We start from the raw sequence: 72,089 nt of genomic DNA on the forward strand, positions 1-72,089 counted from the left end.
GTGGAGACCAGGAACACCTACTATCTAAGAATAAAAACAGAGTCCTGATGGCACAGTGGTGAATTACTTGGCAGCTAAGTAAAAGATAGGTAGTTCAAGGCCACCAACGACTCTGTGGTAGAAAGATGTGTCAGTCTGTCTCCATAAAGATTATGTTTACAAATCCCTATAGGACAGTTCTTGCAGAGCCCTGATGTGTAGTGGAGATGTGTTGGGCTGTTAATCACAAGGTCAGCAGTTCAAAACCACCAGTTGCTCTTCAGGAAAACATTGAGGCGATCTACTCTCCTAAAGAATTGCAGTCTCTTGGAAACCCACAGGAGCAGCTGTTCTATAGCGTTCCTCTGAGTCTGAATCGACTTGATGGCCGTGAGCAATAGGGCAGTTCTACTCTGCACTGGGATTACTGTGAGTCAGAATCAAATGGACAACAGGGATCAAAACAACTCAGTCATTCCAAAGATGGAAAACTCATCTCAAATGCCTGCTTATGTCAAGGAAATTGATCCTTACATTAATTGTCTGTCAGCAGGGAATTAATTTCTATTTCAAGAAGAAAATAGCATCTAGAATCTCTATAATTGTCGATACATAATATTATATTTCAAAAATTACCAGATATTCTAGGACAGCGGTTCTCAACCTGTGGGTCTCTACCTCTTTGAGGGTCGACCAACCCTTTCACAGGGGTTGCCTGATTCATAACAGTAGCAACATTACAGTTATGAAATAGCAACAAAAATAATTTTATGGTTGGGGTTCACCACAACATGAGGAACTGTACTAAAGGGTCGTGGCATTAGGAAGGTTGAGAACCTCTGTTATAGGAGGTGGGATCAAATGAATAGAAATAAAGAAATCATATAGGAGAATTATGACATAAGGATTTTTAAATAATCTTGATTAATATATCCAACAAATTAGAGAAAATGCAGTTTTCAACAAATAATTGGAAACTATAAAAATTAATTCGATGGGAATTCGGTAACAGAAAACTTTATGATTGATATTAAGAACACAGTATATGGAGTTAAGAATGATTAAAGATAATGAGAGGAATCGTGGTGGTGTAGTGGTTATGCTTTGGGCTGTCATCCACATGGTTGGCAGTTCAAAACCACCATCAGCTCCATGGGAGAAAGACTCGGCTTTTTATTCCTATCAACAGTGGGTCTCACTCACTCGCAAGGGGTCACGAAAAAGTCAGCATTGATTCTATGGTAGCAAAGTTGATTTGGTTTTTTGTAAGAGAGAACTAGCCAACAGAAATATGGGAAAGTAGAAAATAAGAAACTTTGAAGCACACAAAGACAAGTTAGGAAACACAGAGGAGAGTGTAAAAGCAGCAGGAAACAACACGAAAGGTGTAAGCATGCATGTCATTGGAGTCCCAGAATGACAATAAAGGAGAATGGGTGAAGCAATATTCCAAGAGGAAAGGACCAATGTGTTTTGTCTGAATGAAGAAAGACATCAAACTACACATATTGCAAGTATTACAAACACCAAGTCGCATAAATATAAACCAAAAAATCCAAAGAAAAATTTGAAATCAGCAGAGAAAAAAGGAGTCCAGATGAAAGTAGAATAATATCCTTAAGGACTAATTCATAGGTTTCCAAGCATATTTGGCCCTTTTAAGAAAAGAAAAAAAATTATCAGTGCCAGCCAGACAGTTAAAACTTTGTAAAATAGTCTAAAATTCAAGATAAAGTATAGACAGCTGATTTTGCAGCCCCCCCTAAATCGTTCCAGCACTCTCAGGGGATGGTACCACCCACTTAGGAAACACCCCACTAATGGAAAGACCAAGGAAGTGGCGGAAAACAAATGGTGGATGGTGAGGGTCCAGAAGAAAAGAATAGAGGAGCTGCTGGCTGAGAAATGGCTGTTGATGGTGGGTGGAGAGCACTAATTGAAAGACCAAACCAAGCCAAACTCACTGCCATAGGGTCAATGTTGACTCATCCTGATCCTGTGGGTTTCTGAGACTGTAAGTATTCACAGGAGTAAAAAGCCCAGTCTTTTCTCCTGAGAAAGCTCCTGGTGAGTTTCCGACTGCTGAGCATGATGATCACAGACCAACACGTAACCACTACACAACCAGGGCTCCTGCATTAAAAGACACTGCCTCTTTAAATTTGGTATCCAAAAAATGTCCTGCATAAATCGAAGTGAAACAAAGGTATTTTCAAACAAAAAATAATCTAAGAAAATGTGTTTTCAGTAAAGCCATATTTAAATAAATACTATAAATATATCAACAGATGGATGCAAAAATTGATCCCACTTTGAAGCACAGAATTTCAGGGACAAATGAAGGTCACTGAAATGCTATAAAGGTGGGTGTGTATCAATTAATATTGATTGAAAAAAAGGAACGATAGCAATTTTCTGGAATTCAAACACCTGTAGAATTACAATAGTGAAAAGAGAAAGAGGAGGAAAAATAAAAGTATTAGGAAGAGTATATCTTTTCTGGAAAATGCTAATGTTTAGCACTGGGTATGTATTTCGATTTTAGAGTAGCCATAAGAGAAAATGAAACATGTTTTTTAAAGTGATTAACTCAGATGGAGGCAGAAAGTAATAAGGAAAAGGGGCAAGTGAATCAGATCAATGAAACAGAAAGTAAATCGTAAGCTAGTAGATAAAAAACATGACTGCATTGGCAATTATATAAAAGAAAAACAGACTGTGCACTCCAAGCAAAAGATTAGAAGTACCAGGAACAAGAAAAGGAAACGCTACTCTAGTCACAAATGCCACACTTTAAATAAAGCCACAGATAACTTCTAAGTAAAAGGATAGAAAAATATGTACCTCACAGACATTAATAAAAAGAAAATGTATGTAGGTATATTGCTTTGTTACCAGCATCTAACAAAGTAGACTTCAAGACAGTAAGCACTACCAGAAATAACAGGTAAATTTCATAATTATAAAATGTTTGCATCAATAGGACTAGATACTTTTATATTTTTATGCATCTGAATACATTATCTCAAATTACATAAACAAAGCATCACATAGCTAAAAAGAAAAAAAAACAAATTCAAAATAAAAGTGAGAGACTTTGAAATATCACTCATTAACTGATAAAAATAAGGAAGGTTTTCAGTGCTCCAAGTAATAAAAATATATTAATAATAATCTATAAATTATCAAGGGTTCGTGAGGAAGGGTTGGGGGAGGGAAAGGGAAAATGAGGAACTGATACCAAGGGCTCAAGTAGAAAGCAAATGTTTTCAAAATGATGGCAACAAATGTATAAATGTGCTTGACACAATGGATGGATGGATGGATTTGTAGGAACCCTCAATAAAATGTTTTTTAAAAAGAATAAAGGGTTTTAGTAACGTATTTTTTTAATTAGAATAATTCACACACAGAGGAACCCACACTTAAAACACTGACTCCAACAACTAAACAAAAGTTTCAGTAGCTGTGTGTGAAAGATTTACCATGTTGTTAGGTTTCAGCAAGTGGACTCTCACTCATAGCGATCCTACTATGAAACACTACCAGACCTTACACCAGTCCCACAATTATTACATTTGAGTCCATAGTGACAGCACTGTGCCAATCCATTTTGTTGAGAGTCTTTTTTTGTTTTTTTTGGCTGACCCTCTACTTTAGGAAGCATCATGTTCTTTGATGGGCTCATGTCTGTCCTGAAAACACGTCCAAAGTACATGAAGTCTCACCATCCTTGCCTCTAAGGAACATTCCATCTGTACTTTCAAGACAGATTCGTTTGTTCTTCTAATCTTCCACTGTACTTTCCGTTTCCTTCAGTACCACGATGATTCAAATGCACCAATACCATTCTGTTTTTCTTATTCGTTGTCCAGCTTTCACATACATATGAGGTGATTGAAAGTGGCATGGCAAAAGTGAGTCCTCAAAGTGGCAAACTAGCTCTTTGACATTTCTTTGTAATGAGCACAAATATGAGTCTCTTCCAGTTAGTGGGCTGTCTTACAAATTTCTTAGCATAGACAACTGAGTGCTTCCAGTGTTTCCTCAGCTTGTTGAAACTCTTCAGTTTGGGTAGTCCATCAAATCCCAGAGGCTTGTTTTTCACTAATTCCTTTAATGCAGCTTGCACTTCTTTCCCAACCACATGCTACCTCTTGGAATGGTACAGTAACTCTGTGTGTTCCTTTCATCTTTTTTCAATGAATCCTGCATTGTTCAATCTTTTGTCCATGGAATCCTTCAACAGTGTAACTGGAGGCTTGGATTTTCTTTATTCAGTTCTTCAGCTTGAGATGTGGTGAACATGTTGTTACTTTTTGGCTTTCTAACTCCTGGTCTTTGAATATTTCATTATAATATCCTTTGTCTTCTCAGCCTGCTCTTTGAAAACTTCTGTTTGGTTCTTTTACTTCATCGTTTCTTCCATTTGATTTAGCTACTCTGTATTCAAGAGTCTCTTCTAACATCCACTTTAGTCTTCTCTTTCTTTCCTGCCTTTTTAATGACTTTTTGTTCTCTTCACTTAGGATGGTCTTTGTCATCCCTCAATTCACCAGTTCTATGGCCATTACTGTGTCATGCATTAAATTGTAATGACCTTTTGCTTTCTATATGGATGATCTTCTTGATATTAACCCCAAACTCATCTGATCTTCAGTCATTAGAAAACAGTGCATCAATCTGCTTCTGAGATGGTCTCTAACTTCAATTGAAATATACTCGCAGTGGCGTTTTGACTCCTGTGGATTTGCAGTTTTCTTCAGCTTCAAACTGAGCCTGTATACAGACAATTGATCTACTCTACATTTCGCCACTGGTCTTTTCTGGGCTAATTATACTGCACTTTTCCATCATTTCTTCCTACAGATATAATTAGATTCCTATTTACTCTGGTGATGTTCACAAATATATTGGCTGTTTATTTTGCTGAAAAGGGGACATTTGAAATGAAGACTGTATTAGTCTTGTAAAATTCTATTATACAGTCTCCAGTTTCATTTCTTTCACCAAGCCCATATTTTACAACTACTCTTTCTCCCTCTTTGCTTCCAACTTTCTCATTCTAATCATCAGTAATTATTAATGCACCTTTCTTTCATGTTTTATCACTTGAGACCGAAGTAAAATTCTTCCATTTCTATCACTACTTTTAATTTCTTTCTTTTTATTTTTTATGACCTTTAATTTCTATCACCACTGTCAGTGGTTGGTGCGTAAAGGTGAATAATAGTTATAATAACTCGACTTTCTTGTCTTGTAGGCATATAGATATTATCTTTTCACAGACAGCACTGTACCTCAAGATTGATATTGAAAGGCTCTTTTTAACAATGAATGTGACACCATTCCTCTTGAATTGTCATTCTTGACATAATAAATCAGATCATATCTCAGCCCAAAATAGCCAACACAGGTCATTTCAGGTCACTAATTATGTCTTCTCTTTAATTTTGATGACTTTAAATTTTCTAAAATTCATATGCATTCTATATTCTGATGATTAATGAATATTTACAGCTATTCTCTCTCATTCTGAAAGTCCTACTTTCAGCAGTACATGAAGGTCCCAAAGGCTTTCTTCCACACACGTCATTATTGTCCATTCTACTTAGAGGAAGAATTTCTTTCCATGTTATTTTGAGTGCCTTCCAACATTAGGGACTCATTTTCTGGCACTATATTTGACAATTATACACTGCTAATTATAAGGCTTTCTGTAGCTAATTCCTCAGAAATGGGCGTCCTGTTACTTCTTTATAGTTTGTTCCTGGTCTGGAACTCCACTGAAGCCTGTTCACCATAGGTGACTACACTGATACGTGAAATATTAGTGGTATAGCATAACAGCAATATGCAAGTCACCACAGTATGACAATCTGACTGAAGAATAGTGTGTCACCTTTGCTGGAACACAGAAAATAAAAGAGAAACTGCTCCAATAATTTTACATGGCCAGCATGACCATAAGACATTGCAAGAGAAAAGTACTATACATCAATCTTGTCATTAACATCCATGCAAAAGTCATTAATAAAACATTAACTAATTAAACCAGGGGTCCTCAAACTTTTTAAACAGGGGGCCAGTTCACTGTCCCTCAGACCACTGGAGGGCTGGACTATAGTTTAAAAAAAAACTATGAACAAATTCCTATGCATTCTGAACATATCTTATTTTGAAGTAAAAAACAAAATGGGAACAAATACAATATTTAAAATAAAGAACAAGTAAAATTAAATCAACAAACTTACCAGTATTTCAATGGGAATAATGGGCCTGCCTTTTGCTAATGAGATGGTCAATGTCTGGTTCCATATTTGTCACTGCTAGTCGAAACAAGCGATGCAAGTGTGCATCAGTTAGTCTAGATCTGGTTGGAGAGTTCAGATGTTTCATTCTGGAAAAAGTCTGTTCACAGACATCAGTGCTGCCAAGGAGAGTTGCCATTTGAGTACATGGTTGCTGAGATTAGGATCTGTCTCAGAGGGGAGAGCTGCATAGAAATGAGGAAGGCTGCTTGACTTGAATGCGTCTTTCAGAGTCACAATTCTGCAGTTCAGCCAGTTCCATTTAGTAAATTGCATCCACATTTTCAATGTCAATAGAAAATGGGTTCCAGAAAAGCAGTATGCCCTGTTCATGGAGATGAAGCTCTTTAAATCTGAATTGGAACTCCTTTTGCAAATTTTCCAGTGAATCCACACAAGTTTTGTTTGGGAATGCAACCAGCGGTTTTTCCGCTAACAGATTTTGCGTTGTGGGGAGATGGCAGAAATTTTCCTCCTTCACTTGTTGGATGAGGAGGCCTAAGTTCACTTCAAATGCTTTCACGTGGGATTGCCTATCACAGATGAGCTTCCCCTTTCCTTGAAGCTGCACATTGAAACTGTTGAGTAGCTCTGTTTATGTCTGTCAGAAAGGCAAGGTGCCATTTCCATTCTGCATCATTGAACTCTGGTACTTCTTTGTTTTTTGAAAGCAGAAAAGCTGTAATCTGTGGAAGTAAGTCATAGAAATGTTTCAAAACTCTCTCTCGACTCAGCCAACGGACTTCTGTGTGGTGCAGAACATCTTCATAGGCAACATTTAACTCAGACAGAAATTCCTGAAATTGCCTGTGGTTTAGTGCATTAGCTCTAATGAAGCTGACACAAGATACCACAGTTTTCAGAACAGAGTCCCACTTCAGTGATTTACTACACAGCGCTTGTTGGTGGAAGAGGCAGTGTATGGCTATTGGATGAGGATGGTTATGTTTGTCCATGTCTTGGTGAATGCGAGCAGTTACTCCTTTCTTAGACCCCACCATGCTAGGAGCACGATCATTTGTCACACTGGCTAGTTTAGCCCAAACCATTCCAAACCATTCACAGTTTGGCAAATCCTTTCTTAGATCTCCTCTCCTGTAGTTGTTCCTTTGATGCTTTGCAGGGCAGCAAGCTCTTCTGAGACTTCGAACTAGTCATTTGTCCCATGAGTAAAAATTAGAAGTTGTGCAGAATCATGAACATCATTACTTTCGTCAAGTGCCAAGGAAAAATAGGAAAATTTTTTGCCAAGTTTTGCAAATGCTGATGCAAATTGTCGCCCATTTCTTCAATCCTTCATGTAATTGTAGGTCCTGAAAGACTCGCTGTACTAAATAAATCAGCCTTCTCTGGACACATCTCTTTGGTAACAGAAAGAAGGCATTCTTTAACAAATTCTCCCTCCACGAATGGTCTGCCAGTGCACGCTATTAGCTTGGCAACTTGAAAACCTGCTCGAAGAGATGAAATATTTAGCTGCTCCTGCTTCACAAAAGTATTTTGCTGAGTTGTCAATGTATTTTTCAGTTTTAATATGTATCTTTTCTAACTTCTCTGACCAAACAATCATATTTATCTTTATGTTGAGTTTCATAGTGTCGACACAAATTGTATTCTTTGAACACAGACACTATATTCTGGCATATCAGACACACAGCTCTTTCCTTGTACTGCATGAAAAAGTAATCATAAGTCCACTGTTCTTTGAATATCCTATACTCCGAGTCAATTTTTTCTCTCTTGATATATTTTTTTCCTAGGGATTCCAAATTGCTAGGCTCACCAGTGCCCATATTGGTGGAACTCTAGTTTAACCTCAGGCTCACACTACCCTGTGTGAACCGCTCTGCGATCTGTGAACTCTCACAGGAATCTGATCCCATGGGTGAGAAGACCCATGCGATCAGATTCCACTGAAGGAAAAAAGAAGGTACGTATGCCTTTTTTTTCTTCCGAATCTAAAGTGAGTTCAGTCGTACAAGCATATGGCTGAACTCGCTTTGCTCAGAGATCGCAACAGTGTGAACCGGGGCTCACACAGCATACAAGACCATACACAACTGAATAGCAATCAGACTATAAATGCACTTACTGTCAATTAAGTTGGGTTTCCTACTCCCTTGGTTGTCTGCAGGGCCAGATTGAGTGCCTATGGGGGCAGATTACCAGTTTGGGGTCCCCATGCGATGGTAACACTGAGCGCTGACCATTTGCAGTAACACTGAGCGCTGACCATTTGCAGTAATACTGAGCACTTACAATTATCATTACCACTGAGCGCTGACAATTTGCATTAGCACTGAACTCTGACTATTTGCATTATCACTGTGAAGCAACTCCCCCAGAAACCATCTCCAACCAACTAACCAACTTTAAAAAAAAGACCTCCTAACTTCAGGGGGAAAAAAGGCTCCCCTTAACCGCTAAAAAAAATGCTCTACCAACTGCAAAAAAAAAAAAAATAGACCTCCTAACTTAAAAAAAAAAATCCTAACTTGTTCTTACCTCGCTCATGACTCCTCTGGATGACGGTAGAGGAAGAGGAGTCGGAAGAGTGCGGCGCACATTCCACACATGCGCACTGTGGCCCGGACAAATCAGCTGCTAAGCAGGACAGGCAATAGCAGCAAAAACACCCGGTGGGCCAAATAAATGTCCTCAGCGTGCCACCTGTGGTCCGCAGGCCATAGTTTGAGGATCCCTGAATTGAACTGAATAATATAAAAATAGATAGCATTATATTAAAAATCGCCGTTTATCTCAAGAATGCAATGCCTGTTCAACATTAAAAAAATCAATACATTATAATTTACCATATCTACAGAACTGAAAGAAAAAACAACCATCGCAATAAATGTAAAAATAAATTAGATAAAATTTAAAATCAATGTGTTATTAAATCCAAGAACAAACTAGAAATCAAAGGAAAACCCTTGACCTTATTATGTAGTGAAATTTAAACACCTTTCTCTAATAACAGGAATAAAATCAGTTTGTCTCATATCACCATTTCAACAGTATACAGAAGTAATACAAGCAATAAGTTTATGTAGCCTGGAAAAGAAGGAATATAAATCTGTTAGTAGATGTCAGTGCGATCTATGTTAAAAATTCTCAAAAATCTACTAAAAAATTTTGGAGCTAGTAATCAAGTTTAGCAAAGTTACAGTATGCAAGACCAATCAATGATGTTAATCAATTTTATTTCTATGTAATTGGATATTGAAAATTAAATTTAAAATTTTAATTTTTGAAATAAAAAATATGAAATATTTCAGTGTATTTAAAAATAAGAGCTAGTTTTGCATGCTACCATTACAAAGTATTGCTAATGATAGAAGAAATTTTAAAAGACCAAAGTAAATTCAGGTCTATACCTTGTTCATGGATTAGAAGACTCATTATTATTAAGATATAAATTTTCCCATTTTAAACTGAAAATCCTCCCCCTGTGACTTGGTAGGCATCCTCTCTTCCTTTTGATATCACTATTTTACATCCAAGAGCAAATTCCAGAGTCTTTTTCTTTCCTCTCTTTTAAATGACCTTTTGGTTTATGTATGATATACTTGATATCATTTTACAATTCTTCTGGTCTTCAGTCATTAGTGTTAAATATGTCAAATTTATTCCTGAAATGGTCTCTAAATTCCAGCCATAAATATTCCAGTTTTGTTTTGACTTTCATTAACTTGTTTTAATTTTCTTCAGCTTTAACTTGAACTTGCAATGGGAGTAATTGATTTTCCCCCCCTGCAATTGGCTCCCAGCTTTGTTCTGACTCATGCTATTAAGCTTCTCCATCATTTACTTCCACAAATGTAGGCAGAAAGTAAGTTGTTCATCTTGAAAAATTCTATCCTGGAATCTCTAGCACCATTTTTATTACCAAGGCCTAGTTCTCCAAAACGCATTTTTCTTTGCTTCTAAGTTTCACATTCCAGTCGCTAGTAATTATCAATGAATCTTGATAGAATGCTTGATCAATTTTAGCCTGCAGAACTAAGTAGTAATCTGCACTTTCTTCATCATTGCCTCTAGTGATTGGTGTGTAAATTTGAATTATAATCATACTAACTGGTCTGCCATGTAGGTAAATATATTGTTCTATCACTGACAGCATTGTACTTTAGCATCTCTTGAAATGTTATTTTTCCTAAAGAATGTGATGGCATTACTCTACAATTGGTCGTTTCCAGCATAGCAGACCATACGATTGTCAGATTCAAAATGGCCAATACCTGGTCATTTTATCTCACTAATGCTTAAGATATTGGCCTTTATGTGTTCCATTTCATTTGGACTCTCTATTTTCCTATGTTCATACTACATATATTCCTCATTCCAATTTTTAATGGGTGTTTTCAGTTGTTCCTTCTCATTTTAAGTCATGCTATATAGTTCATGTAAGTCTTAACTGCTTTATTCCATCCATGTCACTTCATTGAGTCTGAGAAAATAGCTCTTTCTTGGTTGTATTTTAAGTGCCTTACAACCTGTTCATCTGATACTATATTAGACAATGATCCACTGCTATTCATAATTCTGACATACCAACTTTTTAGAAGTAGATCCACAGTGAAATGCCATTGTAATCTGTTCGCAATAGGTGACCTTGCAGGTATTTGCACTACTGTTGGCTTTGCTTCCACCATCAGAGCAGCGCATAAGCCAGCCCGGGATGACAAGCTAACAAATGACTGGTGGATCTCTACCACAGGCTACCTTAAAAAACCAATTCCAGGGAAATAGCAGACATAATCAATAAGGTAAAACTAAAGGTTCTGGAAAATAACATAAAGGAATCTTTCCCCATCTTGGAGTCAGAAATATTAAATAGGGAAAACACATTAACTAAAAATAATATTGAGATATTGTAATTAATCATTGCAGGAACATTTTTTTAACCAAGGTACACGCATAAGAAAGTGAAAAAGTAGACTACAAAATTGTAAGGGCTGTTTGCTATACCCAGACACCCCGACCCCCCACCACACACACACACACACACACACACACACACACACACGTACATGAATGATGAGTCATTCTCTGAATATATATGGAATGTTCATAAATTATAAGAGAAAATAAGACAGCATAATAAAATAGGCAAAACAACTAGATAAGCCTTTTACCAGAAATAAAAATTGTAAAAATATATATTAAATATATATGTATTAGTCATGATAAGTCATTAATCATAAAGAAAAAAACACACAAGATGCTACTATACAATGCCAACAGTTGACAATTGAAATTCTCATGTACTGATTAAGACCGCCTAAATTTAGATAATTTGATGCTATTGACTAAAGTTTAATTATATACGTACCTTTACTCTTGTTGTTAGATGTCACTGACTCAGTTCCGACCCAAAGCAACCCTATGCCCAAATGAACGAAAGATTTCATGGTCCTTCGCTATCCTCTCAATTGTTCCTATGCCCCAGCCCATTGATGTAGTCACTGTGTCGATCCATCTCAGAGAGGGCCTTCCTCGTTGTCACATCCCCTCCATTTTACCACACGTGATTCACCGAACATGCCCCATTTCACTCCTAGGTATATACTAGGTATGGACTAACATAAATAAATATATATGTGCTTCAAATAAATGTATGAAAAAGTTATTTTTACAAACATCATTTATAAAAATTAAACAATTTGAAACAATCCAAAAGCCCACCAACAAACATTTGGATTATATATTGTGGTTCACAACTACGAAAATGTATGTGGTATGCTACCATATAGAGAAAAAACAAACCTCATAAATATAATTTCTCTGAACAAAAAAGATACACAAAAATGTATAAACTGAACACTTCCATATATGCCAGCACACACACACACACACACACACACACACACACACACACACACACGAGAGGGCTTCCAAAAGTTCATGGAAAAATGAAAAGATATTGGAATTTTTTGAAGCCCATGTACATATGTGTGTGGATAAGTGTACGTGTATATAAGGAGCCTTTATGGCACAGTCATTAAAGTAAACTGCTGCTAACGGAAAGGTGGTTCAAATGCACCAACCACTGCTGGAGAAGGATGTAGCAGTCTGCTTCCATAAAGATTTATAACCTTCGAAAGTCTATAGGGCAGTTCTACTCTGGGTTGTATAAGGTCACTATGAGTCAAAATGATTAGATAACAATAGGATATATTTTAAAATATTCAAAACCAGTCTATAGTGACAAAAGTTAGGATCTTTGTTACCTTTGCTGCAGATCACGATCAAGAATCTCTATGAGAAAGGTTTCTGGCATGCTGATAACAATCTTTTGTGTAATTGGAAGGTGGTTTCCTGGGTATACTTACTTTGTAAATAAGCATAGAACTGTGTGGCTGTGATTTGCTTTCCTTTCTGTATTTATAGGTTACATTTCTACTTTTAAAAATCACTTAAGAATATGATTCTTCATAAATATATATATAACATTTGATCATATGGATTTTCATTGTTTACTTAATTCACTCTTTCTTGTTGAATTAAGTGATATTTTATATTTTGCTATCATGAGTAATACTTAACTCCTTTTACAATGAACATGTTTTACTTATGTAATCCACATAGGCACTCAATGCATTTTGCCAATGCACCATCCCAAAAGATCTCACTGCTACAACACTGAAGGTCAATCTTATTCAAGGCACACTTACACACTCATAACCCTTATCCTGTATGACCTTTATAATATTTCACAGTGACAACCATCTCTCTCTTTGTAAAATTCCAGCCTGCTTTGGCTTTCTTGACAATAAACAACTCTCCTCCACTTCTCCCTCGTGTTCAATTATTCATGTGCCTTCAGGGTCAGGTCTGGATCCTTATCTTCTCTCCTCTACAGGAATTCCGGTTTTGTCGGTTTATTTTCACCTCTATGCTCTGACTCCCTATTCTTTCTCTCCAATTTCAACCACGTATCATCTCTGGCTTTTGTTATCAGGTAAGCAGTGTCTATTTTTATGTCCCATTATTATCTCAAGAAACTGTGGTAGTGTAGTGATTAAACGATAGGCAGTTCGAACTCACTAACTCCTCTGTGGGAACAGATGCAGCAGTCTGCTTCTGTAAAGATTACAGCTTGGAAATCTGTCCCTGCCCTCTGTCCCTATAGGGTTGCTATGACTTGGAATTTCTTGGGTAGCAATAGGTGAATGATATACATAGAGCACCCAGCAAGAAAGTGGTTAAGATAGCAGTCTCAGAAATCAGACAGACCTGGGTTTGAATCCCAGTCTGGCATTCACCAGAAAGTGACCTGAAAATATGCTGTGCCACATGCCTTATTTTTTTCAATATATTTTGTTTTGTTATAAAGATAATATATTTGCCTATATTCTATAGTGGATGTTAGAACATTTACATGAACTTATTTACATTTGTCTTTGCAATATATCGGATCCTTCCCTGTGTCATACTCACACGTGTGTACATGCACACACAGACACCTCCATCACAACTCCAGCCACAAAAGAAAGTCAAGAAATGTTGGTTGTGTAATGGAAGCATGATGGAGTGCTCAGGAAAAGAAATCTTTATTCATGCCCAAGAACCAAAAAAAGTCCTTTAGATTGTTAGTATTAGCCACCAGGCTTGAGGATGGCGTGGCAATATGTCAGTGCTTTGGTGGAGAATGGGATTTGTGCTTCTCAAGCATAGCATTTGACATTTGCAAATCTCTTCCTGACTCGTTAAGAGCTAGTTCAATCATTATTCTGTGTGAACATTTCATGATTCACAAGAAGAGTGACTCACTTTCTTTTCTTACCCACTTTATGCTTTTAAATCCAAGTTAAAAAAAATGATATATATATAATAACAGGTCTAGAATTCTTGGGTGCTTGTGTGTCAGTAGGTCCCAAAATGACAGAGACTGGCGGATCCTCGAGCATGAGGATCAGCCACACATCACAGGGACCTGAGTGGATAGGGGGAAGCAGGACTTGGGAACTCACTGGTTCTTGTTGCTGGTGAGCTGACTCTGTCCCATGGTGACAGTAGAATTATGTGCCATAGGCATTGCAGTGGCTGAGTTTTCTGAAGTCGATCACCAGGTCTTTTTCCTGAGGCATCTCTGGGAGAACAAAAACCATTAATCTTTCACCTTGTGGCTCGGTGCTTTCCTATTTGCACCACTCAAGGATTCCTTGGGAATTCCCCACCATGAAACCGGATGAGGGAGAAGGTCATATTCCAGATCTCCAAGTTTAGAGAGGTTCCGCCAGCACTGGATTCACTGTTCAATTATTACACGTAAAGAGTCTGGCAGTTGGTTGCTTATGTGTATGTTTTTCTTTTTTAAATCATTTTATTGGAGCTCATACAACTCTTATCACAATCCACACTTACATCAATTGTGTAAAGCACACTTATACATTTGTTGACCTCATCATTCTCAAAACTCTCGCTTTCCGCTTGGGCTCCTAGAATCAGCTACTCATTTTTCTTTCCCAGCCCCCTCTGTCTCCGCTTCCACCCTCCCTCATGAACCCTTGATAATTTATAAATTATTATTTTATCATATCTTACATTGCCTCGCGTCTCCCTTCACCCACTTTTCTGTTGCCCACCCCCCAGGGAGGAGGTTATATGTAGATCCTTGTAATTGCCTCCCCTTTTCTACCCACCCCCCTTCCCACCTTCCCTCCTCGTATCACCACTGTCACCACTGGTCCTGAGGGGTTCATCTGTACTGGATTCCCTGTGTTTCCAGTTCCCATTTGCACCGCTGTGCATCCTCTAGTCTAACCAGGTTTGTAAGGTAGAATTGGGATCATGATAGTGAGGGGGAGAAAGTGTATAAGAGCTAGAGGAAGATTGTGAGTTTCATTATTGCTACCCTGAACCCTGAGTGACTCATCTCCTCCCCACTACCCTTCTGAAAGGGATGTCCTGTTGTCAACAGATGGACATTGGATCCCCATCATGCTCTCCCCTCATTTACGATGTATGATTTTTTTTTCACCCTTTGGTGCTTGATACCTGGTCCCCTCAGCCCTTCATGATCATACATGCTGGTGTACTTCTTCCATCTGGGCTTTGTTGCTTCTGGGCTATATCTCTCAATAGCCAGGCACCATCAGCCTTCTTCATCCACACTTACTTATACACACATTAGTCTTCAGCGTTTATATGGGGAAGGTGAGCACACAATGATGGTTTTTGTTCTTTGGTATGTGCTACCTGATCCCTTCAACACCTCGTGTTCACACAGGCTGGTGTGCTTCTTCTCTGTGGGCTTTGTTGCTTCTGAGCTAGATGGCTGCTTGTTTACCTTCAAGCCTTTAAGACCCCAGTCACTATATCTTTTGATAGCCAGACACCATCAGCTTTCTTCACAACGTTTGCTTATGCATATGTATGTCTTCAGCGATCATGTCGGGAAGCTGCCAGAACGATCACAGAATGACCGTTTAGCTGAGCAAAGTGTTCTTGTATTAAAGGAATGTGCACAAGGAGGTCCAATGTCCACCTGCTACCCTACTATTAAACCTATAAATATATGCACATAGATCTAGTTCCCCCATAATCATAAATGTATTTATATATACATGTCTGTATTTAGGTCTCTATGTATGCCCTTTGCCTCCTACTCCTTTCCCTCATTTTGTTATGCTTTCCTCCTGTCCCACTACCATTTTCAGCCTTCATTCGGGTTTCAGTAATTACTCTCGGTTACATTGCCCTTAGTCACTCCCTACCTGTCCTCCCATCCCTCCCTGCCACTGACTTTGAACCACTTGTTGTTCCCTTGTCCCTGGGTTGGCCAACACTTCCTCCTTTCACCCACCTCCCATGTCCCCCCAGGACCATTGGTCCTGTCGTTTTCTTCTCCACATTGTTTATCCAACCTATCATATCTAGATAGACCTGCAGAGATAATAATATGTGCATAAAATTGCAGATGGCCTCGACAGCATCAAACAAAGTGGTGCATAAGAACATGGCCACGATGGCAGCAACACCAACAAACTAACAAACAAAAAAGCCACTGACATACAAAATCTAAAAGAAGAGAAAATTTTAAAGTTTTTTTAAAAAGAAAGAAAGAAAAGCCTGTTAATAGTTCAAGGTCTGTTTGTTGACATTTAGGAGTGCTTTCCGGATGAGTCTGATGGGGTGGCACGCCCTGGCCCCAGTCATTCCTTGATACTCCCTCGGGACCTCCTTGCTCTGGTACCCCTGCAGCTCCATTGCACGCCCCCCGTGTCTTGTCTCAGTCTGGTGGGGTCAGCTCAGACACACATCCTACACTGTGTCTCCAGTGCTTTCCTATGTAGAGTCATGGGTCAGTGCAGGATGTCGTATCTCACAGTGGGGCCATCCATATGGACCTCTCTGTGCATTGGACACTCTGAGCCGGTCTATTGTCCTCTGAGCTGGGTGGGCCCTGGGGTGCTCCACTCTCTTCCTCCCCCTTCATTTGCTTAAGTTTCCTTCTGGGTATGGTAGGTTGGTTCCTTTCCCTCACCAGACGATCTATTTCCATTTTCTGTAGCACTCCCTTCCATGGTGGGGGTTGGGTTGATTCTGCTTGGAGCTAGGCGTATGGTGCAGATTTTTTGTGGATTCCTCCAAGTGTTACATTGCCCTCCTGGTTTGGTGCATCATGGTGGGGTCTGTATGCACATTCCAGTTCTGTGGGGAAACAACTAATGCTTTCCCTCTGGGTGGATAAGTGCCCTGCTCCCCCCCCCCACCCCTGTGTCATCAAATCAGTTTTTCCCCACCCTGATTCTCCCTCCTCCTTCCCCCCTTCCCCTTCTTTATGTTGGACTCTCATGTACCTCCCTGGGTGTGGTGTGCCCCCCACAACTATCTATGCTTCCACCGTGTTTATTGTGAGATAAGTGTCTATTCTATTCGTGCCATGCTGATTGTACTTACCTCAGGGCATTCATGTTATACCTGTCCTTTTGAGATTGGCTTACCTCGCTTAACATGATCCTTTCCAGCTCTTCCCACAAAATGACATGTTTCATGTGATTGTCTGTGCTTTTCAGTGCTGCATAGTATTCTATTGTGTGTATGTGCCAGAGTTTACTAATCCCCTCATCTATCGATAAAAACTTAGGCTGTTTCCAAGTCTTTGCGATTGTTCATTATGCCGCAATAAACATTGGACCACAGACGACTGGGTCATAAGGTAGATCAATTTCCATTTTCTTTAAGTATCGTCAGATTGCTTTCCACAGTGGCTGTACAAATCTGCACGACCACCAGCAGTGGAGGAGGGTTCCTGCTTCACCACAGCCCCCCCAACACTTGCTGCTCTCTGATTTACTGATTTGGGCTAGCCTCAGGGGTGTTAGGTGGTATCTCATGGTTGCTTTAGTTTGCATTTCTTTTATGGCTAATGACCGGGAGCACTTTCTCATATGCTTATTGGCCATATGGGTCTTCTCCCTAGTGAAAGTTCTTTTTAGTTCTTTTGCCCACTTCCTTAGGGGTTAACTGTTTTTCATTTTTTGCAGGTCATGAGGGTGTTATAGATTTTAATAATGAGCCCTTTGTCTGATGTGTCATTACTAAAAACCTCTCCCACTCTGTGGGTTGTCTTGTCACCCTCTTGGTGAAGTCTTCCAAGGTACACAGGTGCTTTATTCTTATTAAATCACATTTGTCAATTTCCAGTTCACCTGTGTGTGTACCCTTCCCTATTGCAGTGAGCCTATGAGTTCCCTGGGTCAGAGCCCTGAGGTTAATCCCAATTCCCTCCTTGATCATCCTGATGGTTTGGGGTTTAACTTCTAGGTCTGTGATACACCTTGAGTTTATTCTTGTGCATGGGGTGAAGTAAACGTCTTGTTTCATTTTTTTACATGTGGATATCCATTGTTTCCAGCACCACTTGTTAAAAAGGGCATCCGCTTCCCACTTGATGGTTTTAGGACCCTTATTGAAGATCAGTTGTCTATATGCTGATGGTTTTATTCCTGGGATTTCTGTTCTTTTCCACTGGTCTGAGTGTCTGTCATTGTGCTAGTACTATGCTGTTTTGGCCACAGTAACTGTGTAATAGGCATTAAAATTGGGTAAGGTGAGTCCTCCAACTTTGTCCTTCTTCTTGAGGAGTTCTCTGCTAATTCTGTGTTTCTTCCTTCTCTATATGAAATTGGTGATCCGTTTTTCCAATTCTATGAAGAAGGTTGATGGTATTTGAATTGGTATAGCATTTAAATTGTAAAGTGCTTTAGGTAAGATTATCATCTTTATTATGTTGAGCCTTTCAATCCACGAGCAGGGGATGTTCTTCCATTTGTCGAGGTCGCTTTTGTTTTCCTGTAGTAGGGTCTTATAGTTTTCTTTGTATAGACCTTTGGTTTTATTTTGTCAAATATATTCCTAGGTATTTCAGTTTGTTCTTAGCTACTGTGAAGGGTATTTCCTTCTTAATCCCCTCTTCCATGGTCCTGTCTGATGTGTATAGAAAACCTACTGACTTCTGTTTATTGATCTTGTATCCTGCTACTCTTCCAAATTCCTCTATCACTGTAAGTACTCCTGTTGCTGAGCTTTTGGGGTTTTCAATGTACAGGATCATGTCGTCTGAAAATAGCTATAGTTTCACCTCCTCCTCTCCCATTTGGATCCCTTTGATGTCCTTCTGCTGTCTTATGTTGTTAGTCAGAACCTCCACAACTATATTGAATAGAAGTGGGGACAGCGGGCATCCTTGTCTTGTAACCTTATTCAATGGGATTGCTTTTGTCTTTTCTCAACTAACTATGATGTTGACCATTGGCCTTTCACTGATAGCTTGTATCAGCTTGAGGAACTTACCTTTCAATCCTATCTTCATGAGTTTCTTAATTAGGAATGGGTGTTGGATGTTGTCGAATGCATTTTCTGCATCTATGGATATTATCATATGGTTTTGTCCTTTTTCTTCTCAATGTCCTTTTTCTATTGATGGATTTTCAGGTGTTAAACCATCCCTGCATCCCTGGGATAAATTCTACCTGGTCATGGTGGATGATATGCTTTATATACTTTTGTATTCTCTTGGCTAATATTTTGTTAAGGATTTTTGCATCTATGTTCATTAAAGAAATCAGTCTATAATTCTCTATACATGTGGGGGTCTTTGCCTTGTTTGGGTATCAAAGTTATGCTGGCTTTGTAGAATGAGTTTGGGAGTTTGCCATTCTTTTCTATGCTATGGAATACTTTATGGAGGATTGGGGTCAACTCTTCCCTGATTGCGTGGTAGAATTCTGCTGTGAAGTCATCTATTTTTTGTTGGTAGGTTCTTGATGACCCTCTATATTTCTTCTTTCACTATGGGTTTGTGGAGGATCTTGACCTCTTTCTGAGATAATCTAGGGAGAGACTGTGTTTCCAAGTATTTATCCATGTCTTCAATGTTTCTGAGTTCATTAGAATACAGACATTCACAGAACTTTGTGATTATCTTTTTAATCTCATTGGGGTCTGATGTAATTGCCCCTCTTTCATCCCTCAACCTGACTATTGATGTTTTCTCCTTTCTATCCTCGGTAAGATTTGCCAGCGGTCTATCTGTTTTGTGATCCTTTTGTAGAATCAGCTTTTAGCTGCATTTATCTTTTGTATAGTTCTCTTGTCTTCCCACTGCTTTTACTGCCCTGATTTCTATTATTTCTTTTCTCTAGCTATTGGAGGGGTTGTTCTGCTGACTCTGTTCTAGTTGGAGGTTTTGTATTAATATATCTGTCATAAGTCTCTCTTCTTTTTTCATATGTGCACTTAATGATTTCAAGCTACCTTTGATAACTGTTTTCGCAGTACCTCATAAGTTTTGATACATTGTACTCTCATTCATGTTAGTTTCTGGAAACTTCATAATATCCTCTCTAATCTGGGCCTGTACCCATTCATGTTGCAGGGTATCATTGTTCATCCTCCAATTGGTTTCCCTTGCTTTTCTGGACATCCTGTTATTAATATCTAGAATTATGGCATGGTGATTTGAGAAAACCATCTGGATAATATATATGTGTTTGAATTTACTCAGACTTGACTTATGTCCCAGCATGTGGTCGATTCTTGAAAAAGATCCATGTGGGCTTGGACGGAAAGCTTTAGAAATGTCTATCAGGCCCTGTTGCCTAATTACATTGTTTAGTTCTGTGGACTCTTTATTGAACTTCTTTCCCAATAATCTGTCTTTTCTTTCCCAATTTTCTGTCTTTCTCTGATAGTGGAGTGTTAAAGTCACCTACTATGATTGTTGAATCCATGATTTCTTTTTTCATCTTTTTAATAAGTTTGATGAAATTTGCCACACCATTATTAGGTGCATAAATATTTAATAAGCTAACTGATTCTTGGTTTACTGAGACTTTGAGCATTATGTAGTATCCCTCCTTGTCTCTTTTTATGGTTTGGACCATTTTTTATGGTTTGGACCTTGAAGTACATTTTGTCAGAGATTAAGATAGCCACTCCTGCTTCTTTTGAGTTACCATTTGATTGGTATACTTTCTGCCAGTCTTTTATTCTTAGCATATTTTTGTCTGTGCACTTAAGATGTGTTTCTTGCAGGCAACAGATGGACAGACTATGTTTTCTGAGCCAGTCCTCCAATCTTTTTCTTTTAATGTATGAATTGAGTCCATTGGTATTCAGAGTTATTATCACTATCTGTGGATGCGTAGTTGTCATACTCTGACTGGTGTTTTGGGTGTTTACCTATCTCCCTTCATATCAGTGTGCTGTGTTTGAGTGGAGAGTTTCTATCTTGTTTTCTTTTCCCTCTGAGACCCTGTTGTCCTGGTAATTGTTGCTGGCATGTTGGCTTCAAAATGGAGATGGACTATATGGTGGTCTCCTGTTAGTTCTTGGTGGAGGTTGATCCTCTGGCCATAGTGAGTCAGCCAATATCTTCTGCAGGGTTGGGTGTCTTGCATCATATCTTTGAGTCATTCCTTTTCCTGAAAGACCCTTATCTCACCATCTATCTGAATGGATAACTTGGCAGAGTAAAGGATTCTTGGGGAGGCGTTTGCTTTTGGAAGATATTGCTCCACTCTCTCCTCCTCTTCGTGGAATCTGATGATAGGTCTGAACATACTTTTGTCTGTGCTCTTTTGTATGACTGCCTTCCTTTCTCTTGCTGCTCTTAAATTTTGTCTTTTTCCTCGAGGGTTGAATCTTTTTACTATTATATGTCTTGGTGTGTTCTTCTTGGGCTCTAGTCTAGCTGGAGTCCTTTCTGCCTCTCGTATGAGCGCCTGATTTTCACTCGTTAGAGTGGGAAAGTTTTCTCCCAGAAATTCCTGTGCTATCTTGGCTGTCGACTTGTGTGGTGTGTTCCAGTAAACCAATTATTCAAAATTATTCCTCTTCATATCATCTGTCACTGACCTTAGATTATTTTCTGCTTCTTTAATTTTCCTATATGACTGTCTTTCCCACTTGATTAGGTCTGTTTGAGTGTCCTCGAGATCACTGATATGGTTCTCTGCCTTCTCAAGCCTAATTGTAAATTATGTGATCTTGTGTGTGTCTTTTGCTACCTCCTCTGTTAGCTCCTGTTGTTCCCTTTGGTCGGTGGACTTCATCCCCTCTATTGTGGAATTCATTCCCTCTATTGTGGAATTCATCTCCTCTATCATTGCATCTTTATTCTGGGTTGCTTCCCTCAGCTCCTGTATTACTGTGAGCAGATGTCTGAACATTTCCTTCTGTGGCATCTGTATCTGATTCTTCTATGAGAGATGTTAGCTCTGCTACTGTGTTTTCTCTCTGTGTTTTTGTTGTTGTTGTTGTTGTTGGGTGTGATGTGGTATGTTGATTTTTCCTAGATCCTTTTGTAGGCCCCATGTTTCTGGGAGTCTAGGTGTCCCTTATCTTTGTTACTGTTAAGGATGCTTTTAGGTGGCTTCCTAGGACCTACTATAGAGATTGGTCAGACTGCCGTGTATGCAGAGATCCCCAATGGATTAGTGGCCAGCAATGTTGAGCTATTTCATTGACTGGAGTTGGGGCTGGAGCCTCAGTGAGTGCCCCAAGGCTACTTTTACCTGGTCTGTCAGGGTACCCTTAGCAGCCCTTTGTTTGTTGTTTAATAAAAATAATTTTTTAAATTTCGGGAGGAAAAAGAAAAAAATGAAGAGAGAAAAAAGGGAAGCTATAAAAGAGGAAATATAGAAGTAATAATAGTAAAAGAAGAAAAATAAAAAAGAGAGGGAGAAGGTAAACATATAAAATAGGGACAGAAAAAAGTAATAGTAATACGGAAAAAGGAGGAATAAAGAAGAAAAAAGAGAGAAAAGAAAACACAGAAAGTGAAAGAAAAAAGAAAGAAAAGGCAGAATTAGACAAAAAATATAAAAATTTCCCTCTCCTTTTCCCTCCAAATTTTAGAGAAGCCTAATAGAAGGCAGAGGTGAGCGAGCCCTTGCTGCCACAGGGCATGGTGCTGATCTGGGGTTCTGGAGCCATGATATGTGAGGGGAAATGCTCGTCAGATCAGCATGTACTCTCAGGTCCCTACAGGCCTGTAGAGTTAAGCCGGTGGGCATAGAAGCACCACAGCAGCGAACCTCCGTCACCGGCCAGAAAAGGCTGGGGCTGCAAGGGGTGCCGAGGGAGACACCGGCCATAGCGCGCACCTCCTATGCAGGCAGGAAAGGGCTGGGGCAGGCTGGCTTAGAAGCTGGCACTGGGGACCCCGCATGCACTGCAGTGGTGAGAGTTGGCCAGAGTGGACAGACAGCTCCCGCGGGGACCCTCAAAGTGGTGTTCTAGGCTCCCTAGCAGGCGGGACGCTTATCCCTTGAGCCACCGGCCCTGTGAACCACGCAGGCTCCACAGGGACATGGGCTGAGCCTGAATGGACCGCAGAGGCTCTGGCGGGACACAAAAGGCAATGGCGTCTGCCCTCCGCACTGAGAGGATGTGCAGCGGCAGGTAGGCTCCATGCTCAGAGCTGCCGCTGGAAACCCCGCAGTGCACCAGAGCGGAGGAAGCTGCTCCAACAGGAACACAAAGCCCTGTCGCTCACCCTTCCAGTAGGCAGGAGCGCTCACTGTTCGGCTGGTGCTCTGAATGGCGCAGTGGCCAGGTTTGGTGGCTGCGTCCACTGCCCTGGGAGGAACGCACTGTGGCAGGCAGGCTTAGCGCTCCAGGCTGCCGGCGCCAGATAACAAAGCTGGCTCCGGGCTCGGCGGCAGTCCATGCACCGGGAGCGACGCACTGGGGCGAGCAGGCTTAGCACCCCGGGCTGTGGGAACAGGGGCCCACGGAGACGCAGCCAGCCTGGAGTGGCTCCGGGGAAACACGGTATAGTGGGTAGAAGCAGGACAGTCTCCGGCCGCACCTCACTCGTGTGGAACGTGCGCAGTGCAGTTTCCCAGGCTGGGAGTGGAGCCAGAGTTAAGCTGGCAGGGGCGGGTGGGCAAGCAGGCAAACGGGGTGCCGGTGAAGAGGTCCCAGGCAATGGGGTGATCATCCCCCTGGAGATTGCCCAGGCAGCCACCGGTAGATTGCAGGTTGGTTACTCAGGCCCTGGGTGAATGGAGGGAGGGACCCGGGCCCAAGGGTAGATCACTGCCACGTGGGAAGAGGGGAACTGTGGGAAATGGAAACTTCTAGTGGTATCCCATGAGTGGGTAGCTGCTTTAGGGGATCCCGCGACTGCTGCTCCTGTCTCGGCAGAGCAGCCAAGCTACTCTGGGCGCGGGGCCGGTCTGGGGTTGGAGTGGGGCTATAGCTAGTCGCATCAGCGGTGGCCCCAGCCTGGTGACCCAAGATGTCCCAAGAAACGGATCTTGTGTCACCGAGGCCAGGCTCAGGACAAATGCATGGGGAGGGGTGGCGTGCTGTCCCAGGGGGATATTTCACTCATCAGACTCCTTCCATGCAGCTACCTGGATACCAAACCCGCCTTGTTTAAAACAGTTCTCACCTGCTCCGCCATCTTCCCTCTCTCCATGTATGTTTCCTTATTAACAAACAATAACCCCAAAGGCAGGGATTTTGTTTTATTCACACTTACCCTGTTACCTACAGGAAAACTGGAGCAGAGCAGATGCACAATGCCTGTTTGCCAAGGGAACACATGTAGGTAGAAAGTCAATGTCAGTAAATTTACTCATCCACAAGACAATGAGACCAGTCACACCCATGGTTTACATCTTCTCCACAGGAGCAATCTTAAGTTACTCATGAGTGTCACAACACCTTTCCCAAGTAGATTATCTTTCACCCCATACAGAACATTGACGGCATGGTCCAAGGTTCCCTGCTCAGTGCTGCACATCTAGCCAGGCCCCTAGAATGTGTGACTGGAAAGCTTTTAGCACCCCAAAAAAAGAGCCAAATCAGTTTACATCAAGTTGATGTACTTTTATCTTGTGTACATTTTAGTGACCTCTACCTTCATCAAACTGTGTGCATTTTTCCTTCATTAAGTTCACCTTTCCTATCACCCCAAATAATACTTGTCTACTCTCTAAAACTGGGCATTCTTCATGCTATTAGATTTTTATGTTAGGTGCTTTCAAGTTGACGCCTACTAATATCTACTTTATGTGCAACACATCTCTCAGTCCTCTGTCATCCTCAGGAGGTTTTAGTACATCTTTGTGACTACTGTGCCAATCTGTCTCAGTGAGGGTCGCACATGGCCTTCTTGATCTTCTACTTTACCAACAGGTTGTCCTCCACTAGCAATTGATCATACCTGACAATGTGTACTAAGCAAATGAGCTGGACAAATATTCTCTTGTGGTTTAGAAGTAGATTGCCCATGCTTTCTTCCTTGTCAATCTTTGTCTGCAATCACCACTGAAATCTTTCCACCATGAGTGACCATGCTAGTATTTGATATACTGGTGGAATAGCATTTGACATCACAACAGTACACAACCCCCAATAGTACAATAGACACATGATAGACTGAGACTAAAAGAACATACTTTTAAGCACATGATTTTATTCAGTGAAAGATGGATGTTAGTCTTCAGCCTGCTCCCTCATCCAGGAAGAGAATAGTGGAACCAGCATTGGTTCCCTACAGATAAGGGATAAAGATGTCCCATTACTGTGCAGACTCATTGAGGTAGTTAGTTTATTGTGCCAACCTGACTGATAAACATGTGGAGTTAATTAAAGGGTGGAGGGATAGATGGCTCAGTGTTCCTTGCCTTTCTAGTTCTCAGGTCTCTTGCTTTGTGATGGTTGGACCAGGGTGCAGCTGCTTAGCCAGTTCCCTGCTTCAGCTGGAAAGACTCATTTTGTGTAAGATATCCCCGAGGAGAAGCTGTGTGGACATACCCCAATGCAGCCCTGGGTGCTGGAGCAGCCATGTGGAGACCCTTGCCAGAGCTGAGATGCTTACATGTTCATTGATTCGGCTTTCCTCCTGCAGTCAGCATCATTGCATGTGTTTTGTGAGATGGAGGAGAACTTTGTGGATTGATGTTGGCCATATGAGTTAATGTTGGACTTGTGGCCTTGGGCAGCACTGGATTGGGATGTTTTCTTGATGTGCACTTACCCTTTATATAAAATATGTATTTATATAAGAATACATATGAGTTTCTGTGGGTTTGTTTCTCTAAAGTACCCAGACTAACACACCCATGCTACTCTTGGAGCAAAAATGAAACCCAATAGTAAAATAGGGAGAAGGTGGTATGTTTAAATGGAGGTGGTTGGGGGAGATGGAGAGATGTTATGCAGACGTTTAAAACTGGTGAAACTACCAGCATTCCTTTGTGCCTTCAGGCTTCCTGTTGATACTGAGGTTGACACCAACCTCAATACCACCAATGTTCACTTTTCTCTCAGGAATTACTGATCTCATTCATTTACCCCCAGGACTCATCCTTGGTCAGAGCTATCTTGTTATGTACCTTCACTATATCTTCCAAGGGTTAACAGAAAGTTTAGAGGTTTGAGTTCACCCAGAGATGACTCTTAAGAATGGCCTGGGACTCCACCTCCCCCAAATTAGCCATTGAAAATCAGATGTAGCACATTTTTACACATTTTGGGCAACACAAGTAAACGTTGACTCATTGGCAAATTGTTATTCTCCTTCAAGAGTGAATTTAACACATAGACTTTTCCTCTCTAAAGAGTAGTTGCATTGGAAGCCTTTTTTTTAATTGTGAGACCCTTGATGACACAATGGTTAAAGCACTCCGCTGCTGACCAAAAAGTCAACGATTGCAACCTACTAGCTACTGTGTTGGAGAAAGATGTGACCATCTGTTTCCACAAAGATTCATAGTCTTGGGAACCTTATGCAAAAGTTCTATCTGTGCTCTGGGATCATTCAGAATCAGGATCCACTTGGCAATAATGAGTTTGTTTGTGCTTTCATTTTAACTATGAGTTGTGTCTCTGACCTCTTCATAAAAGGATTTAAATTATCAGGGAGAAGGTGAGGGAGATACTTTTGTGCCACCTTCCCCCAGCCAGCACGGACAATGGTTCATTCTACTTGGTATGATGCAAGATTGTCTTCTCAGGAAAACATCATCCTTGGTCACATCTCTCTTAATATGTACCTTCACTGTATCTTAAAAAACACTTTCCCCAGATTCCAGTAATCTAAAATAACGTATGAAAAGTCAAATATCTTTGAGTCATCTGTGAGTATTTCAACTAAAATTTATTTGACACGTTGTAAGTTTAAAAAATAATTTCACTCTCACATTGACTTAATAATTATTTATTAGGATATTAACTATATGTTAAGTCCTGAGCCAAATACTGGCAATGAGGACCTAGAGATTTTCTCACTCACTGTCATTGAGTCAATTCTGACTTAGAGAGATTTTTATTGGGATTTAAATTTTGAGTAGCTTAACAGAAGAAGAATATTGATGAAGTGCTCTGTTTGATTTGAACCAATCTTCAATTGTCCTATTGATTTATATATTTATTAATTCAAACATTTAGTTAGTTCTCATCATAGTCCAAGAACATAGACACTGGTGGAGCAGCCAAGAAAATCTGATTCCATATCTTCCGGGTTTAAATTTGACTCTACCAGTCATTTGAATTTTCTTTATTTATTTTTTTTTGTATTTTAAAAATCATTTTATTGGGGGCTCATACAACTCTTATAACAATCCATACATACATAAATTGTGTAAAGCACATTTATATATTCGTTGCCCTCATCATTCTCAAAACATTTGCACTCCACTTAAGCCCCTGGCATCAGTTCCTCGATTTTACCCTTCCTCCCTGCTCCTCCCTCCCTCATGAACCCTTGATAATTTATAAATTAGTATTTTGTCATATCTTACACTGTCTGATGTCTCCCTTTACCCATTTTTCTGTTGTCCATCCCCCAGGGAAGAGGTCATATGTAGATCCCTGTAATCAGTTCCCCCTTTCTAATCAATAGGTAACATCATAATAAATGAGGAAAAGATTGAAGTTGTCAAGGGTTTTACCATGCTTGGATCCATGATCAATGTTCAAGGAAGTAGTAGACAAGAGATCAATATTGCATTGGGTTAATCTGCTGCACAAAACCTCTTTAAAGTTTTGAAAAGAAAGGATGGTATTTGAGGACTAAGAGAGGCCTGACCCAAGCCATGGTATTTTCAATTGACTCTATGCATGTGAAAATTGAACATTGAATAAGAACAACTGAAGAAGAATCAATGCATTTGAATTGTGGTGCTGGTGGGAATTTTGAAAGTATCATGGACTGCCAAAAGAACAAACAAATTTGTCTTCGGGAAGAACAGCAAGAATTCTCCTTTAAAGGCAAGGATGGAGAGACTTCATCTCACATACTTGGACATATTGTCAGGAAAGGAGTCCCTGGAGAAGGACATCATCCTTGGTAAAGTAGAAGGGCATTAAAAAAGAGGAAAACCCTCGCCAGGATGCATTGATACATCGGCGGCATCCATGGACTAAGAACTACTGCGAGGATGGCCTAGGACTGAGCAGTGTTTCTTTCTGTTGTACAAAGGGTCACTATGTGTTGGAACCAACTCGATGGCAACTAACAACAATAACAGTCCTCAACTATCTCACTTTTCAAACATACATAATAACAGTTTATCTATTGAGTGCTTTAACAATTTGATGAGGGAATGATTATTATGATAATTACAAGAAATCTGCTCAATAGCAATTAGTGATTTCACTCGATATAGGAAATTAGATTTATCGTTATTAGGAAGAAAAAAATTGGAAGTCAATTCATGTAGCAAGTTGAAAAAGATGCACTTCAGGGAGGTTTGTCACCATCTGAGGTCTGTGGACCTATTGAAAGAGACTGAAGATGCACTCAGATGCCTAGAAACAATATCAGTAGTACTTTACCAAGAACAATGATAATTACCACTACCTCAATCACTACCATCACCACCATTACCTCCATCACTATGATCGTCATCACCGCCAACCCCAGCATCACCATCAGCACCACATTACTACGACTACCACCAGGACCATCATCACTACCATCACTGTTACTATTATCACCACCATTACTACTGCCACCACCACCATCACCATCCTTAACATCAAATTATTGCCACCATTCACCCTAATGTTTTTCAAATAATGACCCATCTTTTGATTCAGAATCTTCTGGATTCCATTTCTCATCCCACAGTTACCAACTGAGAATCTGTAGATAATTCTCAGAAATCTATATCTTATGCAAGTCCCTAGGTAATTGGTTGGAATATCACTGAACAAACCAAATTACTTAAGTTTTCACTGAAATCTCTACTAGGAATTGATTTCATTAGGGCCGGTGGAGCTTTTAATAAATTAATTCATTAGTTAGTCCATTAACAAAAAAAACCCTGTATAATCAAAAACTAAATTGTGTTTACATCATGTGCTTAAACACTTGGGGAACCTGTAACTAACTACACAGCATTTTCTGGTCCTTCATCTCCTACCTGAAATAAGGACATATCCCAAGTCACACACATCTCAGACCTAAAATGAGGAACTACCCCAAGTCAAACAGTTGCCAATGACACTGAGCAGGGGACACATTACAGAGAGCTAGGCCAGAGACAGAGATGACAGTGGTGCCCCCGTATAACTTAGTGGGACAAGAGCTCCAACTCCTAGAGTCAAGCCTTCACCTTCTTGATGAAACTTTTAAGCTACTTTTGGCAGATATCCACCCAGAGACAGAACCAGAGCCATCTTTTGTTGTTGTTGTTGAACCAGAGTCATTTTATGGATTATATTTTCCCCAGTTATCCAAAGTCATCTAGTAGGATCTCAGAATGTTTAGACTGAAATTCCCAAATCTTTCCCACAGCCAAACCAGAGAACCAAGCTGACTGCCTTGGAGTCCATCTTGACTTCCAGCAATAGTAGAGAAAGGGTGGGACTGCAACTGTCACCCCTACAGGAGTAGAACGTATCCTCTTTTCCCCAAGAACCAGCTATCAGTTTTGATCTGCTGACTTTGTGGTTAGCAGCCCAATGTGCAACCACTGCACCACCACCCTGAGACCCTTTAAGTCCTGCACGTGTGCAAGAGGAACCATTCTTGTTTTTTAACCTTCATAGCTTATAGGTTATGGCATGGCTACTCTCTAGAGCAGTGGTTCTCAATCTGTGGGCCGCGACCCCTTTTGGGGTCAACAACTCTTTCCCAGGGGTCATCTAAGACCACTAGAAAACACATATTTCTGATGGTCATAGAAACCACGATGCCGCTCCTCTATCTGCCGCCAGGAGTGTCTGCCCACATGCAGATATGCCCACATACAAGTAGCCAGCATGATGACATCATTGCGCCAACCCCATCACATACACCCCGTGCAAATACAGGTGAATGTGACAGGGTCGGCACCATAATGTACTTATGTGGACCAGTCACACATGTGTAGAGAGCAGCTACTGTGTAAATATCAGATATTTACATTATGATTCCTAATAGTAGCAAATTATAGTTATGAATTAGCAATGGAAATAATGTTATGGTTGGGGGTCACCTGTATTGCAGGGTCGCAGCATTAGGAAGGTTGAGAACCACTGCTCTAGAGGGTCTAATAAAGTTCTCCAGTATCGCCTCAATATCCGACCAGAATCATTCTTCCTCTTGATCAAAGACAAGAACCTAATTGCAGTGACACTAATGTCAAAGGCAGGACTGGGGACCAAGTTTTCTGACTCAGTTTGAAACGGTCAGTTTTCCAAGGGGATGTCGAGGGTAAGGAAAGAAGCAGTGTAAAAGCAGATTGATCTGGGGCCAAGTGTGACTCAGCCTAGTGACAAGATTGAGTATGTAACATTATGGGACGTAATGAGGTGTAACAGAGACTGGCCACGGTACAACCCTATAAGAGAAGAAGCATTTGTCTTTAGAGATTGTTCTCTTCTGTCTTCTAGTGCTGGCTTTCCTTTTCCCGTTCACCCTCCTCCTCATTCTACTTTCTTGTGCCCTCACATCCCAAGCCTACCTCCCAAACCACACCTGCTCCTACTCTCAGGAACCTCACCACTCCAGCCACGAGCAACTTCTTACTATATCCTGAGCACACATCAAGAGCCCTTCCTACATCAGGGCCTTTGCATTCACTGGCCCTTCTGTCCAGAGAGCTGCTTGTCTTGTTCATTTACTTATTTTTTTATCTTTGTTTAAATGCCATTTCTTAAAGAAGCCTTGGAAATATCCCTGTGTGAAGATACTGTCCTTATTCCCTACCCGTGTAACAAAAAGCAAGCCAGTTGCCATCTTATTGCCTCTGACTCTGGAGAACCCCTGTGAGTCAGAGTAAAATTGTGCACCATAGGATTCTCAGTGCATGCTTTTTCAGCAGGGGATTTCCAGGCCTTTCTTCTGAGGGGCTTCTGAGTGGACATGAACCTCCAGTCTTTTTGTTAGCAGCCAAGGGCTTTAAACCGTTCTTACTACTCTGGGATTCCTGACCCACGCCATCTCTTTAACCTGCCTTATTTTTCACTGTCTGGCACCTGATGTGAATATTTGCTCATCCGTTTCTCTCTAGTTCGCTGCCAGAATGTACGTTTTTGTGGGCAGGGACATAATGTCTGTTTATTCAAAGAGTATCTGAAATATAGTAGATTTTACTGAACTAAATTAATTTCCCATTCTGTTGGAATGCGGCATTCTGCTCACACTTCTAGTGGTTAATATCGCTCCATTTCCAGGTTGAAGATTTGTATCAGAGGGACTTTCAGAAGGAAGATTTCAGTGCGAAGAACTTGTTCCGATGGTAGATGTTGCAGCATTACCGTCAGTCCAGTGAGGATAACATTTGGAAGCGCAGGCTCAGCCACCCTATAATTACCTTATGAACATTAGTCATCACTGTCATCCCAGCACGCTGCTCAGGGGCTGGTCTGTGCTTGCTGAACTTGGCTGAGTGGGAGGCTCTGTTTTTCCCAGATAGGCCTGATCTGTGTAATAATCCAGTAGGCACTTCCATGAGGTTTCTGATTATGGCTTCTCTGCTTCCAAAACTACAGCCGACACAGACCCGGCAATTGCTGCTCTGTTTGCCGAACACTTGGCTGCCTGTTAGTGCACTTTTCCTCTGTGTCCCTTACTGATAACAAGAAGGCAGACTCACAAAGGTCAGGGGCTTTTTTTAGAGCGCAAATTCATTGCCCAAGTTCTCGGACAATTAAGACATTTGTGATCCAATGGTATTGCTTCACCTGGGGCTTTCATGGTAAGCCATAATCCTAGGGGGGAAAGAAAAACAACTGTGCTAAGCAATTGTTCCTTTACCCATCTTGCAGCTCAAGGATTCCATTTTTAAACAGTGCTAAATTTACCAGATCGCGCCTGGATTTGCAGTGGAAGAGCTGCCAAGCAAACAGTGAAGGAACGGAATGCGTTAAGTTAAGCCGAAACCAGCCAGGATATCCTTCCTAATCAAAGCCAGCAGTCTCCGTCAAAGGGAGCCCACCCTGAGTGATTGCCACGAGCAAATGGAACACCCTGCCGCCAAGGCTTCTGCTAAACAACCCGAACACATGTCCACGGTGATTCTTCACCTGCTAGCAAAGAATTTCCATCATCCGGGCAAGGTGCCAACGCGGCAAATCCACTTTGTGTATGCAGCTTCAGGCAGCGCAATGCTAACTCATCATTTATGGCTTGTTACTTGTCCCCACTAGAAAGTCTTGCTTCCAAGATCTGGTTTGTTTACCGATCTACCTCATTTCATCAAAATACTTTAGTAATTACTGATTTAACAATATCGTTCTTTCTTCTATCCTCAATTTTCCCCACACTTAGTTCAAGTATCCCTGTTGGAGATGGTATCCAGAAGAAAGAATGGCTGTCAAAAGTCAATGACCTGAGAAAGCAGGCAACACATGGAGAAGTCACAGGTTGCAGAAACAATGCCCCAGGGAGAATCTAACAGACACTAAGGGGAGGTGGACAGACAATGTGACATTGCAAAATAAAAACTTATCATTTCTACACCTCACTTATTTTCCAGTTCACAATTACTTGGTTTGAGAGACATTCCCAGCAAGGACACTTGCGACAGCTAAGTGACTTGAAATGGCTGTTCTGGCACTAACCAGGCTTCAAACCAAGAAGAAAGGAATTGTGCGCATGCCCCAACTGGTTATGCCAAGCATCCGCGATACCCTTGCTACCAACTCCATTTTGAATTTTCAGACGTAACGGTTACATCTCGGCCACTTGCAGGGGCAGTTCTACCCAGCTCTATACGATCACTGTGTACAAATGTGCTTTACACAATTGATGTCTGTATGGATTGTGATAAGAGTTGTATGAGCCCCCAATAAAATGATTAAAAAATAGTGCAAACTAGAAAAAATTGCTTCAACTTAAAAGTAGAATTAGGTAAGATCGCAGTATGCAAAGTGATAGAGTAAGTATGATTTTTCTAATCTCCGCAGTGCAGTGAGAAATGTCAGACCTGGGTCTTCTGGGTTGAACTATGCTTTTGATTTGTAGAGTGATTTCATTTATTTCCTATGTAGAATGGGGGGAGGGGAATAGGAGTCAAATAAATTCTCTTCCAAGGCCCAGAATCTACAATTCTGATCTTATGGTCGAAATTTAGTTGGGCAACTACAAATTCAAAGGAAATAAAGTAATTTAATCACATTTTAAAAGATTGCTGTGAGCCGGGATGGTTTCAACGGCAGTGAGTTTTTTGCTTTGTTTTGGTTTGGTTTTGAATCTTGACTCCATGCTGTGTGGCTAAAAAGAGGAAGGTCTTCAAGGAGATGGACTGGCCTCGCAGTTGTGTTCACGCGCCCAAGCACAGGAACAACGCGGGAGGCTGTCCCAGGACTGCGCTGTGTCTCATTCTGTGGGGCAGAAGATCTCTGTGAATCCGAGCTGACTCCATGCTGCGCACACACTCCTTGCAACAGGGGTCAGAGAAAGCACATAAAAACCATAGGGCTACAAATTACACAAACCAGAAGCCCTGCCCCGAGAAACGCATGCAATGCTTGACTAAGATAGCAGCCTACGAAAACCATGTATTTTTTAAACTCGCAGAGATTGTGCTTCCTCTGGCTAGGGATGGAGGCGCTGTTGTCTACGGCACACCTCCCTGGAAGGCCTCTGTTCTGTACTAAATGTCCTAACTCTGTTGTGGCTTTCTAGTCCTTTGTACCCACCCTTCTCTGAGAAGCAAGGTGCGCACCTTTTCAGTGGGTGGTCTCTGGTGGACCCACTTCCTGTTTCAAAGCCCTCAATCGTCTCTATTATTTTTTATTTACTTCCAACACTTGTCACACGGTAGCATATTACTTATTTTTTTTACATGCTTATTTTATTCATTGCTTACATTCTACTCGTCCACTCCCTCAACTAGACTGTAAGCAACCCAAGGGCACCGATGGTCATGCTTTGTTTTCTTAGAGCCTGCCTGACCTATAGAAGGTGCATCGCTGTCAATCTGTTGGTTGGTTGGTTGAATGAATGAACACTGGTTTCAACTACTAGCACCAAAATGAGACTATAAAGGCTTAAATTCATACTCTACCTTGAAGTAAAATGTTCAAATTTTAAGCTTCAGTTTCTTTTTCTGGAGAGTGGGATGATGATTCGAATAAATCTGGTAATGGTTAAAGTAGCAAAGTAGGGCTGTGTGTGGAACAACTAGCAATATTCTGTACAGCTAGAGTGCTTTTAGTAGGGAGAGAAGCTGTCCATTGTTTTTACGCTCATGGCATAGCCTAAAAGCCCGGAGGAGCCTAGGGGGATGTGATAGATCACATCCTGCTTTAAGTGTGCATGTTCTGACTCCATGCCAAACCCACCCTCTTAGTTCAATGCAAATGATATCAATTGCATAACAGTTGACACGCAATTCCTGTCTGGGAAAGGAGTATCAATATGTTTGCTGTAGAAAACCCCTTTCTGAGAATCAACAGCCGACCCATTTGCACACTTATAGAATGGTGTGTGGTCATTTCAGATAATGAGGTGTCCAAGCTCCCAGGGTAAAGAGAAGGATGATGACCATTGTGTTTATGGTCCATGGAACATCCTCAAAGTTCCTCCCCCACCCCCACCCCCGCCCCCCAGGAAAGAGTGTGTGTCTGGAGACTTCGGGTTTTGGAATTCAGGCCTCATCACAAATTCATTCAACCACCATAACTGTTTTGTTATAAATGATATTGATTTTTTAATATGTTTTCAATTCTAGATAAAATTTCATTGGAGGGGAGAGTGGGCAGGTGAGGGTGGGATTGTACACTTAGAGAAAGTTTGAGGATCAGAGTGACCTGTAGTTTCACCAGGTTCTTAAGCAATTTTACTTCCACTCTTCTAGATTCTCGCTTTGCCTTTGTGTAAGGGATGTGACTTACATCCCAGCAGGTGGACAGAAAGGGATGGAAAGGTATATCCGGGAAGGAAACGGGGAATAAAGTGAGTCAAATTGGGTTTCTAGCTGCATGCAATCCTGAGCACCTTGTGCACACTCAGGACATAATGCCCCTCATGGTTTTCCTGGAAATGCATAAGATGGCTGCCAAACCCACATTCAAAAGAGCACCAAACTGTGGTCCTGACAAGAGGGTGCTTGGCATTCTGGGTCATTCATGGCACAGCTCCCTGCACAGTGGCAACTAGAAGAGGTTTTGTGATTTCTTGAAGAGATTTTAGGGTCTTCATCCTGAGCCGATTTCCCCTGGTCTCTTGCTATGTGATTTGCCAAGACTGCCAGCCCCTTAGCCAAGGCAGCTTAGTCACGCAGCAAGGAGGAGCTACAACTGTGAACATCTCATCCCGCATCCCTGGGACTCCTCCTCAGTAAGTGTTTGCCCACAGGGCCTGTGATCTCAAGTGAGTATCAATGCATTTGCTGTAGAAAGACCCTTTCCTAGAATCAACAGCCACGTCCACCTGTGCGTTTGTAGAATGGTGCCTGGGTGTTTCAGGTAATGATGTTTCCAAAATAAACTCTCTCTTGCTGGCTTCCTTGCCACTATATTTTGGGATCGGAGCAGGCAGGGAGATGTGGATGTCTGCCTCTGTAAAGATGGTAGCCTTGGAAAACCTCTGGGGCAGTTCCACTCCATCTTCTAGGGTTGTTGAGTCAGAACGCACCTCAATTGAGTAGGCTTGACTTTTCGTGTGAGTCCGTTATCTCAAACATCAGCTGCATGGTCTATCAGTAGTCCATATCTTGTCATGCTGACAGGGACACTTTTGCCTGCTTTACCCCATCTATCCCTTTTTGGTGATCCAAGTCCTGTCATCCTGCCAGGTAGAAGTCACACTTGCTGCCAAGGTGCTGGAGCCCTTGGAAAGTGGTGTAGTACAAAGGCATAGTGCACAATGTCTATAGTTCGATGTCATATGCTTTTTACTGTCATCTGCCCCAGGGCTGGGCTCATTACATGCACCTCAGATTCATCTTGCGGTCATATAATAATAATTCCCAAACTGCTTTGTGATCATCCACTTTATTATTGGTCTCCTCCACTCGTCCAGAGTTTTTCAAATTTCAGGCCATAAAATCAGCTTAGCGGACTGTGACTGGCATTATGAAACAAAATAGAATAGAATAGAAAGTATCAGAATTCATTTCATAGTTCTGTCATATGTATTGTTTTGTGAGATTGTGATTGTTTTATTTTTATGCACACTTATACATATATTTGTGTGTGAGCACTGATTCATAATATAAATTGTATTTCTTGCTGTGAAATGAGGATGGAAAAGATTTTAACAAACACTGTACTAAACTAACCAGAAGCTGTGAACAAATCATTCTCCATGGCTGTGACTCTAGTACATGCACAATGCCTGGCCGCCTGGCCTCAGGATGCTGACCTGTTACAACACACTGTATCCTATTCTTGCAGAGTAGCTGGTGGGTCTGAACCGCCAACCTTTCAGTTTTCAGCCAAGTGTACCACAGGCGGTTTGAGAAGGTGGAGAAATGGGTATAAATAGAACACCATGTGTTGATCTGAGCAGCTTACTCCGGAGAGTTTCTGGGAGAATTTGTAAAAGGTTATACATGGATCAGGTTTGTGTACTACCTTCATATGTAGCAAAAGAAAACAAGCATGCCCTGGAAACCCAGGCCATGTCCCATTGTGTTAGTCTGGTGGACTAGGGAAACACATTCATAGACACTTATGTGTATAAGGAAGAGCTTCATATACAGGAGCAATTGAATATTGAGAAAACATCCTAGTCCAGTCCAGATGAAGCCCATATTGGCTCATATGTCTGATAAATTTCTATAAAACCATAAATTCCTCTTCAGACTCACACAGCACATGCAATGATGCCGAATGCAGCAAGATCACAGGCCAGTGGGTGGAAAGTCTTGTGGAGCCAGTGGCGGTAGAGGCATCTCAGTCCTGGCACGGGTCTCCACATGGTTCTTTCAGCTCCAAGGCTCTAGTGTAGCTCCATGTGTCTTGTCAGCAAGCATGTCTCACAGGGAGTGTGTCTGGGTCCTGCAGTGAACTATTTATCTCCTTAGCACCTTCAAATGAGGTTATCAGGGTTATCAAGCTGGTTGACAGGCTGAACACCACCCCTTCACTCTTAAGTCCTAATTTGACAGCAGATTATGTAACTACTACACCCACAGAACACTGGGACTTTGAACCCTGGATCTTCAAGGTGCACAGCGCACTTCTAAGGCCACACCAAATGTATGTGATATGGAAACCCCACAGATGAACAGGTTCTACCTCAAACACACCTATAACCTGAAGACTTCAGAACGAAACTACATGGTATGTGAAGAAGCAGAAGATAGCTATACCAAGGGTATTCAACTGTGAGTGGGTAGTCCGTTTACTAACTACTTCAATGTTCTACTTTGCTGTATGAAAATATATATTATTCTGACAGATCTGTGTCTGACATTGTCAGTGAACTCTATTGCAACTTTTGCCTGACCACCAACTCCCCTTGTTTGTGCAAACAACATGCAGTCACATAAAGATGTATTCTGTACCAGTGAACAATCCATGTTTTGTGATACATAGCCTAACCTTGTTCACTCTCCTTCCCTCAATAGTGTTTTACAATAACTACGATGAGCTAATCGATGACATCATAAAGAGAAGATCCTTATGGTCCAGGGAGATGATAGATAAGATTCTCTACCATAAATTAGCAAGGATGTCTCTAAGGTGAACCAGAGACAGATAAAAAAAAACATAAATTCAGGAATGGATTGGGGCTTCAACTTAATCCTAGCCCCATTCTAAGAACAATTAGCTCTTTGACATGGCTTGCTGGATACTCGCCCTCCTAAAGAAAACACAGAAGATATGGGTGCTATAGAAAAGTATGGTGAGGAAATGAGATGGTTCCCAGCTATCAGAAAGAATAGTATCTGAGGTCTTAAAGCCTTGTTTTCAAACAAGCAGCCATCTCAGTGAGATGCCAACTAAGTCCACATGGAAGAAGCACAACATCATGATCCAAGTATTCTAAATTATATAATCCAAAGTCAAAGGAGGGAATAGAATCAGAACTTTAAATTGTGAGATTCTGGTTTGCAGAAGGCTATGGATAACAGTAGAAGCCCAAAGTACATTTTCAGGATCTACACAGGGAATAAGTCGCCTGTGATTTCCCTCTCACCATGATTGAGGGATGGGAACAACCCGGTTACCAAACAGAGGGCATTGGAGAGACAATTACAATAGATCAAAATGATCAATATGACTCGAGCAGTTAAAACCTTGTCACTCGACTCCCTTCTGATGCATTTTGTGCTTCATTTGGTTTTTAATATTTTCTGTGTGCTTTTTACATATTGGGATTTGTCTCTGTGGTATTTTGTTATTGTAGGTAGTCTCCTTGACTCTCTGATATGTGTTTTTCTGTGGTTTTGATGTATGAAATCCAGGATAGGTGAATCTGTAGCGACACCAAAGAGAATAAGGTTTCATACATCAGGGGATGTGGGCAAGGGGGAGCTGATATGAAGGAGTTCACAGAGAAAGAAAATGCTTTAGAACAGATTGTGGTAGTGATTGTACAACACTGCATTGATATGACTGAATTGTGGAATGGTATGGTGTCTGGATTAGCTCCTAAAAAAATGTTTAAAATATGTATGTTGTATCACCAGTAATTAAGCACAAACCCTTTGGTGCACAGTGTTCACTGGTTCGTGTCCCTGCATGGCATAATTGGTAAAATATTGGCTACAAATGGAAATGTTTGTGGTTCAACCACCTAGGGACATCTTGAGAGGGAGACCTGGCAATCTGCTTATGAAAGATGGCCATAGAGAAGCCCCACAGCACCATTCTCTCCTGTCACTCATGCACCTGCTGTTGAGGCAGCGTTAAGCTCTGCAGCAACGACTTTCTTGTTTGTTTTGTATCAACCATGTGGTCAGCTTTTAATATATGTTTAATAAGCAGTCTATTGGGACATAATCCAAATATCATACATTTCAATAGTTCAACTATATCAAGAAGAGTTGCACAATCATTACCACAGTCGATTTTAGTACATTTTCTCATATCTTATACTGTTTTTTATTAGCTCTCCATTTCCCCCAACCCCCCTGCTGTACCCCAAGTGAACTATTAATTCAGTTGCTGTCTTTATAGATTCCCTCAACCTGGATCTCATATACAAAAAAAATTCAGAAACAAAAACAGAGTCAAAAAAGCTAACAACAATAGCAAAATGAAACACAGAAACAACTCAGTTGAAAATAAAGCAGAAAATAGTAAAAACTAGAAAAACTTAAAAATGTTATTGTGGTTAGGTACAGTCATGTCAATTCTGACTCATACAACTGAACAAATATCTCTTGTTCCTTAATCCATGTGCTCAAGTGTGTTTGAGTCCATTGTTGCAGGCACTATGTCAGTCTGTCTCATTGAGGGTCTGTCTGTCTCTCTTACTGAACCTCTACTTTACCAAGCATGATATCCTTATCTAGAGACTGACTTCTCTTAATAACATGCTCAAAGTAGTCGAGATGAAGTCTTGTCATTCTTACTGTGCATTCTGGCTACACTTCTTCCAAACAGATTTGTTTGGTTCTTCTGGCAATCCATAGTACTTGCAATACTCTCACCAGCACCCTAATTCAAATGCATCCATTTTTCTTTTGTATTCATTATTTACTTTCCAACTTTCATATTCAAATGGCTTGGATCAAGTGTACATTAGTCCTCAAAGTGAGGTCTTTGCTCTTCCACATTTTGAAGAGGTCCTATGCAGTGCATTTTCCCTATGCAATGCATCATTTGATTTTTTGACAGCCGCTTGCATGCGCAACTGTATTAGTCTGAGTACTTTGGAGAAACAATTCCACAGAAACTCATGTACAAGAGAGAGTTTTATATAAAGGTTAAGTGCACATCAAGAAAACATCCCAACCTAGAGCTGCCCAAGCACACAAGTCCAACATGAATCCATTAACCCATATGTCCGACACCAATCCACAAAGTCCTCCTCCATCTCACAAAACAAACAATGATGCCAACTACAGGAGAAAAGTGGAATCAGTGAATGTGTAAGCATCTCAGTGCTGGCAGGAGTCTCCACACGGGTGCTCCAGCACCCAAGGCTTCATCAGGGTAGGTCCATGTGGCTTCTCCTCAGGGATGTCTTGCAGGTAGTGAGCCTTGCCAGCTAAAGCAGGGAACTGGCTAAGGCAGCTGCACCATGGTTTGACCATCAGAAAGCAAGTGACCCAAGAACTCAAAAGGCAAGGCTCACTGAGCCATTTATCCCTCAGCCCTTCAATCAACCCCACATGTGTTTATTGGCCAGGTTAGCACATAAACTACCTACCTCAGTGACTATGGATCCAAGCACGATGCAATACTTGACTAATCTTTTCTCCATTTGTCATCATATTGGGGATTTGGGTTTTCTTTACATTGCAATCCATACTGAAGGCTGCAGTCTTTGATTTCCATCAGCAAGTACCTCACTTTCAGCAAGCAAAACTATGGTATCTGCATATTGAAGGTGGTTAATAAGTCTTCTTCCAATCCCGAGGCTGCGTTCTTCTTCAAACAGTGCATGCCATCAGACGATCTTCTCAGCATACATCGTGGGGAAGGGGCATGGCCTTGGAACATACCTTTTCTGATTTTGAGCCACAGAGCAATCTTTGATCTCTTTAAATGACTGTGTCTTGATCTGTGTACAGGTTCTGCATGAACACGATGATGTGTTCTGGAATTCCCATTCTTCTCATTGTAGCCATCATTTGTTAAAATCCCTACAGTTGTATGGTTTTGCATAGCCAATGTTGTTGTTTTTAAGTGCCATTGAGTCAGCTACAACCGCAGAGAATAAATTAACAACAGAAAAAAACACTACAGAGTCCTGCGCCATCCTCACAACTGCTCCTGTGTCTTGAGCACATTGATGCAGCCATCGTGTCAACCCATCTCCTCGGGGGCCTTACTATTTCTCATCGCCCTTCCACTTTATTAAACATGATGTCCTTTTGCAGGGACTGTTTTCTCCTGACAATATATCCAAAGTATGTAAGATCAAGTCTTGCCTCTAAGGAGTACTCTGGTCTTACTTCATCCAATACAGATCGTTTTGTCCTCTTAATAGTTCATGGTACTTTCAATATTCTTCTCCAGCACCACCATGCAAACACATCAATTCTCCTACAGTCTTCCTTATTCAAGGCCCAACTTTCACATGCGTTTGAGGCAATGGAAAACATTAGTCCTCAAAGAAACATGCTTGCTCTTCAGTACTCTAAAGAGGTATTGTGCAGCAGATTCACCCGATGCAATTTGTCTTTTGCTCTCTTGATTGCTACTTCCATGACCATTGGTTGTGGATCCAAATAAGATGGAATCCTTGACAACCTCAATCTTTCTTTATTAGCCCAGTTGAGAGGATTTTGATCTTCCTTACATTGAGTTGAACTCCATACTGAAAGCTACCAACCTTGATCTTCAGCAAGAGCTTCAATTCCTCCTTACTTTCTGCAAGCAAGATTCTGTTATCTGCATACCGCAGGATGCTAATAAGCCTCCTCCATTCCTGATGCTGCACTATTCTTCATATAATCCAGCGGCTATGATTATTTTCTTAGTAAATAAATTGAACAAGTGTGGTGAGAGCATACAACCCTAACATATAACTTTCCTGATTTTAAACCAAGTAGGATTCCCTTGTTCTATTCACATAACTGTCTCTTGATCCATAGCTAAGTTCTGGGTCAATTGTGACTTATAGCAACCTTCCAGGACAGAGTAGAACTGCCCCTGTGGGTTTCTAAGACTATAACTCTCTACAGGAGTAGAATTCTCTTATTTCTCCAGAGGATCAGCTTGTGGTTTTGAACCGCCAACCTTGAGGTTCGTAGCGCAACATGTTACCACTACACTACGAGGGCTCCATATCTAAGTTCTAAATGAACACAGTGAAGTGTTCTGGAATTCCCATTCTTTTCAAGGTAGTCCACAGCTTATTATGGTCAGCACGGTGTCAGTGAAACATAAGTCAACATCCTTCTGGTATGCTATTCTTTGAGCCAAGGTCCATCTGACAGCACCACTGAGATCCCTTGTCCATGTCCTCTTCCGAATCTGGCCTGACCTTCTTGCAGTTACCTGTCAATGTCCTGATGCAACCATTATTGGATGAACTTAAGCAAAATGTTACTTGTGTGTTATACCAATAATAGTGTTCTATAATTTGCGCATTCTGCTGGGTCACCTTTCTGTGCGATGGGCAGAAATATGGGATCTCTTCCAGTCAGTTGGCCAAGTAGCTGTCTTTCAAATTTCCTGGCATAGACAAGTGAGTGCTTCCAGTGATTCTTCAGCTTCCTGAAACATCTCAATGGGTATTTGTCAATTCCTGGAGTCTTGTTTTTGGGTAACGCATTCAGTGCAGTTTGGATTTCTTCTTTTGGTACCATTGGTTCGTGTTCATGTGCTACCTCCTGAACTAGTGTACTGTCTACTGGTTCTTTCTGGTACAGTGATGCTGTGCATTCTTTCCATCTTCTCTTGACACTTCCTGCATCATTCAATATTTTCCTTTGAAAATTGCTATTAAGGGTCTGAATTTTTTCTTGAGTTCTTTCAGTTTCAGATTTGCTGAGCCTATTTTCCCTTAAAAGCAAACAAACAAACAAACTAGGCCTTTGCACACTTCATTATAATATTTGGCCTTGTCCTTTCAAGCTGCTCTTTGAAAATTTCTATTCAGCTCCTTCACTTCATCCTTTCTTCCATTTGCTTTAGCTACTCTTTGATTAATAGTAAGTTTCAGTCTCTCGTGACATCCACTTTGAATTTTTCTTCCTTTCCTATCTTTTTTTCAAGAAGCAGATTTTTTTTATCTTTGTAATGATGTGTTGCTTTCTTCATGAATGATGCTCTTGATGCCCTCGCACAGCTCCTCAGACCGTATTGTCATGAGTGTTCAATGCATCAAATCTGTTCACGAGATGTTCTCAGAATTCAGGTGGGATAGACTCAAGGTTGTATTTTGGCTCTTGTGGACTTGTTTTAATTATCCTCAGCTTTGTTCTGAACTTACATGTGAGCAATGATGTTCTGTTCCACCGCCAACCCTTAGTCTGCTTTTAGCTGCTGATATTGAGGTTGTCCATCAGGTCTTTCCATAGATGTAATCAATTTAATTTCTATATTCCACCTGGGGTGGTCTATGTGTACAGTCAACTTTTGTGTTGTTGGAAAAAGATATTTGTTATGAACAAGTTGTTGATTTTTCTAAAATTCTCTTATACAATCTCCAGCTTCATTTCTATTGCCAAGTCCATATTTTCCAACTATTGCTCCTTCCTCTTTGTTTCCAAATTTTATACTCCAATCACTAATAACTATCAATGCATTTTGATTGCCTGTTTGATCAATTTCAGACTGACGATGTTGATAAAATTCTTCAATTTCTTAATCACTAACTTTTATGGTTGGTGCATAAATTTGAGTAATAGCTGTACTGCTCTGATTTCCTTGAAGGTGGACAGCTATAATCTGATCATAGATAGCATTGTGTTTCGTGGTGGATTTAAGATCCTTTCCGACAGGAATGCCCCCCCCCATTCCTCTTGATGGTACTATTCCTGGCATAGTAAACTATATGATTTTCTGATTCCAAATAGCCAATTCCAGTGAATTTCAGCTCACTAATGCCTATGATATTGATATTCATACATTCCATTTTCTTTTGATCATTTCCAATTTTTCAAAATTTATACTTTGCACATTCCTAGTTCCAATTGCTAGAAGATTTTCACAGCTGTTTCTCTTTACTTTGAGTTGTGCCCGTCAGCGAGTGAAGACCCTACCAGCTCCAGATTCACGTCACCACGGCCGGCTCCCCTCCAAGAAATCATCACCTTACTCACATTTTGAGTTTCCTTGGACTTAAGGGGCCTACCTTGCCAGTAGGATCTCTAACAAGGTTCAGTTTCCTTTCAATATTTGAAAATGATTCGAAGCCATGCATGCCATTTTCAGCAGCTTCTTCCTCTGAAGTGGAGAGCTGAGACCCTCTTAGTTTGTTCTTAGTCTGGAGGCTCTGCTGAAATCTGCTTACTCTGGGTGACCCTGCTGGCATTTTTTTTTTTAAGATACCAGTGACATAGCTTCCAGCATCGCAGCAACCCACAGCCACCACAGTAGGACAATGTGACAGACAATAAGTCATCAATAAAACAAAAGTAAGCGCCTTTCTGGTTGTTTCATAGCTTGGGGAGAGGAAATAGAATTGGAAGAGACTAAAGTGCAAAAATGATCTGCAGTTTCTACTTTCTACTCCTCAGTGTTCTACCTTGCATCGTGGCCTTGGACTAACTAGAACACATGTCAGCCACATGTCCTCTGAAGGTTTCCCTGACAACACTGGGGACATAGAGACGGTGACTCTGGGAAGGTCAAGTAACAACCAAGAGGGCACTAAATAACAGGATAGGATTTTTGAATCTAAATTTCTTTTGAAATGTGTGCTGTCCAAGATGATAATCACTAGATTTATATGGTCATTTATATTAAAAATAAGTCCCTCAGTCATATTACCCACATTTCAAGAGCTTAGTAGTTCCTTGGACGGGTGATTACCATATAGATGCTTTCATTTTCACAGAAAGTTCTACTGGACACGCTGCCTTAGAGTCTCATTCAGTCCTGTGTCAGATCATATATCAAAACTCATTTACATGATCTGAGGCAATCTGCTAATAGAGATCCATGCTTGGAAAACAGTCTGATCTTTATTTCACTACAAGTCGTTTCTAGTGATTTCTGATTGTTTTATCTGTGGATCCACCAGACTGCCCGGTCACTCCCAATGCCCTTGTTCTCTTATTTAAAAGCACAAGCATTTGTGCACGAACACACACAACTTTTAACTTGAATATTTTTTCCTGGAAAAGTATAATTTTTGCTTATAACTCAGAGTCAAAGCTCCTAAGATTTGGGTCACATTTTTTCTCTCTCTTCAATACTTTTTCCAGGTAAAATCATGTCCAAAATAGGTGAGGCAGTCTTGATGAACTGAATCCATCTTCAGGGAATGCATAGGAGGAAAAATAACCATTAGAAAGACATGTTACAGAGGTAAGTACTACCAGAGCATACTAGGAAGCTAAGAGAGGTCTGCTGCTTCCAATTACAGTCAAAGGACAGTGTTAACAGCCTCTTGAATGCTCGCTTGCACAGAGGCCGCCATCACCTACATCATCAGGTAAAACCCACGTGCCTCCGCGAACAGATCTCCCAGCAAACTCAGGGTCCCCTCCAAGCACCCACACAATCCTCTCTCCTTGCCACACCCAGAACAGATGAGTCGGGGCTTCTTCATCAGGTTTCGGTTGTTGTGTTCATTTCTGACTTTCACAAAACTCCAGGAGAATAAGCCACGTGACAATTATAAAAGATAAGTTGTTTATTAAAAGTTGAATGTTAGATAATAGCCAAACAGGGCCTATAATCTAGATTTTCAATTACCTAGCATGGGGCTTTTTCGTGTGGCACTCACAATATTTCATATATTCTTAAACTAACCAGAACTATTAATCTTGGTGGCAAATTTCTATTATTTAGAGTTAAAAGACAACAAATTGGGTACTGTGTAAAAAATATAGGGCACTGTGTAAAAAATATAGTGGTTGTCATATTTAACACATAATTCTGCCTTGCAATAAAGGGGAAATTGTACCTATAAAATGAATCTTACCATATTTTACAGAGACTTTGGTAAACTAATCTTGTTTACAGAGGTTAAAGTTATTATTACCTTGGATATTGTGCAAAGGAATTGAAGAAGGGTGCGTTTTTTATTCATGCAAATGACTTTAAATTGAAACTCATTTATTTTTTAACTGGAAATCTGGATAAAATAAATTCTAGTAAGTGGAGGAGGTGTGAAAATGTCCATGAAACAAATTTATGTTAAGTAGTGAATGGGCATGAGGGCACTGGCAGGTCAGGGATTGAATTCCCACTTCCCATGGGGGAGACCCAGCTTTCATTCTTGGGCAGCTTACTTCATGGGCAGTGACCACCCACCTATCAATGGATGTTTGCATGTTGCTATGGTACTGAACAGATTTTAGCAAAGCTTCTAGACTAAGACAAGGAAGAAAGGTCTGACAATCTGCAATGAAAATTGTATAGTTTACAGTGATTTGGTCTCTAATTTATGAGGATGGTGCATGACCAGGTAGGATTTTCTTCTCTTGTGCTGAGGGTCTCCATGAGTCTGATGTTGACTTGATAGCCCTTCACAAGACTATATGTCCAGGAAGTATTATTGATCACTCATTTCCCTCACTTTGATAAACCCTTACATATCACTAGCTTCTCCAATAAGTGCTCAAATATTAAGCTATGTCAATTCTGCATTAAAAAGCAACAAAAACACATTCCTAATATATCAGGAGCAGTGCTACACAAGGAGAATCAATACAGGAGTTCACTTATATCTTTGATCACTGAAACCATAGCTATTTATATCCACGTGCCAGATTTCTTATGTTGCACTGATTTATTTGGTTGTCTTGCTCTTAATTAGGTTTCCAGAGAAGAGTGTTTAAAACCTCAGTGTTGTTACTCTGGCTCTGTACTGCATATGCAATAGGATCCATCTTTCAAGTGAGTCGTGAGATGAAATTGCAGTTTGCAATTAGTGGTGGGCACGTGCCAGCGCTTACATTATGAGCTGTGTCCATACAGAGAGGGACGAACAATGCTGGTCAAAATGTGATGGTAAAGGCCTTTGTCTCTGCATGCGTATAGCTCCTTTCTCCCAGCAAACATTATCTGGGCCGTCTGACAAGGTTACCGAAATTACATGCCAACAGCCCTGGTTGTTTTATGTTCCTCAGTGAAACAGAGAACCCATCTCTTCCAGTTCCAATAGCAGCATCAGGCGGCTGCTAGTCCTAAAATGACAGTAAGATATCTGCCCCTAAAGGACAACATTCTAGAGGAACAAACATCTTGGTTTTCTTCAGATGACAGTTAATACATGATATATTATCATTGCGCCTTGCATTTTATTGTCTAGTTTCTCATTAGGGTCTCTTTACTCTGCTCAGCTAGTTCTATCTATTGTGCCTTCTCTTGGAAGGCACCTAGAGCTTTGAGTCATGAAAATGAGGTTCGCTCCCCACCCAATGCAATTACAGTTTATTAATGCAGTATCGAGTGCTAGAATGTGCACACAGCAGACCGTCGAACCCTGCGGTGCCCTTGGCGCTGGCCTCCCCTCACGGAAAGATTGACACAAGAGAGGGCTTGCACAGCCTCCTACACTGCCCCTAGGGCCACAGCTAATTACAGCGGGAATGCCCCCCAACTTCCAGACTCCCGTAGTACACACACAGACACTCACACCATATGGAACAGTTATATTTAGGTATATGTAAATATGGATGTGTATAAATTAAAACAATAAAAGCAAAAGTACTTAACTAGTTTTGGGTAGTTTAGAAATTTGAGTCCACTGCTAATATATGCACGAAGAGAGTTCTAATAGCTCCCAATGATTAAAATGTTCAGGAAGCTTGGCATGTTGAACCATATGTTAGTACAATGTACAGGCTCATAGATGCCTATGTGTTCATATGCAGTATTGTTGTGGTTAGTTACACAGAGTCCTTCACCAGCTCAGGGCTGGCTGCTTCATGCACAACAAGCTAAATGCCATTTGGTCCTATGTCATCCCTAGGAGTGGTTGTGGATCAAACCACTATTATATACACAGGGCTTTTAGAGGCTGATTGTTGACAGTAGATCACCAGGCCTTTCTTGCTAGTCTACCTTAGTCTGGAAGCTTCTTTGAAACTTATTCATAGTCATGGCCACATGCTCCCTTCCACTGGCAGAAAGGTGATGTCTGGGAATGAGGAGGATTGGTCAGGAACTAACCTTGGGTCTACATGTGGAAGAGACAGGTACCCCCACCCCCTTTATGAACAATACGGAAACATGGATTTAATGCAGCTTTGGCTTTACCACTGCCCGGGGCCTTCTCTGAATCCCCACACTTGGAGTTTCCTATTTTAAAAAGAGAATGAATCACATCATTTTGATAGTCTTGACTTCTGTGTCAGGATAAGGTGCACACACGGGGCCAAAGCTAAAGAGCTTCCGTAAAGCAAGGAGAGCTACCTCAATGGGTGTTTAGGTCAGCACGGGCCTTGTGATCTTTTCAAGCACCCACAGTATATGAAGTGGAAGGTGGGAGAGCTGGTCCAATGGAGAAAGCAACGAGAGGAAGCTGGAATGTGAATACAGTCCTCCCTATTCCCTTACCTTCCTGAAGGACAAAAACAATTTAGGAAGTCATTGAGTCATTGGACACCACACTGCTCAGTGACTATGGTGGTATGAGATGGACAATTGTTTCCAAGTTTAATCTTTTCATTTATGTTTTAATCATCCAAAATTTTTCCTAAACAACTATAGGAATTTTTTTCCCCATAGATTGTGATCCAGCATGACTCTATAGGTAGAGTGTCTACCTCTCTATGGCTTGTTCTTCTAGACTCAGACTTCCACCCGGTTCTCAATGTTCCCGAAGAATCCCAACAGCACAATGAGGTATTTGGTATGGAGACACTTGACCTCATAAGAAACTTCATGAGCTATAATTCCCCAGGAAGACACCTATGTCTTGGTTTTCTAGGGCCGCCATACAAAATACCACAAGTGGGTGAGTTTAAAGAACAAAAGTTTATTTTCTCATAATTGAGGGCTTGGCTCTAGGAAGAGATCCTTGTTTTTTTCAGCTTCTAGCAGTTGCTAGCAAACCTTGACATTCCTAAGCTTTACATACACCTGTCTCCATCATCTATGTTCCTCTTCCCCCTGTTTGTGTCTCCATGTCTGTGCTATTCTTTTTATAACCCTGAAGTGATTAAGTTTAGTACACACTCTACACTGATATGATTGAATTCACATAAAAAATGAAAACCCTCGGTTTACAGAAAACAGGGCTGAGAATTTCAACACATATTTTAGAGTTACACAGTTCAATCCCTAGCATCTAGAAAGACAGAACCGGTCTAGAAACCTGCTACTCCTGAAACCCAGAGGAGCAGAGACACTTCATCCTTTCCAAGTTGACTGAGGTATCAAGATGAGTCTGTCTACACTAATAGCAGCATAGTAGAGGCAAAGATAGATGTGCATGCTTCAGTGGCTTTCCACTAGAGATATCAGATGTCACACAGGCAAAAAAAACAAAAACCTACAGGGAAGCCTATGTTTATGTTAAAATAAATTTATTCTTTTACTGAAATTAGAATTTAAACAGTGTCATGGATTGAATTGTGTCTTCTGCCCCAAATGAGTGTGAGTGGCTTGAGTTATGTAATGATATAATGTTGGCAGTTCCGTACTGATGTAATTATCTTCCATTTGGGTATCTGTGGTCATGTAATCACCTAATGGCTAAGATCTGCTATAAGCAGGCAATCAGTTGAAAGGAAGTTTCCTTGAGAGTGTGACCCACGTGACCTTTTACCTTAAAAGATGTAAAGAGGAGAGGGGAGTAAGTAGAAGAAAAGGACCTGATGCTAACAAAAAGGAAGAATCTGGAACAGAGTGTGTAGTTTGGATCTTGGTTCCTTGTGCTGGGAATCTGAGAGATTCAGGGAGAAAATTGGTACAAAGACCTCGAGATCTCCCAGGAATGGCAAGACCAAAGATGCTGTAAGGAGACAATGACCTTTTTCCGAATCATCAGAGAGAAAAAGCCTTTCTCTCAAGTTGGCACCCTGACTTCAGACTTAACAGCTTCCTAAACTGTGAGAGAGTAAGCTTCTGTTTGCTAAAGCCACCACTGGGGGTGGTTCTGTTAATAACATCACCTGCTACCTAAGACAATTGGGCATCCTGTATTTGATCATCTTTTCATGCCCCTTTCCTCTCGTCTCCCTTTGGAGCAACTCCACAAGAATCCATTCAAAAAGTTGAGGTCCTATTAAAAAATACTTTAAAAATGAATTCTGATGCTTAAAAAAAGAAATTATTCATTGAAAATCATCACCATACTTTAGCAAATAGATTTTATCTCTGAGAATATACGTGAACAGGAATAGTTACATACTGTAACTTCCTGGAAACAAATTTGAAATTTACTTTATTATTATTTGACACCTTATAAGCAAAGCTGCATGTAGTCGATTGGACTATTGATTACCGTTCTTCACTCTTTCCTATATTCGCTCCATTAGCCTTGTGATCGTATAGTTCTCATCCTACAAGAAATTGAGTGTATTTTCCTCCCTATGTTTCCCTATATGTATACTCTGGCCAATGAGATGTTAGCAAATGCCCTGGTAGGATTAGGCTTACCCTTTTGCAATATGCCATCCCCATTAAAGAACATGCCATGGGAGGTTGCCTACTTTTTTCAGAACCATGACACTCTTAAACCAGATCTAAATGGAGTCTATGGTCTGGAGGTAATCCCAGAGGAGAGCCTAACCAAGCTGACGTCCATATTCACGAGCTAATAATAAAGGCTTCTTGCTGTATGCCCTGAATTTGGTTGTGGTTTGCTATTCAGCACTATTGTGGCAAAAACTGACTGATAATCTATGCCTCATTACTCTGCGGTTTCCAGTTTCTTCAAGAGCCCAGATTCACTCTAGCATGTAGGACACATAGTTTTTCCAATTAGAAAATAAAATTTGGAGCAAGAAGTTTACAGGCAATGAATTCCCAAAATCCACGGAGAAGTCACTCACTAAATGAAAATTTCCATTCAGATTGCTAATAAGATTATCACTAATCTGCTCAATTTAAAAACCAAATGTTCTTCCCAAGATCGTTTTTTAAAGCATTTCAAAAATAGGAAGGAGGACTAGCCACCATGGGAAATTATAAAATGAACAGCTGTGGAAGCAACTCATTTATGAGAGTACACATTTAACCAGGCAGAAGATGGTGATTATTATCCCCCCTTCACTGTGTTTTACATTCAGGAGGTGTGCTTATTAAGCTTGGTATTTTCAGGAGAAATCGAGTAAGTAGCAGATGGGAAGGTTAAAGCAGGCTTTTTTATTTTAGTCAGCAGTTTTCTCTAGAGATTCCTGCCATAAAATCTTCTCCCTCTACCACCCCCCTTGAAAAATATGCCAAAACTCTACTTCAATTACTGTTATTTTCAATGGGATAAAACCAAATATTTATATGACTATCCCTAAACACCTCTAATGGAACTGCAAGTTTTTTTTAAAAGTCACATTGTAAGTTGAATTATGCAAAACCTGCCCCCCTATAAAAATAAAAAATGAATTCTTAAATGAGACCCTCATTCCAGAGATGGAGTCAGGAACTGCAATCAAGTTGCTACAGCAAATATGACAACTCAATAGCTGTTAAATGTGAACTATAAAAATTACTGAGAAAGAATATTAAATCAAATTAACTAAAAGAACTGTTTTCCTAATTCTACTTTTGTGTCTCTATTTGTCCATCAGTCCTGGGTTTCAGATACTGAAAATCATGTAACAACATTCAAGAGGGATACCCACAATGACAAAATACATCCAACATAAACCCCCCATATGAGAAAACAAACAAAAAAACAAGTACTGAAAACTAGTTCAGACCCAAAGTGTAACCAAGGGGCCACCAAGTGATAAGGTTGTAACTGTTCAAGTTGGGTTATCAACTCTCCAGTACTCTCTGGTAGGTAACCAGTTGATTCTCACCCCCCATTATGGACAGACGGAAATTACAGGAGGCTTATTTCGTGTGTAGATCTCACACATGTATCGCGGGCTTCTACTGTCATCCATAGCCTTCTGTTGTTAAGATGGCCTCTATATTCATGCAGCATATACTCAAGGCTGTATTTCAGCTGCTATGAACTTATACTTTACATTGGTTTCCATGTGGATTTGAGTATGCATAATTGATGATCTGTTCTATAGCCAGCCTTGGGACATTTTTTGTCTGATAATATTAAGCTTCTTCATCATCTCTTTGCACACATGTAATCAATCTGATTCTTCTGTCTGCCATCTGGCTGAGTCCACGATGATAGTGGTGGTTCATGTTGATTAAAAAGATATTTACAATGAAAAGAGTTTTACTCATGTGAAATTCTCTCATGCAGTCTCCAATTTTCATTTCTATGATCAAGGCCATATTTTCTAATTACTGATCCTTCCTCCATACTTTCTACTTTTGTATTCCAATCCAAATTATCAATGCATCCTAATTACATATTTGATCAATTTCAGGCTGAAAAAGTTGGTAGAACTCTTCAGTTTCTTCATTATTGACTTTGTTGGTTAATATGCAAATTTTAATAATACATGGATTAATGGTCTTACTTGTATATAGAGATTAATCTATGACAGACAACAATGTACTTCAATATAGACCTTAAAATGTTCTCTTTTTTCCACATTCTTTTTTTTGGGGCAGTACCAATTTTATTTTACTTTAAAACATTTTATTAGGGACTCATACAACTGTTATCACAATCCATAGATACATCAATTGTGTAAAGCACATCTGTACATTCTTTGCCCTCATCATTTTCAAAGCATTTGCTCTCCACTTAAGCCCTTTGCATCAGGTCCTCTTTTTTCCCCTCCCTCCCTGCTTCCCCCTTCCTCATGAGCCCTTGATAATTTATAAATTATTATTTTGTCATATCTTTCCCTGTCCGATGTCTCCCCTCACCCCCTTTTCTGTTGTCCATCCCCCAGGGAGGAGGTCACATGTAGATCCTTGTAATCGGTTCCCTCTTTCCAACCCACTCACCCTCTGCCTTCCCAGTATCGCCACTCACACCCCTGGTCCTGAAGGGATCATCCACCCTGGATTCCCTGTGCCTCCAGCTCCTATCTGCACCAGTGTACATCCTCTGCTCTATCCAGACTTTTGATGATGAATGTGATTTATTTATTCTGAATTTGCCATTTTGGGCCTGGTAACCCGCGTGATTTTCTGATTGAAAAATCACGAACGTGTCTATTTCGTCTCACTAATGTGTAGGATATTGATCTTTGTGCATTTCATTTTTGATGCCTCCCTAGATTCATACTTTGTACACTCCACCTTCCAGTTGTTAAGGGACGTTTGCTGCTATTTCTTCTCAGTTGGCGTCACCCTCTATAGCAAACAGGGGTCTTGGAAGCCCCTTCCTCTCCCATCATCAAGGCGGCCCTAATTTGAAGAGGCAGCACTTAACATTTTGAATGTTTTTCAACCTGAAGGGCTCATCATCTCACACCCCACCAGACACTCGCCCACTGCCATTCCTGTGATTTTCAGTGACTAATCACTCAGGAGTGGACCCTTTATTCTTTCTTCCTACTCGTTTCTTTGCCTGGAAGCTCTGCTGAAACCTACACTCCTGTTAGTAGTTGAAATACCTGTATCATAACTTTCAGGATCACAGCAGGGGGCAAGCCATCACGGTGAGATAAACTGACAGATGAGGGATGGTATGATCCATTAGGGAAAATAAGTTAAAACCATTATAAGATATCACTGCACACGTTTCAGAAAGGCTCAAATAAAAATATAGCTAGTTCCTGATTTACAGTGTACTCTAATTACAGAAAATAATACCTTTGAAACCCAAGTGGGGGCTATTTTTTTCCTGTTTTTGTATATCTTACTGTTAGTAAGATGTATTACATACATTGTTTCAGCACATAATTTACTGTCATAATTCTCATGTTCACTCATAGATATTCAATACTTTGATTTACTCTTCAAATCACTGCTACATAGATTTAGTTTTCTAAATTGAATGAGAGACCTTGCTTACTTGAACACATGGACCTAAACACACTTAGCTTTGCTAAAGTCAGTAGACAAATTTCAGAAGCATCGAGAGGTTATTAGTAATGATATAAGGAAGAAAAAAAAAGGACAATACAAACGACTCACTGTTTTGACTGGAAATGACATCTCCATTCCCAAGAATAATTCAGATGATCGAGAGCCTTCCATAAGTGAAGTGAAGACCGTAACGGATAGGGGGTCAACATTGTCCAACTAGTCTTCATGGTAGGTGTAACTTTATGGTTTCTGTTCTTTTTGTGTGCATGTCAAAATTTATCCATAAGTGTGTATGTAAAGTTTCCAACCTCAAAAGACCCCCCACAATCACATTTATAGATCTACGAAAAATAAAAATCAATACAATGAAAACTGAAAAAGAAAGGAAGGAAGGAAGAGAGATCAGACTTCTATCAGGACCGGTTAAGCATGGAGTTGCTGGAATGAAATTCTGCTGTAAATCAGGGACTGTCTATGATGACAATCTGAAATGCAGGCAAAGATGCCAAGACTACATCACTCATTCATTGTTTATGGGAATGCAAAATGTTACACTTGGGAAAATAATTGGGACATTTCTCATAAAATAAAACAAACAAGCACTATATGGCCCAGCAATTGTGCTCCTGGGCATTTCTCACAGATAAATAAAACTTAGGTTCACAGAAAAACCTGTATGATATTGTTTATGACAGATGTATTCATAATAGTGAAAAACTGGAAATAACTCAGATGTCTTTCAATAGGTGAATGGGTAAACAAAATGTGGTAAATGCATACTGTATAATGTTGCTTTGTAATACAAAAGACTAAACTATTGATTCAAGCATAACAAGAGAACTTGTTGAGTAAAACAAAATCTAATTTCAAATGTTATATATTACATAATCCCATTTATATAGCTTTGCTGAAATTACAAAAAATTTAGAACTGTAGAACAAATTCGGGAGTTTCCAGAGGTTAAGGTGAGAATTGAGACTATGATGTTGGTGAAGAACACTGACTCTATCAGGGGCTACCAGAAAATCAACAAATCTGTGTTGGAAGCAGTATAAGCAAATGATTCTCCGATGTAAGGATGGCAAGAAGACTTGGCTCATATATTTTAAGTATGCTTCCAGGAAGGACCAGATTTTGAAGGAAGCCTCGGGATTAGCGAATTCGAGCATGAGCAAAAATGAAAGGGACCTTTAGCAAATGGATCGGCACAGTGGCTTCAGCAATAGTCTCAAACACAGGAACGACGCGAGGAGAGCAACACGGTGCTAGCACTTTTCCCTTCTGGTGTGCATCAACTCTAAAGCGCCAACCCATAGGAGCACGGGATTCGGGGAAGCAAGTAGAGGGTGAGGGCAACACTAGGAAGCCTTTTGATAATGGAAATGTTCTTTGTTTTAACAGCATCCATCTCAATATTTTGGTTATGATAGTGTTCCAAAGTTTTGCAAAACATTAGCACTGTGGGAAATTGGGCAAATGGTACACAGGAGCCCTCGCTGTGGTGTTTTATACATGCATAGTATTCTCAACCAAACCCATTGCCACACACTCAGCTGTGACTTATGGTGACCCGATGTAGGGTTTCCAAGATTCTAAATCTTCATGGGCACAACAGCCTCCTCGTCTTCTACACAACAGTTAGTGGGTTTGGACAACCAACCTTGAGGATAGCAACCCAATGCATACATCACAGCTTCATAGGGTAAGTGAAAAAGTATTTTTACTCAGGTTCCAGTTCCTACATGCGTGGGGTTTATCCAAACACGTTTAAACATGTCTTTGTGACCAGTTGACTGAAGACAAGCTCTCTCAGTAATATAGTTATCTTAGCTACTCCAAACTCACTGCCACGTAGTTGATTCCAAGTTATAACAACACTATGGGACAGGGTAGAACTATGCCTGTGGGTTGCAGAGACTATAATTCTTTTTTTTAATTAAAAGATCATTTTATTGGGGGCTCTTACAACTCTTATTACAATCTATATATATCAATTGTAGGAGGCATATTTGTACATATGCTGCCATCGTTCTTTTCTAGACATGTACTTTCTATTGCGCCCTTGGTTTCAGCTCCTCTTTTTTCCCTCCCTCATTCCCCATCCTTGTGGCCTCTTGATAGGTTACAAATTATTATTATTTTCATGTCTCGCACTGACCACTGTCTCCCTTCCCCCATGATTTCTGTTGTTCTTCCCCCTGGAGGGGTGTGTGGCTATATGCCAATCATTGTGATTGATTCCCCCGTCCCTCTCTCTCTCCCTCCCTCTCTTTCCCTTATCCTTTGGTATTTTGTGATGCTCACCCCATCCCGGCACAATCGCTGAAGACAAAATGGGTGCATAAGCAAATGTTTTGAAGAAAGCAGATGGTGCCCATCTATTAAAAGATATAGAGTCTGGGGTATTAAAGGCTTGACGTGAAACAAGGGGCCATTCAGCAGTGAAGCAACAAGTCTACATGGAAGAATTACACCAGCTGGTGTGATCGTGAGGTGTTATCAGGACCCAGAACCTTGCATCAGAAGATTCGGAACAAAAAACAAACAAACAAACAAGAACATGTTGTTGAGAATGAGGGGGGTCAGAGCAGAGACCCAAAGCCCATCTGTAGACACTGGAACACCCCCCACAGAGAGCTCACAGGGACAGGATGAGTCCACCAGGATGCAATAGAGCACTAATGGATTACACAATATTTCTCTAGTTCCTTGAGGCTTCCTCACCACTCCCCTCCCACTGTCAGGACCCAAGTGCTGTTTTTCACTCTGGACATGACCAGAGCATGCACACAGGCACAGGTGAGAGATAAAGTTTATGACACACAGAATCCAGGAACAGGAATGGGAATAGCGATACCAAAAGAAACTGTAATTCTTTATGGGAGCAGAAAGCCTCATCTCTCTCCCACAGCGTGGCTGATGGTTTGGAACTGCTGACCTTTCAGTTAGCAGCCCAAGGCATACCCCCTGCACCCCCAGGGTGCCTTTAGTCTTATTAGGGTTCTATAAAAGGGGGGGGGAGTTTGTACTATGGAATAAGTTTAAGTCAAGGCTAATGTCAAAATTTTAATGAAACTTCATTGCCCATCTTTCTAAACTACTAAAGTTTTGCAACAAGTTTGCGGAAATGCTGCTTCAACATAAAATGACAGTTTTGAGATGAATCGAGGACAGTTAGGCAGACCTCAAAGATGAGCCAAAAGGATGAAGACCTCTAATTAAAACAAGTGAAGAGACTGTGGCTGCGGCTGTCAAGCTGAGACTGGTGGGGACTTGGCACAGAATCACCATGGGTGATAACTGTTCACCCTGGAATTCCACATAGCTCGACCTTTTAAATTTTAAGTAGACATATCAGCCTTAGCAAGCGTTTAGCACTATTCTCCCTGTTAGTCCGTTAAGCAATATTATACCTAATAAGGATGATTTTTATATAATGAATTGAAATCTGGGATGAGTTTTGAATTTACCCAGATGATCCAGAAAGCAAGATTCAATCAAGACAGTGCCTTCAAAATGTTCTGCGGAGCCAGTTAGATTTAAGACAAAGAGGTTAGCCCAGAAAGTTATGGTGACTACTTTTTCTGTTAGTACAAAGGGATAATCTTGACACATTTTCTTGAAAGACAAAGGATGATAATGGGATCTCACTAGGAAGACATTTTTTAAAAACTCAAAAACTACATCAGTGAGAAAAAGAAAAATGTACGAAGGAATATTTTCCCCACAGAACAATGAACCTGCTCATTTTCCTAGGGCATCAAGGGATGTTCTCTGAAAATTTCATTAAAAAACCTCACTCCATCCGTCCTACAGCCCCAATCTTGTCTCTTCAGACTTCTTTATTTCCTAAATTCAGAGAACATTTATGAGGAGCATAATTGGAATATCTCAAGGACATCCAAACTGCCATTTTGAAATGGTTTACATCGCACCTAATTCTTCTTCAGGGAAGGGTTAGAGAAATGGAATAATTTCATCAGAAGTAGATACCTATGTGAAAGATGTATCAGGAAGCAATATGTTCATATTCTTTGTATTTTTAGTTTAAAAGTTGTATTCTTTTGTAGCAATACTTTTTGACTCGCTCTCCTATTGTAGTGAAAATGAGTTCTAGCTACCTGAAATAGACCGGACAATTCCCAGTAATGGTGTTGAGGAAAGCAGCAAGTGCCCGGAAGACCACCTATAGCGTAAAAAAAAAATTAGATAAATTTTACAAGCCGGGAAAGCCAATCATATATGTGGAAAGATAGAGAAAGGAGCAATAAACCCAAAACTTGCGACAGTGAGAATTAGATAAAGAAGTGCTTACAGCAGATGTAGGTTATTAGTATGGTTTCAGTGTGTGGATTATATGACAACCTCAGTAGGGTTCATCACATTATTAAAAATATTTTAAAAGAATTAATATGAGAGTTTATGAGTAAATTAAAGATGACACTAAGACATGACATATGTAGTGAAAATTCATCAATAGGTAGGGGGGGTGTTCCGACAAACCTTTCCATAGCTAAGCCAGTTTCTAATAGACTATATCAGTTTTTTTAAGTACTTTTTTGAAAGGTGATTATGTTAAACAATTATTTGAAAAGGTATAATATCGTCTCTGTGTTCTATGCTAGATCCACTGAAAAAGTTGCTAACTTTGCTTGGTGAGGAGTCAAATAACCCAATGGATTCAATGGTACAGAGACTGCTGACTTGTCCCTGAGGCTATTGACAGTCCTGGAGTGAGATATCCCTCTCCCTAACTTTGCCTTTCACACTGTGCATTTGACCATGCATTTATTTTTTTGTCATGGAAATGTCTGCTAAATACCTGATACATCTTGATAAAAGTGTCTTCACCAGTTATTTTGCCCAAAGTTCTTTTAAAATTAACAGCTCCACAGACAGCATCATTATAAATATTGTAACCTAAGGTCAGTAAACCCAATGTATTATTCATATTCATGTCTTCAGTCATCTGCAATGAAAAGAACCAGGTGAACTCTCACCTCTCAGCCAGTTGTTTAAGTAGGTCTTTGGGGCATATTGAAATGCACATTCTATGGGGGACCTGAACCAGCAGATCGGTAAACTCTAGGGAGTCCCTTTGATAGCCTCCAAGTGGTCTGAGTGTTCATTATGACCCTGAGCACTTCCTCTGGGTTCAAGGTAAGATCTCTCTGTGTTTCTCTACTATTTTACACCTCTGCTTGAAAATATATTTTCAAAGTTATCTCCCTTTGTAGAATTGGACAAGTTCCAAATCCATGGGTCAGACATTAGGGTAGGAGGCTTCTCCTTTCAAAATGTTAAACAGATAAAGGGTGGCATTCACGTAATAGAAAAGACAAATATATGTACCAGAGGTCTGACAGCATTAGCACAGTCCCTTCAGTGGGAAGTAGATTGAAGTAAAGTCACCAGCTTGTCAATTAAGCATTTGCATGTAATCAAGGCAAAACATTTAGACTGCTTTATAACAATCATGGTTTTTTGTGTAATTGCATGCTCAGGAAAAAATCACTGGTTCGTTTGGTGAAAAGATCACTGGAACAAACGTGCACTATCTATTGATGGTAGGGTTGTAAAATGGAACAGTCACTGTGGAAACAATATGGTGGTTCCTCAAATGGCTAAGCGTGAAAATATTATTACCTTTTGTGATAACGTTTTGTGTTTACTTGGCTTGACCATGATTATCAGTGATTTGGCAGTTAAGATATTGAAGGTGTGGCCTGCTTCCATTATAAGTAAGCTCTGTGGAAACCCTTGTTTGCTCTTTGTTGGCTCTGTATGCTGCTTCCAGTTTATCATCTGACCTCTGTTGTCCTTGGATTTCACTTCAGCCAGTAGTCTGGTGTATTGTCTGCTGATTCTTGGAATCATCAGTAACCTGCCATCTTTGGGGCTAAGATTGAATTCAGTTGCCTCTATGTCCACAAACTGGATTATTCATCACGCTTTGCTGTAGCACTCATCTCTTCAGGAATCTCTTCAGGAGGAGGGGCGTCTAGCAGGGCCATGTCATAAGAATTCATTGTTCTTAGATTGGGGCTAGATTTAAGTGTGAGCCCCAACTCTATTTGTAGATCTGTGGTTTATACATGTCTGTGATTTAATTTAGAGGCCTCATTATCATTCTATGACAGAGCACAGTATCAATCATCGCCCTGGGGCATAAGGCAATTCTATTGATAGCCTCATGAATGTATCCAATGGGATAGAATTTAATGCCCTGTTGAGAAAAGGAAGTTATGCAAGTACAGATCAACCCCAAACTCCAATCCATGAGTTGTGGATTTGTACAGATTAAACTCTTAAATGATTGAACATTGTTTACATTCATACAAAGGTTGTTGATAGGGAAAATTTCCAATAACATTCATTCACAAAGAAAGAACCATGCCTATCTGAATAACACATGCCTTAGTAAAGCTAGCGGGGCGTTAAAATAGGAAATGTATGGTGGCTCTGGGCCACTTTTCATTGAGCACCTGCAAAACAAGGGATCCCGACGAAGCTCCAGTGTACATCAATTCCACAGTGTTAGGGCGACAGTCATCTATTTCTTCTCACACCAAGGAATTTCAGTCTCACATCCAAAGGCTACAGGTGAGTTTGAGGTAAAGCCCAGTTCATTCCTGAGGTTTCCACATTGAGTCCCTCTAGTGTGGCCTATGAGGGATGCTGTGCTCCTTAGAAGGAGGGAGTCTAAGGTCCCTGCAGTTCATAGCACACAGCTGGATAAGAACTAGGTCAGAAGTGTCTAACCAGGAACATGGTATTGGGTTTATTAGCTCCTTGGGTTTTCTACTAGCATTGTTAAGCATCCCTTCCCAATAAGAAGTTGCTCCTCCCCATTTACCCACCAACAGAGGGCTGATTACCTACCAAATAACTCCTCCCGAACAGAGATGCTCCCCTAACCCCATTTTGACTTGGGTTTCTAGTAAGTTTCCCTTATCTCTCCTGTAGGCATGTCTGCTGATTGGTGTGACCTTATCACAACATTGCATGGCATCAAAGGGATGATCTTCTCCCTCTACCCCCTTTGAAGGAGTGACCCCAGGTTAGGTGAGACCACCTCTATTAAGGTGGTTTGTTCTTAAGATGAGCAAGTAAGGGAGGTGATATATGGTTCACATGTTGTAGGCAGCCTCTCTGGTCCTCTGAGAAGTCAGATAGGAAGTCTACGTGGCCCGGCAGCAGAAGCCTGACCACGTCTTGGTGTTATTCCTTATAGTACTGGGCTCACACAGTATTTGTCCTTTTGTGATTGACTAACTTCAAAACACAAGTTTCCAGGTCCTTGCCTGTCATGAGGTGCTTCATGCCTTCTTCACTGTTTTTGAGAGATGCATAGTATTCTGTTGTGTGTAAGTGCCATCGTTTCTTGATCTAGTCCTCTGCTATTGAACACGTGAGCTGTTTCAGCTTCTTGTTATTGTGACTGGTGCTGCAATAAACATGGGAGAGCATGTATCTATTGATGTTCTGTCTCTTATTTCTTGGGGGACGTACGCCCAATGGCGGTATTGTTTGGTCAAGTGGGATTTCCATCCCCAGTTGCTTTAGGTAGTGCCATATCATCTTCCATAGTGGTTACATGGGTTGACAAGTCCACCAACAGTGTCTAGATGAGGTCCAGTTTCCCCACATCCTTTCCAGCATTTGTTGTTTTCTGGTTTTTTGAATTGGGCTATCATTGTGGATGTAGTGTGGTATTTCGCCAGAGTTTACATTTGTATCTCCTGGATGGAAAGCCTCATTTTTCTCTCAAGGACCAGTTAATGTGTTCGAACTTCAGACCTTGTGATTAGAAACTGTGTCAAACCTGGTTGACTAGAGAAATGAACCCAGAGACACTCACAAATGTCTAAGAAAGAGGTTTATATCAAAGAGTAATGTATATTAAGTAAATATCCCGGCCCAGTCCAGATCAAGTACATAAGTTCAATATTAGTCTATGAGTCCGATACTAGTCCATAAATCCCTCTTTAGATGCATGCAACACATGCAATAATGCAAAATGCAGGAAGATCACAGGCTAGTGGGTGCAAAGCCTTGTGGATCCAGTGGCTGTGGAAGCATCTCCAGGGCTCTTACATGTCTCAACATGGCTCCATGTGGCTTGTCATCAGGAAGGTGAAAGCAGAGAGTATGTGGCCTCCCTCCAGGAAGAAAGAGGAAGAGACAGGCCTCCAAGAGACATTTATCTCAGTTTCCCTCCAATCACACTACAATGTAATTGACAGACTAAACTCTTCCTACGAGTTCCTAAGGGAACCATATTGGCACCAAAAAACCTTAACTATCACAGCAACCCATTGCTTAATTAATACACGCACCACCCAGTGATAATAGAAATAATTTATAAAAGGGAAGGCAATATATCACGGTAAAGAACTCACATTTTCTAGCTTCAGTTCAGACTCTATCACTTCTTAATTTTATAACTTTGAACAAATTGCCTTTTGTATATATCAGTTTCTTCATGGAAAGAAAAGTGATAATAGTATCTAGCCAATATAATTGTTTTGAAATTTAATTAAATAACCCATGACAAGGCATTACAAGGTTTCACTTAGCACAAAGCCTAGCTCATCGTAAATATTCAACAAATAGTTATTGTAGGACTTTTGTTCAGGTTAGTAACAATCTCACAAATTCATCTCAAGCATATCGTACCAATTTTGTAATAAATTCTACTTATTTTATTTTTATGATTGAGAGCATATACAACAAAATCTGCACTGATTTGAGCATTTCCACGTTGATATTGATTATATGAGTTACGTAATTTGAGTTATGCAGCCATTTTCAGCCTCCTTTTCTACGTTGTTCACCCTTCATTCACACCAACTCACCACATCTTAAGGATTCTTTCTAATCTTTCTTTTTTCTCTTCTCAAATGCTTTTCCCCAACAGTTTTTTTGGCACATAATTCACATATCATGCAATTCAACGGTCCAGTTGTTCAAGCACTTCAGGGGGGGGGGTTGTGTAATCACCACTGCATCTCTCCGAGAGTCTTCCCCTTTCTTCCATGCTCACATCACCTTCAAATTGAGCTTTGCAATTACTGTCAGTTCTAGTGCTCCCTCTGGCCTGCCACCCTCACTCTTCCCTCCCCAAGTCTCTCTTCCCTCCCCAGCATCATTTCCACACCCCTACATTCCCTACCACAACTTGTAAGAGCTATTATCACCATACATCCATTCCTCCTGTGCTTCACAGCTGGGAAACCCAACAGAAAACAGTTCAAGACAAATCACACTAAGGTGGTAAGGATAAGATCGTAGTAGTATAAAGGCAAAATGCAAATTATGTGTAAGAGGGAGAAGACCCCCAGCAACCTTCAGAAAGCCAGGTAGGAGATTTATGTCAGGGGACATCTAAGAGATAATGGCAACCAGCACTAATTCATGTCGTGTGTATAGAGAGGACAACTGGCCTGGTCCCGAGTTCCGTCCTGCACAATCGGGACTACAATGGTCTCTGACTGACAGATAGGCCGTCTGGGACTCTATCTAATCTTTCATGTTGCTGTTGTCAATTTGATCGTATAATGCTCCAGGCAGACATATTTTACTTGTTAAGCTCAACCATTATTCAATTGTAAGAAGATGTCAGGGGGTATTTTTGGTTTAATATTGGAAGATTATCTCAGGTAATAGTTTCAGGAATCCATCCATCCTTCATGGTTCCAAAAAATCGACATGAATTTGAAATTCTTTTCTGCATTTTCCCCATTTTGATTAGGATTCTTCCATGCAATCTTTGATTAAAATGTTCAGTAATGGAAGTTGAGCACCATCCACTTCTTCTTGTCTCACTGCAGAAGGGATTTCTGTTCTTTCTATTTCCTCTTCCTAATCCTGACTCCCATACTTCAATTCTAACATCAGCATTCTAACATTAACATGAGCAAAGTGTAGACAGTATATCCAAAATTCTTCAAGAATAAATTTTGTGAGCTAGAAGTCAGGAAGACTGAAACAGAAGGTTAATAGCATGCAATATTGGAAATAAAATTATTTTTAAGATGAATGAGAACAAAATACATTTTAGAACTTTTGATGCAGCCGATGTTCAGATAATTATTCCATTACTATATATATATATCATATATACATATGATATATATATACACACACACACACAAAGAGATGACCAGTGTATTATTTAATTCAATTCAAGAAACATTTGCCTACTCTGCCTAGGTTACTGAGTCAAAAGTTTGAGAGAACACCACAATAAAAGAGGAATTTGGTTACAAATAAAAGAATGCTATAGAATACAGTGTTGAAGAACGTAGATAGTGGGTCTCCATCCATGGCTGGTTTGAAACTGTGGCTGTGTTATAAATGTTGAGGTAAGAAAGTGAGAGACTACTTTCTTGATTCTTCTTCTGTAGTGCTTTACTTATCTTGGGTCTCTTTTCTTTCCTTATGAAGCTGAGGATAAGTTTTTCCATCTCATTAAAGAATGATCATGAAATATGAACCAGTTTAATGTTATATCCATAGATCACTTTGGTAAGTATCATCATTTCCATAATGTGAAGTCTTCCTATTCATAATCTCTCTGTCTCAGAAGAAAGGCGGCCAGAGTGCTCCTTAGAGGCAAGGATGGCGAGGCTTAGTTTTGCATATTTGACCTCCCTGGAGAAGGACATCACACTCAGTAAAAAGTAGAGGGGCAGCAAAAAGGAGGGAGACCCTCAAGTTGACACAGTGGTCACAGCAATGGCACAAGCATAGAAATCATTGTGAGGATGGCACGGGAATGGCCAGTGGTTCACTGTGTTTTGCATTGGGTCGCTATGGGGTAGAACTGACTCTATGGCACCAGCCAACAAGAGCAACATCCATAACCAAAATTACCAAACGCAATGCCATCGAGTCAGTTTAGACTCATGGCAACCCGACAGGAGAGGAAAGAACTGCCCTTTTGGGCTTTCAAGACTAACACTTCACAGGAGTGCCATCTCATCTGCATGAGTATACAGCCTCATCTGTTTCCTGAGGAGCAGCTGGTGGTTTCAAACTGATGGCTTCGCTTAGAAGCCCAGCATGTAAGCACTGCGCCACCAGGGCTCCTTTCCTACATGGATCTCTTTGTGCAGGTCTCTTTGGGTTCCTTGTGGTAATGTTTTACAGTTTGCTCTGTATAGATCTTTTATTTCTCTGTTTAGATTTATTCCTAAGTACTTTACCTTTGGGTGGCCATTGCAAATGGGCCTATTCTCCTGATTTCTTTCTTCAGAGCTCTCTTTGTTAGTGTACAGTAATTCAATTGATTTTTGTATGTTCATCTTGTACGCTGTAATTTTGCAGGGTCTTTCAATGAGTTCCAATGATTTTCTTGCTGAGTCTTTGATAATTTCCATATTTGAGATTATATCATGTATAAATCCAGAGTTGGGCTGCTAAAACAAACATCAAGGTCAGCAGTCCCATAGAGTTACAGTCTGGGAAACTCTCAAGGGCGGTTCTACCCTGTCCTTTAAGGTCCCTGGGAGTCAGCATCAACTCGATAGCAGCGAATTTTATTGTTGCTGTTGTTTTCCCAATTCAGAAGCCTCTCATTTCCCTTTCTTATTTTACTATTCTGAAAAAGATTTCCAACACAATATTGATAGGAATGATGATAAAGTGTGTCCTTGCCTGGTTTCCATTCTCAAGGGAAATGCTTTCAATTTCTCTCAGTCAGTTAAGACTAGCATTGGCCATTGGTTTATACATGCTTTAATTATGTTCAGGAATTTCTCTTTTACTCCTATTGTGTTGTGATTTTTAAAAAATCAGGAATGGGTGCTGGATTTTGTCAAATTCATTTTCTGTGCCGACGGATATGATCATGTGTTTCTTTTCCTTTGTTTTGTTTATGTTGTAGATTATCTGTTTTGTTTTGTTTTTTTTCTAATGTTGAACCATTCCTGTGTACCTGATAGGAATCCCACTTGGTCATGATGTATTTTATAAATACATTAATACTATATATATACGTAATATAAATACATAAATATGAAGTACATATATATCATCTAAGATTTTGTTGAAATTTTTTGCATCTATGTTCATGAGGGATATTGGTTTATACTTTTCTTTTTAGTGATTTCTTTACCAGGTTTTGGTATCAGAGTTAGGCTTGCTTCTCCAAAGGTATTTGGGGCTATGTCATGATTTTCTACACACTGGAATAATTTGAATAGAAGTGGTGTTTGGTAGAATTTACCATATGGTGCCAGACTGGTTTTGTGGAGAATTGTTTAATGACTTGATCAGTGCCTTCTTTTGTTTTGTGTCTGCTCGTAGTGTGCTTCTAGACACTTATCCATTTATTCTATGTTTCCATATTTCCCCGAATCAAAGTTCAGAAGGGTTAAGAACAAAGGAGGGATGGAACAGGAACCTCAGAGAGGAAGTGGGATAAGTGATGCTATTGTGTGGGGGTTGTGAGTCCACGAACCACCATTTGTATAAATTGGGATGGAAAGTGAGCTCTTAGATAAACCTTCACTCAGCTTCACAAAATGTTAGGTAAAAAGAGCAAATATAGTGGTCTCTGAGATCTTACTGAAATTAGTACTTTAACCTAAGTGTCCGTTTCCTCAGCCGCAAAACAGGACAGTAGAAGCACTTTCCTCTGTAAAACGATTGCAGATTAAATGAGAAATATAATCTGTTGGATACAATATTGACCCTCATTAATAATAATAACCAATGCACTTTATCTGCCCACAGTTGGAGCACGTATAATTGGAGGATAAAGGACACCAGCACACAGATGGCTGCAATAGTCATTTATCCAACAAACATAATTTTGCTAGGAGCTGATACTATTAAGATAGATGAAAGAAACCCTGGACTAGTTTAAAGCCTAGCAAGAAACATAAATAAATACCACAATATGCTCAGAAATATGATAGGGTATGACATGGGATATTTGGGAGGCATTTAGGAGAAGCTACACTGGGTGTTGCCAGCTGCTGTCCCGTCAGCTCATACTCATGGCACCCCGTGTGCATTGGAGCAGGACTTGCTCTACTGGTCTTTCTTCCCGGGCGTCCTGACTGGAATGAAACTGTTGAGCTTTACAGTACAGTAACCTCCTTTGCATCAATCAAGCACTTCCCCTTGTAGAAGAAAACCCTTTGAAAACTGGTCACTATCCTCTCACTCTGTGCTCACTTATCTGCCATTCTCTCCTCAAGCCACGCTAATCCTCTAACTGGACATTTGTCTCACCCTTTTTGTTCCACCTTTAACCCCCACTGAAATATACCCCACTTCAAAATAAAGCCTGCAGTCAGTTCTCTGTCATCATCTCACCATTGTGCCCATCGTTTTAAACACTAGCAATGTAGTATTGATCTTTAAAATCTGGGTGTCTAACCCTGACGGGATCAAAACAAAACAAAACTCGTTGCCATCAAGTCAATGCTGACTCATAGCCACCTGCTGTGGGATTCCAAGACTGTCGCTATTTATGGGAGTAGAAAGCCCCATCTTAAAAAGCCCTACCTTTTTTCCTGCAGAGCAGAATGGTGGTTTCAAACAGTTGACCATGCAGATTGCAGCCAAACATAACCACTACACCGCCAGGACGCCTGTAACCCCACCAGGACAAGGAACAATAAAAAAGAAAAAGTTTGCAAGATATGGAATTACTTTTCAGAAAGTAATTTAGCCTTTGTTCTCAGTTCTTTCCAACTGTGCCAACATTTGACAGGAATGAATGGGGGCTAGCCAGAGGGATTACCTGGGGGCCTGAGGCTGTACCCACTGATGTCAAATTGATTCCAACTCACAGCGATGTTCGATTGGGTTGTTGAGGCTGTGAGTCCTTAAGGGAGCAGATAGCCTCAATTGTCTTTCTTAGAGCCGCTGGTTGTTTTGAATTGCCGACTTTGTGATTAATAACCCAATGCTTACCCAACAGCTCCAGTAGGGCTTCTTTTAAGAAGACCAGAGACCAGAACCTTATCTCAAATGAGCGTCAGCTTGGTGACCACGCACAGAAAAGTGTAGTGCACTTTCTCTTGGGAACATGCACTTCTATATGGTGGCTCCTCTCGGTCTTAACCCTCTTCATTTGTATCTTGTTTGGTTGAACTAAAGTTGTTCCTGTTTTAACTGGTGCATAAACAGAAATCCAAGGAGCTGGATTACTTGAGGCCCCCATGCACTAATGGGCAGAGTTCAAGCCATGAATTTCTGACTCCTCTGAAACCTCATACTTTTATCTTGTTTGTTTTCCAATAAAATGTTTTTATTTACTATAGCAAAGGGTCTGTATCTAACAGCTACCATCAAATTTCACTCTTCTCTGGCTTCATTTAGCTAGATTAAGAATGGGAGATGTAATTATCCTATTACTGGGCTTCGGGTTTTCTATCTTATGATAAAGTCCTTCAGATCCAACTGTGAATAAAGATTTCATATAGCTCCAACCAACCAGGCTCAGAAACTTGATTAAGAGGCCTTCGTTCTCTGGGAGGAATATCCTGGGAGCAGAAGGCCAACATTTTGGATGGGGTTCAGTTCCCAAGATAATGAGAACAGCTATTAAGGCTCATGTTATCTGCCTTTTTGTCAGGGTTTAAGATTATTGTTGATCATTAAAGCATGAGTCAAAGCAGGGAAAGGACATTAACCCAGGATGTCCATGAACATCCATCTGCTTAGTAATCCATCTGACTTACATCAGAAAGGGCTGGGGAGTAGTGAGTGGTCTAAGGAATTTACTCAAAGATTAAGGTACACGTGATTATATTCAAATAGGCCAGCTAGCCACAAGCAGGTCCAATAGAGTCTCCCTACTTTAAATGATGAGGTTCTCATGGTAGCTCTGCCCCTCCTTTTCTACACTGATAAATAGAATTAGAGGCTCATTTGTTTTGTAGTTTCCTTTTCCCATTAGATCTGAATTAAACTCTAATTATCTTATAAGAGATGGTACACTAAGTTCCATTATAGCATAATGAGGATGTTTTCATCCGACTTTTCTTTGATTGGAAGGGCTGTCGTCCATTCCAGAGTGCAACAATGGGGAGAGAAAAAGGAAAGCAAAATAGTGCCTGCAGGTAGCATAACTGGTTTAGCTGACTTTCCAATTTTATTTAGGACAGGGGCATAAACTTGGCCCTTGTTGACTGTTTTTGTGTTCAGTGAAATCAATAGCCTAACAGAGAAGTCCCTGGTGTAATTGCTGCTGGATGTGGAATAACATAAGGAGGCTCAGACCTTAGGGGAGAGATGAGGAGAACTATATCTAGTCAAGTTGACCTGAGTAGCCAGAGCCAGTGAATCTCAATATCTCCCAAATGGTAGGCTTACATCCGCTATCTTTAGTGATAAATGATGGTCACATCGGACACTCAGGTTCCCACCTCTTGTCCTTGTGACTGCCTTTCTTTTCCAGAGGGTACTGTGTTCTATTACATCACTTGGAAAATCTAAAGATCGTAAAGGTCACCACAAATTAAGTTAACCTTGGATACACTTTCTCAAAATTGCATTTTTTCAATTGCAGAATCACAGAATTTTAGAGCAAGAAAAAAAAAACCCCTCAGAAATTACCTTGTCCAACTGTTCTTATTTCACAAATGAAGTAGACAGCAAGATATTAGCGACCTTTACCCATGTCTGACCTTTCAAGGGAGACTCAAAAACCATTTTCTATCCTCTTTTAAACCTCTTACAGAGAAAACAGGAAGAGTGAAAATCCTTTTCTTACAGAAAAACTTGAGGGGAAAAAAATCCATTTTCCTCTAACATATTCTTTTGTGTTTGGAAAATCTTAATAAAAAGTACCATTACTATTGATTATTTCTTGTTGTTCATAAGCACTCTAGGGCACATTGACATACTGGGCGGATGTTTCTCAGTATTTCTAACGGTCTTTATACTTGGGTTTTAAAATCACACCAATTTAACGTGGAGATGCATGACTTGCATTTTGTTTCGCAAACTAAGTCCCTCATTAATATAGTATTATAATCAAAAATCCAAACTCATTGCCATCATGTTGATGCTGACTCATAACAACCCCATAGGGCAGGGTAGAACTGTCCCCTCAAGTTTCCAAGACTGTAACTCTTTACCAGAGTAGAAAGCATGTCTTTCTCCCAAGGAGCAGCTGGTGTTTTCGAACCGCTGAACTTACAGTTAGCAGCCCAATGTACAAACACTATACCATCAAGGCTCCTTATAGTAAGGATCTGCTTTATTACCTGAGTCTGATTTCCTAATATTTGCTCCAAGTAAAGAAAAATAAAGTGTGTGTGTGTGTGTGTGTGTGTGTGTGATTTTGATCCACAGCATAGAGGTGGAGATTTCTGGGTTAATATAGCAAATAAGCAATATGCAACTTTATCAAAAAGAATAAAGTTAAGTGGGAAAAAAGTCATAATGAAATTTCATGTCGAGCATGCTTCCAGTTATATCACAAAGCATTATTTGTCTACATTTTGAAGCCATCAGTGCTACAATCTTATAGGTGAAGCATAAATTATATTTTTAAAACCACCCATTGCCATTGAGTCAATTCCAACTCATGGCAACACCAGGACTTTCATAGTAGAACTAGTCCTCGTAATATTTCCAATGATGACCAGGCCTGTCTTCTGAAGTGCCTCTGAATGTAATCAAACATCTGACTTTTTGGTTAATATCCACTACCTTAATTAACTGTTGGTTTTACCCAGAGATCCCATACCCACTGCCCACTGCCAATGAGTTAATCCCAACTCATGATGACCCTGTACAGGATTTTGGAGACTGTTCATCTTTACAGAAACAAGTGAACTCATCTTTCTCCCTCCGGGCAAACTGACAACCTTGTGATTCATAGTGTAAGAACAATGCCACCAGGGCTCCTTAGTGATGTTACATGAGATAAAAAACAACTTTTTAAAATCACGGTAGCAGTAGTACCCTTTTAATTCAATGAAACATTTCTCATTCCCAAATGCTAAATGGACATTAACCAGCTTTCTTTTTTCTTCTGGATACACTGTCTTGGCCACATGACCTCTGAGATTTCAGTGGCCAAGAAAGAACTGCTCTGAGACACTGTGAGACAGTTTTTAACGCTTGGTGTCATGTCACGTCCACATATTGATTAGTAAGTAGAGCTAGTCATGCAGGACCCAATTCTCGTCAGAGAGCAGAAAATACAGTGGAGCGCACGAGTCCATGGTGGGCCTGGTCTTTAAAAAAAACCAAAAAAACAGAGCCTCAGAGACTATCCAGCAGTGGGGATTGTGTGACCTCCAGTGAAATCTTCAATACCTGGTCACATCACATACCTCACCAAAGAGAAACAGTTCTAGCTTCATGTTAGGGTGAGGTAATTAAATGTTGGACCTGTGAATGATGTTATAAATATCTAAATGGCAGTTGGCAGCAAACAAGTTCCCTAAGTTTGTATTCATGAGCCTTATTAACTTAAAACACACAAGTTACCCTGCGATGCATCTTGATAGCATATAACTTGTGAATTTTAAAAAGTAAAACATCATAATATACTCGACAGAAAAATTCAGAGAAAAGGGAACCGAAAGAGCAATAAAATCAGCTTAAAAATCTAAAATATATATGACACCAAACCAAAAAACAAAACTCACTGCCAATGCATAACAACTCTCTAAGACAGGGTTGAACTGTGAGTTTCCAAGACGATAACTCTATGGAAGCAGAAAGTCCTGATTTCTCCTCATAGACGATACAGTGAGGGAAACAAATATGTTTAGTGTTACCAGCAGGGTCTCCCAAAGTGAACCGATTCCAGAAAAGCTTCCAGACGAAGAAGAGACTTTAAAAGAAGAATAAGCTGGCCGTGTCAGAAGAATTAGCCACTGAAAAGCTTACGGATAGCAGTGGAGCATTGCCAGGCACTAAAAACCTCATGACTAGCAGCAGAACATTGTCAGAGAGAGTGCCAGAAGATGAACCCCTCATGTCAGAAGACCCTCAAAATATGACCAAGGAAGAGCTGCCTTTGGAACCTTCCATTGCTGATGAAGCACAACATGAGAAGAAACAACTAAAATCATCTATTAATAATGGGAACTTGGACTGACCAAA

The sequence above is a fragment of the Tenrec ecaudatus genome, chromosome 1 (genome assembly GCF_050624435.1).
Source record: "Tenrec ecaudatus isolate mTenEca1 chromosome 1, mTenEca1.hap1, whole genome shotgun sequence".
Taxonomy (NCBI): domain Eukaryota; kingdom Metazoa; phylum Chordata; class Mammalia; order Afrosoricida; family Tenrecidae; genus Tenrec; species Tenrec ecaudatus.